The sequence below is a fragment of the Eleutherodactylus coqui genome, chromosome 7 (assembly GCF_035609145.1).
Source record: "Eleutherodactylus coqui strain aEleCoq1 chromosome 7, aEleCoq1.hap1, whole genome shotgun sequence".
Classification (NCBI taxonomy): Eukaryota; Metazoa; Chordata; class Amphibia; order Anura; family Eleutherodactylidae; genus Eleutherodactylus; species Eleutherodactylus coqui.
Genome location: NC_089843.1, coordinates 37,399,514 through 37,471,602, shown reverse-complemented (window position 1 = coordinate 37,471,602; position 72,089 = coordinate 37,399,514). Strand labels below are relative to the sequence as shown.

Genomic DNA, 72,089 nt, shown 5'->3' with positions numbered 1-72,089 from the left:
TAGAGGAGCATTAGATTCTCATCAGGCTGCATGTACCGATGTCCCTCTGCAGAATGTGCCACCCCTCCGACTCTCCTCACTTTTTAACCTAAAGGTAACACACCTCTTTATTCAAATTTATCCCCAGACTGGAGGTTGCATCCCTTTCTTAGCCTTAAAAGCATGCTCCATCTCTGCAGTCCATGGCTGCTTCCTTATGTGCTTTACAGCCTTTCAGTATATGCATATAGAGGTCAGTTAGATTATTCTCAGTGTATACACATAGAGGCGAGGTAGATTCTCCTCAGTATATACACATAGAGGTGAGGTAGATTCTCCTTAGTATATGCACACAGAGGTCAGTTAGATTGTTGTTCCACATTTCACGCTTGTACTACACTAGGAGGTTACATTACATAGGGGTGCACTTACTTTTACACTTAGCACTGAATAATCGAGGAGTGATCTATTTACTTGTCCTATTTAGGACCTAAGGAATGCTCGTGCCAAATTACACGCTTGTAAAACACCGGGAAGTTACATTACATTGGGGTGCACTTACTTCTGCAATTAGCATTGAATAATTGAGCAGTGACCCCTTTACGTTTCCTATTCAGGACCTAAAGAATGCTTGTGCCAAATTTCATGTTTGTATGACACCGGGAAGTTACACAGGGGTGCCAATACTTTTGCATTTAGCATTGAATAATCAAGTTGGGTCCCCTTTACTTTTCCTATTCAGGACCTAAGGAATGTTGCTGCCAAATTTCATGTTTGTACGACATCGGGAAGTTAGAGAATTAGTGGCGAGTCAGTCCGTCAGCGAGGGCTTTCACCTTTATATAATGTGGGAAGATAGCTTGGTAGAGTACTGGTTTGCGGGGTGCGCGGCAGTCAGACACGTATTTAAAGTCCAAGTGCAGGCGTGACCTGTGTTTATTTCAGTCCAACAAATCAAAAGCAAATCCAGCCTAGGCTTCAGGCATGAAAACAATAGTCCAACATTTACTATAACAGACAGTCCCTGACTGTGCAGGTCACTTGCTGCAGGAGCCCCAAACAGCAGGGCTTTTACCTCCAGTAGGTATATCAGGCTGCCTGGGTCCAGCAGCCATCCAGTCTCCCCTGTGTCAGTGCACACTGCTATTTATATACAACACTTCCTGGCCCAGCCTCAGCACCTGTGCTGATTAACCTTGCACATAACCTGGAGTGGAGAAAGTGGAATGGATGGCCCCACTACCAACCTGTCATCCATTCCGAAAATCCAGGCCCAAAGATTTTTAAAGAAACCATCTCCAGCAACTACTTGCTGGAGATTACATTGTACTCCTGGACTTTCATGTCTCTAACAGCAGGACATGGACTTCCTCCAGCCTGACTAGGCATAATAACGAAACCTAGGGGCGACGTAGCGACCATCCACTATCACGCCCCTCAGTACCTCACAATATATATATATTATTCATTTTCAGAGTAAATCTGCAGCCTGCGCATCCGCCATTACCACACCTGAAAATCCCCTCTGTGCATACCACATTTGTAGTGCATCTCTCTATTGGAATAAACCTGGAGATGAGGAGCCTCCCGAGGATCTTCTAGGAGAACATAGGCATCCTGGGATAATGGTGTCCTTCAGAATACCATCTTAAGTATCAGTAGATATCTGAGTATGATTCTCTTGATGTCATAAATTTTACTCTGTAGGGTGTTGAAGAAAAATTGTTTTTAGATTTATCCGTATTGTTTGGGACACTATTAAGCAATTCAGCTTGTGATAAATGTTTCAAATGATTGGATGTTTTATTAGGTACCCATTTTTATAGCCTCTTTTCGACAGCCCGCTGTTGATGTTAATGCATTCTTCATGAAACACTTTATCGCCGCTACAAATTCCTCTGCCGTGGATACACTCACCCTTAGGAATCAAATGAGTATTATGAGCTGGATGACAACTGGTGGCATTTAGCTTTGTTAAGGGCTTGCAGTACTGGGATGTACAGAACAATAGTGGGATTTGTGTTGCTTTATAAAGAGACATCAAGGAAATCAATAGTCTTAAAATTATAAGTAAATATATAGAATTGCCGCTTGGTGGTCTTTGAGGAAACCCGCTCTATTGGAGAAGAGCGGGCCAGTGATTCTGCAGTGTCCGAGGAACGGGCCCACAGCCGAGGAGACAGTGGGGTAGAAGAAGGCCTTGTCACGGCGCTCTACCATCTCATCCCCTGGAGATAGCTCAGGAACCGACCACGTTACTGCTGGAGGAGATCAAGGGGTAGTAACCGGGGGTTACCTTAAGTCCAATTGTCACTCGTGACACCACTGTTCCGTCCTCTGCGGTGGATCTCCAGATGTAATAAAGTAGTCCACACACAGGGTAGCTTTCTGAACAAGAACCAGAACGGTCGATTCTGTTTATTTACTTAGCACTCTTGAACTCTGATGCAAATAAGCAGTCTTTGTACAAACAATTAATGATAGTGGTGCAGCAGGGAGGACTCTCGGGATATTCGGATCACTCACAGTCCAAGTTATCTGTGAACTTCCTTTCCCGGCAGACACTCTCTACTGGCAACCACTCACTCTCTCCTCTTCTCGCTGTCTAGCGGTTGTTCCTGCCTTCAGCATTCAACAGAAGTGCCGAAGTCTCCTGGGTAGTATGGGTCCAAGCTGAGCATGGGGAAGTTGCTCGGCCTCCTCCATGTCCAACACACAGACAGACTCGCTGACTTTCTCCTCTCCAGCTCACTCCAGACTCTCACACGACAACAACTACAACTACTACTCACTTTGCAATTGACACACACGAAACAATACATTTCTCTAACAGGACAGCACATTTCATACATTAACACTTTCAGTCCTGCAGCCATGCAATACACATAAATCAAATGCATTCCACAAACAAGACACTGACAAGACATTGGCACGAGACAGACACAGAACATTATGGAGGGGCCCTAATAACTCTGGGCTACTACAATTGAGGTCAGAGAGGAACCTCAATGGCTCTGGTGAGGTCGGTCTGCACTAGGATCGCTACCATGGTGGGGTTCATAGTGGCTTTGTCAGCATATAACAGGACCAGGGTCATGAGACTATCATGTCCTGGATCGGGCCACGCTAGATTTGGCCGTCGTCGGTATTGCTTTGTTGCAAATACAATTTGAGGCTAAGTCATCCATCGGATGTTACGTAGGGTAACTATGAAATGATGGAGTCTTGTGCATATTCATGCTGACAACCAAAACTCTGTAGAACAGTTCAACAGGAGGCCTTAATCAGGCCACAGGAATCAGTAGAACATAAGCAACACAAGACGTTTAACATCTAGGCCGCAGGTAAGCGACGAAATCCCACGACATAGGTGAGCCTCAGCCTGGGGTTCACACACCATGTCTCTTGGAGATCTAGCTTCCCGTACAGTGGGTCTACTTACACATGGGCTGTCTGGGATCGGTTCCAATCATTGGCGAAAACACAACTGCACGGTGGTGAAACTGAACAGGCCTTTCCTGCTTTTCCTTAAGGCTCCTGTAGGGTTCTTAGCTGGTGGTCCGGTAACAATCAGCTCACTCACTGCACCGCAGCCCAGACTGCTTCACAACACACACTGGAAAATGCGACACTTCTCACCTCCGGGCGCCAAGCAGACGGTCCCGTCTCTCCATCCTCCACCACTGCCTTAACCCCCTTCCCGCTCCAGGACGTACATTTATGTCCTGGAGTGTTGCGGTATGTATGCAGAGAGTTCGCGGGGCAACCTCTCTGCATACAGTGCGGGCGTCAGCAGTTTACCACAGCTGACACCCGCGGGCAATAGCCGTGATTGGCCGTCAATGCTGTCAATGCGGTGAGATTGGGGGAGCCGTGCAGGTGTCATGGCAGCCGGGGGAGACTGCCTATCAAGCCATCTCCGTGGGATGGCTTGATAGGCTGCCTGTCAGAATGCAGTATGACGTAATGCTGTAGCATTACATCATACTGCAGGAGCGATTAAAGCATCGCATATTGTAGTCCCCCAGAGGGACTTAAAAGTAAACTTAAAAAAAGATCAATAAAGTCCAATCTATAAAAGTAGCGCATTATTTTTCCCGCACGGTGAATGTCGTCCAAAAAAAAAAAAAAAGAACGCCAGAAATGCACTTTTTCAGTCACCCTGTCTCCCAGAAAAAACGCAATAAAGAGCGATCAAAAGGTCATATGTATTCCGAATTAGTACTAACGTAAACTACAGGGCATCCTGCAAAAAGTGAGCCCTCGCACAACTACGTCAACGTAAAAATAAAACAGTTATTGCGCGCACAAGATGACCGCAGAAAGTAATTGAAAAAAATTAAATGTTTTTGAAAAAAAAGAGTAGTATAGTAAAAAAAAAACTATATGTTTGGTATTATAGTAATCTTACCGACCCATAGAATAAAGTTATCATGTCGCTTTTGTTGCAGTTTGTACGCCGTAGAAACAAGACGCACTGAAAGATGGCGGAATGTCGTTTTTTTCCTTTTACTCCACTTAGAATTTTTTAAAAGTTTTTCAGCACATGATATGGTACATTAAATAGCACCATTGAAAAATATAACTCGTCCCGCAAAAAACAAGCCCTCATACAGCGACGTCGATGACGTAGATACAGCATTATATTAATCTGGTTAGTAGGTAATATTTACCCCGGTTTGGCTTGAAGGTTTTCAGGTGCTCCGGCTGACCGTGAGTCAAACGGCTTGAATAGCAACAAAGGAGAAAAGCTGGTTCCTTAAATACACTTTTACTACAAAAAATCCATAAAATTATTAATGGTAGGTACCGTGTGACACTGTGTACATTATGTAACCCACAGACCGCACGTCATGAAAAAAAAATTCAAAAAACATAACAAAAAGCGATCAAAATGTCAGATGGATCAACAATTGGTGCTATTAAAATGTACAACTCACCCCGCAAAAAAACCCCTCCCACAGCACCATTGACGAAAAAAGAAAAATGGTAGGGGTCTTTGAATGCAGTGATAAACAAAAAATACATTTTTTTACAAATCTTTAAAAAACAAGTTATTTTTGTGTAAAGAAATAACAAAACTGTCTAAACGTGTTATCACCTGAACGTGCCGGCCCACAGAATAACACTATCACATTATTTATTCCGCTCGCTGTAAAAATTAAAAAGCAAAATAGCAGAATTTATTTTTTCCCCAATCCCCCTAAAAAAATTAATAAAAGTTATATATTACATTATAAGTACCCAAAATGATGCCATTAAAAATACAACTTGTCCCGCAACATACAAGCCGTCTTATGGCGACGGAAAAACTACAAAGTTATGGCTCCTGGAATGGGATAGAGAAAAAAACGGAAGAAATTAATTGGTCATTTACGCGCAAACAGGCTTAGTCATTAAGGGGTTAATAAGTGCACAAAGATATTAACATCAAGTATGGTTTGTAAGAAGGTAAATGGCTTGGTGGGTACAAAATCAAGACCCTCTGAAAGAATTTGCAGATTTAGTGATTGTCTCGGTAGACATCCTCCTGTGCCTCCTCCTTTTTTGATGCTTGGACATTGATAGCACCGTGTTTTCCCCATAATAAGCCCTATCCTGATTTTCAGGGGGAAAGGCTTGAAATATAAGCCCTCCACCGAAAATAAGCTCTAGCTACACTACATGTAAAAAAACTAAACATGTACAATACTCACCTAGCAGCCGTCGTTCGGGTCCCTCACGCTGGGCTGCGGCGCTGCTGCAGGCTTCTGTGTAGTCCTCGGCAGTGAAAGAGCCCCCAGCAAGCTAATGCTAATGCTCTGATTGGTTAATCGAGTGCGGCGTCAGCCAATGAAAGCTGGCGCTTGATCAACCAATCACAGCCATTCAATGAAGTTATTCAATGAATGGCTGTGATTGGTTAATTAAGTGCCAGCTTTCACTGGCTAATGCCATGCTCAATTAACCAATCAGAGCATAAGCTTGCTAGAGGCGTGGTATTCAAGCCCCGCTAAAAAAATCTTTGGGCTGCCTGTGACCATGTTCAGTTTACTGCGAGTCTGCTGGGGGTAGTAGTCGCTCACTATTACCCAGCTAGGTGTAACTGCTGCCTTGCGCATAATTTTTTCTGGCTGCACTGTGCTTTCAATAACCACAGTCATCCTCCAACAGGGAAATCCATATACAGGCTATATAGGCAGTGGGCTTTTTCCCAAAAATTGGAAAAAAATACTATATTTGGGCTGCCTGTGACCGTCTTCAGTTTACTGCGTGTCTGCTGGGGGTAGTAGTCGCTCATTATTGCCCAGCCAAGCGTGTGACCGTGTACAGTTTACTGCGTGTCTGCTGGGGGTAGTAGTCGCTCATTATTAGCCAGCCAAGCCTGTGACCGTGTACAGTTTAATGCATGTCTGGTATGGGTAGTAGTCGCTCATTATTACCCAGCTAAGCGTTACAGCAGGCTTGCGCATAATTGTTTCCTGGCTCTGCTGTGTCCGTTACATGATCGCCGTCATCCCGCCAGAGGGAAAGAGTATACATATATACGCTGCATACGGTGTCTGTCTGGTTTTTCACCTCACCATTTTAAAAAATTGAAGCAAAATACTTAAGGCCTACCACTGGCCTTTGGCCACTTGACTGGTTCTGCCCTGTGAATTCCAGTAGGTCAGTCATACACACCTACATCTGACTACAGGCTTGCGCATAATTGTTTCCTGGCTCTGCTGTGCGTTCCGTAAGCGAAGTCAACCTCCAACCACAGGCCAATAACCGGCACATTTAATTATAGCGTTCTGTTTCTGCTCTACTCGTAATACACCATGCTGAGGGGTAGGGGTAGGCCTAGGGGACGTGGACGCGGGCGAGAACGCGGAGGCCCAAGTAAGGGTGTGGGCACAGGCCGAGCGCCTGGTCCAAGTGTATCGCAGCTGACTGCTGTGGGATTAGGAGAGAGGCAAGTTTCTGGGGTCCCCAGATTCATCTCACAATTAATGGGTCCACGCGGTAAACCTTTATTAGAAACTTAGCAGTGTGAGCAGGTCTTGTCGTGGATGGCAGAAAGTGCATCCAGCAAACTATCCACCGTCACCACCCAGTCTTCTACGCCGTCCACTGCTGCATCCCTGAATCCTCTCGCTGCTGCTCCTCCCTTCTCCCAGCCTCCTCCCTCCCAGCAAATGACACATTCAGAAGAGCAGGCAGGCTCCCAGGAACTGTTCTCGGGTCCCGGCCTTGAGTGGGCAAAAATGGATTCTCTATCACCTGAGGAGTTTCTCATGACCGATGCCCAACCTTTGGAAAGTTCCCGGGATCCGGGTGAGGAGATTGGGGACTTCTGGCAACTGTCTCAAGAGCTTTCAGTGGGTGAGGAGGACGATGACGATGAGACACAGTTGTCTATCAGTGAGGTAGTAGTAAGGGCAGTAAGTCCGAGGGAGGAGCGCACAGAGGATTCGGAGGAAGAGCAGCAGGACGATGAGGTGACTGGCCCCACCTGGTTTGCTAAGCCTACTGAGGACAGGTCTTCAGAGGGGGAGGCAAGTGCAGCAGCAGGGCAGGTTGGAAGAGGCAGTGCGGTGGCCAGGGGTAGAGGCAGGGCCAGACCGAATAATCCACCAACTGTTTCCCAAAGCGCCCCCTCGCGCCATGCCACCCTGCAGAGGCCGAGGTGCTCAAAGGTGTGGCAGTTTTTCACTGACAGTGCAGACGACCGACAAACTGTTGTGTGCAAGGTTTGTCGTGCCAAGATCAGCCAGGAGCCACCACCACCAGCCTCACCACCACCAGCATGCGCAGGCATATGATGGCCAAGCACCCCACAAGGTGGGACGAAGGCCGTTTACCGCCTCCGGTTTGCACCACTGCCTCTCCCCCTGTGCCCCAACCTGCCACTGAGATCCAACCCCCCTCTTAGGACACAGGCACTACCGTCTCCCAGCCTGCACCCACACCCTCACCTCCGCTGTCCTCGGCCCCATCCAGCAATGTCTCTCAGCGCAGCGTCCAGCCGTCGCTAGCGCAACTGTTTGAGCGCAAGCGCAAGTATGCCGCCACGCACCCGCACGCTCAAGCGTTAAACGTGCACATAGCCAAATTGATCAGCCTGGAGATGCTGCCGTATAGGCTTGTGGAAATGGAGGCTTTCAAAAACATGATGGAGGCGGCGGCCCCGCGCTACTCGGTTCCCAGTCGCCACTACTTTTCCCGATGTGCCGTCCCAGCCCTGCATGACCACGTCTCCCGCAACATTGTACGCGCCCTCACCAACGCGGTTACTGGCAAGGTCCACTTAACAACGGACACGTGGACAAGCACTGGCGGGCAGGACCACTATATCTCCCTGACGGCACATTGGGTGAATTTAGTGGAGGCTGGGACCGAGTCAGAGCCTGGGACCGCTCACGTCCTACCCACCCCCAGAATTGCGGGCCCCAGCTCGGTGCTGGTATCTACGGCGGTGTATGCTTCCTCCACTAAACCACCCTCCTCCTCCTAAGCAACCTCTGTCTCGCAATCAAGATGTGTCAGCAGCAGCACGTCGACAGCAGTCGGTGTCGCGCGGCGTGGCAGCACAGCGGTGGGCAAGCGTCAACAGGCCATGCTGAAACTACTCAGCTTAGGAGAGAAGAGGCACACAGCCCACGAACTGCTGCAGGATCTGACAGAGCAGACCGACCGCTGGCTTTCGCCGCTGAGCCTCCAACCGGGCATGGTCGTGTGTGACAACGGCCGTAACCTGGTGGCGGCTCTGCAGCCTCACGCACGTGCCATGCCTGGCCCACGTCTTTAATTTGGTGGTTCAGCGCTTTCTGAAAAGCTACCCACACTTGTCAGACCTGCTCAGAAAGGCGCGCCGGGTCAGCGCACATTTCCGCAACACGGACACTGCCACCCTGCGGACCCTGCAACATCAGTTTAATCTGCCAGTGCACCGACTGCTGCGCGACGTGCCCACACGGTGGAACTCTACGCTCCACATGTTGGCCAGGCTCTATGAGCAGCGTAGAGCTATAGTGGAATACCAACTCCAACATGGGCGGCGTAGTGGGAGTCAGCCTCCTCAATTCTTTACAGAAGAGTGGGCCTGGTTGGCAGACATCTGCCAGGTCCTTGGAAACTTTGAGGAGTCTACCGAGATGGTGAGCGGCGATGCTGCAATTATTAGCGTCACCATTTCTCTGCTATGCCTCTTGAGAAGTTCCCTGCAAAGCATAAAGGCAGACGCTTTGCGCTCGGAAACGGAGGCGGGGGAAGACAGTATGTCGCTGGATAGTCAGAGCACCCTCATGTCTATATCTCAGCGCGTTGAGGAGGAGGAGGAAGAGGAGGTGGAGGGGGAGGAGCCTGAGGCAGAGCAGGGGAAAGAGACAGCCGGGCCCACTGCTGAGGGTACCCATGCTGCTTGCCTGTCACCCTTTCAGCGTGTATTGCCTGAGGAGGAGGAGGATCCTGAAAGTGATCTTCCTAGTGAGGACAGCCATTTGTTGCGTACGGGTACCCTGGCACACATGGCTGACTTCATGTTAGGATGTCTTTCTCGTGACCCTCGCGTTAGATGCATTCTGGCCACTACGGATTACTGGGTGTACACACTGCTCGACCCACGGTATAAGGAGAACCTTTCCGCTCCCATACCTGAAGAGGAAAGGGGTTCGAGAGTGATGCTATACCACAGGACCCTGGTGGACAAACTGATGGTAAGATTCCTATCCGACAGCGCTAGTGGCAGAAGGCGCAGTTCTGAGGGCCAGGTAGCAGGGGAGGCGCAGAGATCAGGCAGCATGTACAGCGCAGCAGGGGAACACTCTCCAAGGCCTTTGCCAGCTTTCTGGCTCCCCAGCAAGACTGTCACCGCTCCCCAGTCAAGGCTGAGTCGGCGGGAGCACTATAAAAGGATGGTGAGGAAGTACGTAGCCAATCGCACGACCGTCCTCCGTGACGCCTCTGCTCCGTACAACTACTGGGTGTCGAAGCTGGACACGTGGCCTGAACTCGCGCTGTAAGCCCTGGAGGTGCTTGCTTGCCCTGCGTCTAGCGTCTTGTCAGAGAGGGTGTTTAGTGCGGCTGGGGGAATCATCACGGATAAGCGTACCCGCCTGTCAACTGACAGTGCCGACAGGCTTACACTCATAAAGATGAACAAAGCCTGGATTTCCCCAGACTTCTCTTCTCCACCAGCGGACAGCAGTGGTACGTAAGCAATACGTAGGCTGCACCCGCGGATGGAAGCATCGTTCTCTATCACCATCAAAAACGTGGACCTTTTAGCTTCATCAATCTGTGTATAATATTCATCCTCCTCCTCCTGCTCCTCCTCCTGAAACCTCACGTAATCACACCGAACGGGCAATTTTTCTTAGGCCCACAAGGCTCAGTCATATAATTTTTGTAAACAATTTTTATACGTTTCAATTCTCATTAAAGCGTTGAAACTTGCACCTGAACCAATTTTTATTTTAACTGGGCTGCCTCCAGGCCTAGTTACAAATTAAGCCACAGTAACCAAAGCGATTAATGAGTTTCACCTGCCCTCTTGGTTGGGCATTGGCAATTTTTCTGAGGTACATTAGTACTGTTGGTACACCAATTTTTTGGGTCCCTCGCCTAAAGTGTAATCCTAGTAATTTTTATGGGCTTCGCCTGCACTCATGGTACAGCAAGGTGTGTGGGGTTGGCCTACACTTTTGCTACATAAATGTAACTGGGGCCTTGTCTATACTGCAACTACTGAAATGTGAGACTGTTATCTCCCTAAACGGGAATGTTACTGTGGCCTGTCTTGACTGCTACTACTACTGAAATGGAACTCATACTGTGCTCCCCCTATACTGCTGCTAGTGATATGTTACTGGGGCCTGTCTAGACTGCTACTACTACTAAAATGGAACTAATACTGTGCTCCCCCTATACTGCTGCTAGTGATATGTTACTGGGGCCTGTCTAGACTGCTACTACTACTGAAATGGAACTAATACTGTGTTCCCCCTATACTGCTGCTAGTGATATGTTACTGGGGCCTGTCTAGACTGCTACTACTACTGAAGTGGAACTAATACTGTGCTCCCCCTATACTGCTGCTTCGGAATTGTTACTGGGGCCTGTCTTGACTGCTACTATTACTGAAATGGAACTAAGACTGTGCTCCCCCTATACTGCTGCTTTGGAATTGTTACTGGGGCCGGTCTTGACTGCTACTATTACTGAAATGGAACTAATACTGTGCTCCCCCTATACTGCTGCTAGTGATATGTTACTGGGGCCTGTCTAGACAGCAACTACTACTGAAATGGAACTAATACTGTGCTCCCCCTATACTGCTGCTAGTGATAAGTTACTGGGGCCTGTCTAGACTGCTACTAATACTGAAATGGAACTAATACTGTCCTCCCCCTATACTGCTGCTAGTGATATGTTACTGGGGCCTGTCTAGACTGCTACTACTACTGAAATGGAACAAATACTGTGCTCCCCCTATACTGCTGCTAGTCATATGTTACTGGGGCCTGTCCAGACTGCTACTACTACTGAAATGGAACTAATACTGTGCTCTCCCTATACTGCTGCTTCGGAATTGTTACTGGGGCCTGTCTTTACTGCTACTATTACTGAAATGGAACTAATACTGTGCTCCCCCTATACTGCTGCTAGTGATATGTTACTGGGGCCTGTCTAGACTGCAACTACTACTAAAATGGAACTAATATTGTGCTCCACCTATACTGCTGCAAGTGATATGTTACTGGGGCCTGTCTAGACTGCTACTACTACTGAAATGGAACTAATACTGTGCTCCCCCTATACTGCTGCTTCGGAATTGTTACCGGGGCCTGTCTTGACTGCTACTATTACTGAAATGGAACTAAGACTGTGCTCCCCCTATACTGCTGCTAGTGATATGTTACTGGGGCCTGTCTATTCTGCTACTACTACTGAAATGGAACGAAGACTGTGCTCCCCCTATACTGCTGCTAGTGATATGTTACTGGGGCCTGTCTTGACTGCTACTACTCCTGAAATGGAACTAATACTGTGCTCCCCCTATACTGCTGCTAGTGATATGTTACTGGGGCCTGTCTAGACTGCTACTACTACTGAAATGGAACTAATACTGTGCTCCCCCTATACTGCTGCTTTGGAATTGTTACCGAGGCCTGTCTTGACTGCTACTATTACTGAAATGGAACTAATACTGTGCTCCCCCTATACTGCTGCTAGTGATATGTTACTGGGGCCTCTCTATACTGCTACTACTGAAATGTTACTAATAATGTGCTCCCCCTATACTGCTGCTAGTGATATGTTACTGGGGCCTGTCTATTCTGCTACTACTACTGAAATGGAACTAATACTGTGCTCCCCCTATACTGCTGCTAGTGATATGTTACTGGGGCCTGTCGAGACTGCTACTACTACTGAAATGGAACTAATACTGTGCTCCCCCTATACTGCTGCTAGTGATATGTTACTGGGGCCTGTCTAGACTGCTACTATTACTGAAATGGAACTAATACTGTGCTCCCCCTATACTGCTGCTTTGGAATTGTTACCGAGGCCTGTCTTGACTGCTACTATTACTGAAATGGAACTAATACTGTGCTCCCCCTATACTGCTGCTAGTGATATGTTACTGGGGCCTCTCTATACTGCTACTACTGAAATGTTACTAATACTAGGCTCTCCCTCTACTGCTGCCACGGAATTGTTACTGGGGCCTGTCTAGGGCTTGCATTGTGGGCCGAAGCCAACCTGCATTTCTTCTCGTATTCCATCAGCTCTAAGGGAGGCACTGCAATGGGATATATTTATGTACCGTCGGTGGGTTCCAGGGAGCCACCCATCCTTTTGGGTGCACGCAGACATACCATAGGGGAGTTCGTCCTATCTGTGACAAATCTTAATTACCTAGACTGACTGGGGCATGCAGTGTGGGCCGAAGCCAACCTGCATTTCTTCTGATGTGCCATGAGCTATGAGGGGTACTGCAATGGGATTTATTTATGTACCGTCGGTGGCTTCCTGGGACCCACCCCTGCTGTGGGTGCACACAGACTTCCCATAGCAGAGTTCTACCTACCTGTGACTATGAAAATAACCCAGCCTGCGTGACTAGGGCTTGCAGTGTGGCCCGAAGCCAACCTTCCTTTCTTCTCGCGTTACCTTAGCTTTAAGGGAGGCACTGCAATGGTATTTTTTTTGGTACCGTCGGTGGCTTCCTCGGAGCCACCCCTGCTGTGGGCGCACATTTATTTCCCATCGCGGTGCTTTACCTGTCTGCCACTAAGACACTGAGTGACTTGGAAAGGGGGCATAGTGCAGATGGCTTTCCCCTTGCAGTGTCGATTGAGCCACCTGACACCTAGACAGAATGAACACTGTGTGGGCACATGGATTCCCCATCGCTACGTAACTCTTGGCGACATTTGCAGCTCCTGACGGAGGTGGCACAGGATTGGAATGAAGATCGAACGTCGATTTGTCAGTGATTCTCAACTGCATTGTGGGCTATCGCCCCGCCCCTTTTAAAGAGGGTCGCTACCTGGCCCTGCCAACCCTCTGCAGTGTGTGCCTCTGGTTCCTCCTCATCACAGAGGCAATTATAAATTGACATGAGGGTGGTGTGGCTATGAAGCCAGCATGTGGCATGAGGGCAGCTGAAGGCTGCGCAGTGACACTTTTGTGTGTGCAGCAGACGCTGGGTCATGTGGGGCGGTTGGGCAGCATGTTACCCAGTGGCAGCGGAGTGTCATGCAGGCAGTGATTGTGCTTTGTTGGAGGTAGTGTGGTGCTTAGCTAAGGTATGCATTGCTAATGAGGGTTTTTCAGAAGTAAAAATTGTTGGGGGGGGGCACTCTTGCCGCTATTGTGGCTTAATAGTGGGACCTGGGAACTTGAGATGCAGCCCAACATGTAGCCCCTCGCCTGCCCTATCCGTTTCTGTGTCGTTCCCATCACTTTCTTGAATTTCCCAGATTTTCAGAAATGGAAACCTTAGCGGAGCATAGGTCCCATACAAAAATGCTCGGGTTGCCCATTGACTTTAATGGGGTTCGTTACTCGAAACGAACCCTCGAGCATCGCGGGAAGTTCGTCTTGAGTAACGAGCACCCGAGCATTTTGGTGCTCGCTCATCTCTATTCATTTTCTTTTATATATATATATATATATATATATATATATATATATATTCATTTTTGTAACTATCTGAACTGGGACTGTTAAGAGGGGGCACCCAGCGGTCACGTGATTGCCAGGTCGCATAATGGAAGTTATACTTCCACTTTCACTTCTTAGTACATAGCGCTAATTGAGTGCTATGTAGCCTGCAAGAGAGAAAGCAGAAGTTAAAAACTGTTTCTGCGAGTCCTGAAAAACAGCAAAGTGTATAACGTAGCTGTGGGGGACTGGGAGGCGGGGCTAGCTAGATGGAGAGGAAGGAAGCGACCAAGGGAAGGTGTTAGAGGGATAGGAAAGAGAAGAGAGGAAGAGGAGGAGTCAGTGCTCAGAAGGAGAAAGAAGAGTGGAGTCGCACCAGGAGAGGTCTGCAGCAAGTCTGAAGATGGAGCACCTAACGCAGCAAATTCGGGAAGCGGTGGCCAGCCAGGGTCCCCTGTGGCTCGTGAAGATGGCCGAAGAGTACCGGTCAGCGGCAACAGCGGCGGCGGCGTTACCGGAGGCGAGGCCGGAAGAGGAGCCAGCGGCGGAGTGCGGCGGCACGGAACCTCGTGGGAGGCCGCAAAGACGTAGGCAACCACCGGCAAGATTAAGCCCCAGCCCAGCGACGAAAAAAGGGGGCAGAAGCAGCCCAAGAGTAGCGGGAGCGAGCCGGAGTGGAGCGGCGCGGTCGCAGCGCCAGGCGGAGGCTTACAGGCCTGGGGAGCGTAGGAGTGGGGACGAGAGCGGAGCGGAAGGCGGAGGTCTACTCACCGGGAGAGGCGGAGCGGTGCCAAGGTCGGGTAAGTCCTGCGCGGGCAAGGGGAATCCCGTGGCGGTGCAGGAGATCATGGCGGAGGTGAGGGAGAGCGGGACACGTGTCTCCCTCAGCAGGCGGAGGGATCTGCGAGCCGGAAGTAGTACCGGCGGGAGGCCTGCACTTCGGAAGGAGGCCACAAGGGGCTACGGGAGCGAGTCCCTGTTCAGCCCGGAGGAGCGCAGCGGGGGGGAGGGAGAGCTTAGCGGGGGTAGCGAGAGGGAAGGGGGGGGGGTCGGATTTCAAAGAGAGGTGTCAGGAGGATAAATAGAAGGGAGAGTAGGGATAGTGGAGATAGTGCAGGCAGTATAGTTTTCATGAGAAGGGGGCTTGGGGCGTTGGCAACAGCCCCTCCGCCTGGAGAGGGGAGGGGGGGGGGAGGGGCGGGGGCGCTTTATGCAGCAACAAGCAATAGTGGCATCAGGGGCAGCAGGTGGATGGCAGGGCGCCCGACACGAGCGGCACACAGGCGGGCGCTCACCGGGCAGCTCGTCAAGGGAGCGAGCTAGTTGGCGCGCTAGGGAGGAGCAAGCAGCAGGGCAAGGTAAGTATGGAGGGGTGGGGGGGCGCAGAAGCGAAAAAGGGGCGCAGCGGTTTAGGGCAGGCAGAAGAGCGCGGGTATCTACGAGCTCGTCAGCGTCTCCAGAGAATGAGGGTCGGAAAAGGAAGGCCCCTCTAATGGATACACAGAGAAGGGCAGGAGCGGCGGTTGTTTACGATAGGCGCAGCGGCCGGGAGCGGGACGCTCGGGCTTCACGCGATACTTCATCTCTCTCGCCGGCTTCTTCCGCAGATAATAGGTACGCTCCCCGCAGTAGCAGACACAATATGGCACCTTCGGCCGGTAGGGCATTCAGTGCGCAGAGCCAGAGAAGCCGTGGTGTCACCCATGATTTGGGCACGGAACGACACGCAGGCCAGAGGCGGGATCGTGTATCAACGCCACCCGGCCCGAGCTTCCTCTTGGCGGAACCAGGGAGGAACAAGGCGGGTGAGTCACACTACAAAAATGTTTGGGATGTATCGGTAACATCAGGTGATAAGCATAACGAAGATTTTATGGGTGCGCTTAAAGCGCTGGTAAATCGTTCTGGAATTGAGAAAGGTTTTGCTCACGCACCCGAGAGCTCGCAAGGGGCGAGTCGTAGGGGCGAAGAGTTGTGTGATGAAGAGTTTATGGGAGCGCTAAAAGCGCTGGTAAATCGTTATGAGGTTGGTAAAAGTTTGGCTCACGCACCCGAGAGCTCGCAAGGGGCGAGTCGTAGGGGCGAAGAGCTGGTTGGTGACGGCTTAAGGTTCGCAGATACACTTTTCTGCGGGGTAGCCCCGCTCGGGGTGGGCTTGACGGAAGAAGTAACGGAGAAAATTAAAAATGGTACATATGTTGACATATGGTCACTATTGTCGGTGGAACATATTGCGGTCGACAAAGAACGGTTTTCGGAACGTGGGACCGACAAAAAAGCGAAAGTAGCCAAAACATTTGGTAATTGGCTACAGGCGTTTTTAATGTTGGCACACGTAGCTTGTCAACATAGCCCACAGAAGGGCCCTGAACTAATGGTGTATATGAACACCATTCATAGTGCTTATAAACTGCACGGAGGGTCGGCGTGGTGGAGGTACGACGAGGATTTTCGTCGTCGTATTTCCGGAATGAGGAACATAAGCTGGGCCACGAAGGCAACGGATGTGTGGATCCAGCTTATTCTTTCACAAAAACCGGTAAAACCGTTTTTTCAGGGGACCGCTGCAGGCGCCAGTGGACAGCAGGCACCTGCGGCATCAAAACCCTCCGGATCGTGCTGGGCCTTCAACGAAGGTCATTGCCGATTCTACGCATCGTGTAAGTTTCGGCATGAGTGCTCAGTGTGCGGAGGAGCACACTCCGCAGTACGGTGTTTTAGGCGACAGAGGACAGCAGTTACACCAGGGGTGCCCAGCGCAGGGGCGAACCCCAGTGAACGTCAGGTACCTGGAGCGGTGGCTCGTCCGGTACCACAGGACGCAGGAGGCAAGATTAATTAGGTTAGGTTTTACGGAAGGTTTCCGGATACCGCACAACCCGACTTTTTCCCTTAGGCTCTGCGACAATCTAAAATCGGCTCGAGAAAACAAAGAGTTAGTGATGGAGAAGTTACTGAAAGAGGTAGAATTGGGTCGGATGGCGGGCCCATTTCGGGAGCCCCCATTCGGGAACTTGCGGGTTTCACCTTTGGGGCTGGTCCCGAAGAAGGAACCGGGCAAGTTCCGGCTTATCCATCATTTTTCTTTTCCGGCGGGTGATTCGGTCAACGACGGGATTTCGAAAGAGCAAGCGGCAGTGTCGTATGCGTCTTTCGACCGGGCGGTGTATCTAGTCCGTCGGGCGGGAGCTGGCGCAATGTTAGCAAAGGCGGACATTGAATCAGCTTTCAGGTTGCTTCCGGTACACCCTGATTGTTTTCATCTGTTGGGGTGTAGATTGGAAGGGTGCTATTTCGTGGACATGTGTTTGCCAATGGGATGCTCTATTTCGTGCTATTATTTTGAGGTTTTCAGTTCATTTTTGGATTGGATACTTCGATTCGAGACGGGCATCCCTTCGGTATTACACTATCTGGACGATTTTTTGTTCGTAGGGCCCCCCGAGTCAGGCGTATGCGGTTTTCTATTGGCATCTTTTCAGAGGCTGATGGAAAGAGCAGGCGTTCCCCTGTCCGCGGAAAAGACAGTAGGGCCAGTGACAGCTTTGGAGTTCTTAGGTATCGAGATCGATACTAAGGATATGGTGTTTCGGCTGCCAGAGGAAAAGATTGCGCGGCTGCGGCAGATGGTAGAGACCGTTGGTACATCACGGAAAGTTACACTGCATCAAATGCAAGTGCTGCTGGGCCTGCTAAATTTCGCGTGTCGGGTCATACCTATGGGACGCGCCTTTTCGAGGCGATTGTCTTTGGCGACGAAAGGGGCAAAGGAGCCTCATCATTTTGTCAGGGTGACAAAGGAAATGAAGGCGGACCTGCACATATGGAAGGTTTTTCTCGAAACTTTCAATGGGCAGGTAATATGCCAAAGGGAAGAAGTCGACAGTGAGGAGCTAGGACTGGTATCAGATGCAGCCGGAGCCTGTGGTTTTGGTGTGATTCTTGGTAACAGGTGGTGCAACGCCATGTGGCCGGAAGCCTGGGTCGAGAGAGGATGGACGAGAAACATAGCTCTGTTGGAAATTTTTCCCATCATGGTCGCCATTGAACTATGGGGCCCGGTGTTGGCTAATAGAAGTATATGTTTTTGGTCGGATAACCAGACGGTGGTGAGAGCGGTAAATAAACAGTCCTCAGCGTGCAAATTGGTGTTGGCGGCTTTACGCCATTTGATTTTGGATTGCCTACAGCATAACATAAAGTTCAAAGCGAGCCATGTACCGGGACATTTAAATAACAAAGCTGACGCTCTTTCTCGATTTCAGATGTCGAAATTCAGGGAGCTTCACCCGACGGCGGACGTCGAGGGGGTATGTTGCCCTGCTTTCTTATGGCAAATAATAGAAAGGAGCTCCTGAATCTGGTCCGTAAGTCGGTATCCGAAGCCACATGGCGGCGCTACAATGCGATTTGGAAGCAATGGTTTGAGGTCGCCGGGGGTGGTTTTCCGGATACGGAACAGGCTAGAGCGGTTACTTTAGACACATTGGCGAACCTGCGCGGGCGGGGAGCGTCGGCGGATGCGGCGAGAAAACACGTTTCGGCAATAGCATTTTTGTTACGCTTACACGGGAGTCGGGACGTGACAAAGGATTTTGTTTTTACGCAAATACTGAAAGGTTGGAAGAAAGAGAAGTTTTCTCGGGATGGGAGACGCCCGATCACTTTCGAGCTGCTTTGCGCAATGATGAAGATAATGGGATCAGTATGTGCGAACGCGGAAGAAACGGCGCTTTTTAGAACTACATTTTCCTTAGCCTTTTTTGCAGCGCTGCGGTTGGGCGAATTAGTATCGACGAGTAAAAATAATCCGGGAGGTCTGCAATTTTCGGATGTTTCGCTCGGGGACGACGATATTAAGATTTGCATAAGAAAATCGAAAACGGACATATACGGAGCGGGAGAATGGTTGCGGATTCGTGCGCTGGGGACAGAGTGGTGCCCAGTAAAGTTAGTTAGAGACGTTATGGCACGCCACAGTGGTGGCGGCCCGCTATTGGTGCACGCAACGGGATTTCCGGTAACAAGGTACCAGTTCACGGCGATAATGCGGTCATGCTTAAAAAACCTGGGTTTGGCGCCAAACGATTTTGGGTCTCATTCGTTTAGAATTGGGGCGGCCACGTCGGCTTTTTCCTGCGGGTTGCGAAGTGAGGAGGTAAAAAGGGTGGGTAGGTGGAAATCGGAGGCATACCGGTCCTATGTAAGGCCGGATTTGAGAGTACTGTGAAATGGTTATGAGTTTGATGTTGGGGACAGTCTTCCCCTGTTTTTCTTTCTTGATTTGTTTTACAGGTTCAAATTGGACAGTGTGGGTGGTAGGCCACTCCTACATATTTTGGGCCGAAAAGAGGGCCAGAGCAAGGCCGGTGGGTCCCCATTTGGGACAAAAAGACGTATGCGTGCAATGGCACGGCGTACGAGGTTTGAAATGGACCGGGCTGCTCCAAGAGGTGCTGCAAATCAGCAGGCGGTCACCCGATAAAGTGATCTTGGTAATCCACGCGGGTGGAAATGATCTGGGGAAAGTTAAAGTGGGAGAATTACTGACGTTGATGAAGGAGGATTTATACCGTTTTAAAAAATTCTTTAACGACGTTATTATAGTCTGGTCAGATATTGTGGCCAGAAGGTTCTGGAGGGACGCGAGGGATATGGAGGCTATAGAGAGAGCGAGGAGGAACGTTAATTTTAAGATGTCTAAATTTGTTCAGTCAATTGGGGGGGTGTCAGTTAGACATTGGGAGTTAGAAAAGAGAGAGATAGGCATGTTTAGGGGTGACGGTGTTCACCTTAGTGATATTGGCACCGACACGTTTTTGTCAGGACTGCAGGACGGGGTAGAGGAGGCGTTGTGGCTGGCATGTGGGGGGCGGAGTGCAGCATAGGGATATGCTGCATCCTTGGTGGCGGTAATTTTATTCCATGCCAGCAATGGATGGAAGGGCTGTACAGGCCCATCATGGGGCTTTCTTACGCCTGGTTGTTTTTACGTTAAAAGTTTTAAATTTTATAAAGCGGTTAAGCGGCATGGAAGATGGGTATAAAGTGGAGTAAAAGAGAAATTAAATAAAGCTGTGGCCTACCCACGTAAAACGCCAGCAGGTTGTTGTGTCCTTTATTTCATAGATAAAGGGGAGCTAAGAGGTAAATGGGTAGTCCTCCCAGTCTGAAAAACAGCAAAGTGTATAACGTAGCTGTGGGGGACTGGGAGGCGGGGCTAGCTAGATGGAGAGGAAGGAAGCGACCAAGGGAAGGTGTTAGAGGGATAGGAAAGAGAAGAGAGGAAGAGGAGGAGTCAGTGCTCAGAAGGAGAAAGAAGAGTGGAGTCGCCCACCCACCCGCCCTGTAAGGAAAGGGAGGTGGGATAGAGTTATTATGAGGAAGTTAAGTTGTTTAGGAAGTTGTCACAGCTTAGGGTTAGGCGGTAATTTTTTTCCATGCCAGCAATGGATGGAAGGGCTGTACAGGCCCATCATGGGGCTTTCTTACGCCTGGTTGTTTTTACGTTAAAAGTTTTAAATTTTATAAAGCGGTTAAGCGGCATGGAAGATGGGTATAAAGTGGAGTAAAAGAGAAATTAAATAAAGCTGTGGCCTACCCACGTAAAACGCCAGCAGGTTGTTGTGTCCTTTATTTCATAGATAAAGGGGAGCTAAGAGGTAAATGGGTAGTCCTCCCAGTCTCAGCTGTGACTAACAATCTAGGTCCTCACCCGCCCCTGCTACATTGCACCATATTTTTACTATCGGCCGGAATTAAAGCCCAGGACCAAGCACCGTAAATGGTGCTTTTATTAGGTGCAGGTATTACAATTCAGCTCCAAGCAAGTGAATAGGACTAAGCTGCAAGAAAAGCCGATGTCCCCCGTTAGTGTAGATTCATCCAGGGTGACTCCAGATTGTAAAGAATGAGACCGCACAGAATATAGATTGATTGATTTCCTAAATTTAAAGAGAATGCGCCACATATGTATTTTTAACTAATTAAAACCACAGTGACAAATTTTCCATTTTTAAAATGTTTTTTATTTTCTGATTTTAGCTTTTTTTTATTCTATTGTCTTTACATGACTTTGGGGTGGCCATCTTGTATTTGCTGCATAGCTATGCTTTACAGCAGCCTCATAGGCCACAGATGCAATATGTTCAGTAACAAGAAGGGGGAGGGAGGGGGGGGGGGGGGAGGTGGTGGATCCAATGTTATATATATATATATACCTATCAGTGTAATTCTGCCTGTGATGTTAATGAGATGGCTGCTGAGAAGTTTTCTCTACAGAACAGGAACTATTAAACTATTATTAGCCCTAGTGGTCAGTGTGAGAACTGCAGGATTTTTTTTTTCAGTATAAATTGTGACATCGAAAAAAATCTGCAAAATTCTTAAAAATGATGTTTAACATAAAACTTTGATTCATACAAGGGGTCATTTCTGGTGACACATTCGCTTTGTGATGCAATGAGGAGGTCATTGTGCCTGAAGGAGTTACGATTTAAGCCTCAGATGAAGGCGAAGCATCCTGTTCTGCTCTGTCACTGACTTGGGATATAATGAGACGTCTTGTAGATACGAGGGTTCAGCGTCCTGCAGGTCCTGTGCAGTCAGATCGTCCGACGTAACGTTTATTATCCGGAACACGCTGCACCCGTAATTACATGTTCTGCTGATGAGTCAATGATGATAATTGCAGCGTGAACCTGAGCTAGAAGTGTTTGCAGTCAGCGGGACACGGACCGCGGGCAGGAAATCACCAATGTACCGGATTGTCTATATCCACTGACTAGCCAGAATGTTAAAACTGCAGCCTAAGGGCGAGCACCCACTGGCGTTTTTTTACTTGCGTTTTGCGTTTTTCCTGCACAGGCATAGAGATAACATGTGTTCCTGTCCACTGGCGTTTTGTTTGCGTTGCATTTGCGTTTTTAACATAGGAACTGTCAGTTGCATATGTGTCCTTATTTTTCTCCTAATGCACCCATGAATGTCAATGGAAATTAACGGAAAAGCCGCGAAAACGCCGCGAAAAACCCGCGGAAAAATCGCGGGAAACGCGGCGAAAACGCCGCGTTTTTTCCCCGCGGAAAACGCAATCGCCAGTGGGTGCTCGCCCTAAGGGCTCTCTGGCACGAGCGTTTTAAACAGCGCACCACAAGTGTGTCTCCTGCGTGGGGGGCATGCAGCAGTACTCATTGTATAATTTCTGCGTGCCGACAATCCCCATGCACTATCTTAGCATGTATGCCTGAGTGACACTCACCAAGATAGTGCATGCCGCATTCTTTTTTGCACACACTTTTCGCACAATGTATGTCTGAGGCACAACTGAAAGTAAAGTGAATTTTGTTACCTCCTATTACACATGCAAAGCCTTCCAATAGGTGGCACTGTGGAGGTATTATTCCATCTCCCTTATTTGCATATTACCCAGAGGAGCGTGCATGGCCATTTGAGTCTCCTCATTCACCATCTAGGTGCTCTCCCTATGGAGAAAAGATAGCGTTTCTGACTCCTGCTGTACAGTGATGAAGGGCAAATACCCTGAAACAGCTGTCTGTGCATGGAGTCTGCCTTTGCTTTCAATTCTTAGTCATTGTTATAAGGCTTGTATGAAGAGTCTAACTTTGACTTCAAAGAATGCTGCCTTCCAATAGGTGGCACTGTGGAGGTTTTATTCCATCACCCTTATTTATATGCAAAACCTGCGCACTTAAGATGCAGTAAAAAAAAGTTTATTTCAGAGCGCCCCAAGGCCAGCTTCACAAAATTTGTGCGCAGAATACACAGCGAATAGAACCCATTGATTTAATTGGGTTTGTTCACATACAAGTATTTCACTTGCGCGCTTCGGTCATACATAGAAATAACGCAGCATGCTCCACATTTCTGTGCGTTTGGACACCAAAAGTCCCCATATTTGTGCACGATACACAAGGAGATGCGTGCAACACGTGGTGATTGCGCAGGAAAAATAACATATCCAGGATTTATTAACCCTTACCAATCCAATTTGTATCCTGGTTTTCCTAGGGGGCTTACTGTTTTTCTGCCGTTATACAACGGCACTATATGCTGGTTAAAGGCAGTACTGCATGAGGTGACACGTTGGAAAGGCTCCGACAGCAGAGAGGCTGGCAATATACAGTAAGAGAACCCCGACGGACGTCTTCCAACATCGCAGCTGTACAACCTTAAATCATAATGTCTTCGGAGGTAAGATAGTGGATTGGAAAGGGTTAAACTAATCAGCCATTTCAATGGCTAGGAATGTCGGTGCTTTTTTTTTTACGTAAGCAAATGCCTTGCGTAAAAAAAATACAGTAAAATACGCCAATGTGTGCACTAATAAGAAACATTTGTTCTGCAAACATGCGGCACTCATGCATGCAAAAACACGTATACATTTGTGTGAAGCTGGCCTAATATTGTGTGAGTACCATGAAAACAGCTCCACAAGGCTTCTGGAAGTGTTCTGCATATCCGGCACAAGACGTTAGCAGCCGATCCTGTATGGTGTGAGGTGCGGCCACCACGGATTGGACAACCCCCCCCCCACCCCCCACGGAACGCATTGAGATCTGAGGATATTGGCGGTTATGCTCTATGAAGGGTAAGACTTGGTCTAGAGCCTTGACCCCGAGAACCCATTCACATGGGTATTTTCTGGCCATGTTACATCCCTATTTTTTTCGGACAGCAATGATTTGCATTAGTGTATTTAGACATGCATTTTTTGCATGCGCAAGTATGTTTTTACTGTATCATCATACGAGAACATGGAAGTCGCATTAGCCGGCTGTTTTTAGTCCATGATGATTTTACAGCGTGCATACTTACAGTTCCCGCATGATAAGATTGACTCAATGGCCCCCAAGCTGAACGTGTATCTCCACTGCGTTCGAGCCTCAAGGTTGCAGTTCCACACTGTTGCATTTCTCTAGATGACACTATTAGGCTCTGTTGCATATCTCTAGATGACACTAGTAGGCTCTATTGCATACCTATAGATAACACCAGTAGGCTCTGTTACATACATCTAGATGAACCCAGTAAGCTCTGTTACATACATCTAGATGACACCAGTAGATTCTGTTGCATACCTATAGATGACACCAGTAGGCTCTGTTGCATATCTCTAGATGACACCAGTAGGCTCTGTTGAATACCCATAGATGACACCAGTAGGCTCTATTGCATACCCCTAGATGACACCAGTAGGATCTATTGCATACCCCTAGATGACACCAGTAGGCTCTGTTGCATGCCTATGGATGACACCAGTAGGCTGTGTTGCATACCTCTAGACGACACCAGTAGACTCTGTTGCATATCTCTAGATGAGACCAGTAGACTCTGTGGCATAATTCTATATGACACCAGTAGGCTCCATGGCATAACTCCATATGACACCAGTAGACTCTGTGGCATAACTCTATATGACACCAGTAGGCTCTGTTGCATACCTATAGATGACACCAGTTGGTTCTGTTGAATACCCATAGATGACACCAGTAGGCTCTATTGCACACCCCTAGATGACACCAGTAGGCTCTGTTGCATGCCTATGGATGACACCAGTAGGCTCTGTTGCATACCTATGGATGACAACAGTAGGCTCTGTTGCATACGTCTAGATGACACCAGTAGACTCTGTTGCATATCTCTAGATGAGACCAGTAGACTCTGTGGCATAACTCCATATGACACCAGTAGACTCTGTGGCATAACTCTATATGACACCAGTAGGCTCTGTTGCATACCTATAGATGACACCAGTTGGTTCTGTTGCACACCCGTAGATGACACCAGTAGGCTCTGTTGCATACCTATAGATGACACCAGTAGGCTCTGTTGCATACCTATAGATGACACCAGTTGGTTCTGTTGCATGCCTATAGGTAACACTGTGGTATAAGCATTGATGCAGTATTAACCAGCTGCCCATTAGCTGCAATTCAGGACACCGGGAAAGTTGAACTGACATCCTCCCCCTTGTCTCCCCTTCTCCCTCACAATTGCCAGGCCTTTGATGACCATGTGGCCTTAGGAAGTGCTTTGTTTAGATGGCCATAAAATTAAGGCAGTAACAGGGGATTTTAATTACCCCCTGCCACGGAGGTGTGACACCTCAGATAGTTCCCACAGACTTCCTGAAAAATATCATAATAATGATCATTAGCCTGTGAAGTTCCTAGCCTGATACAAATTATATTTTTGGAATCGGGCGGGCCAATTGAATGAAACGCATCTACACATGTTGTGGTAAGGGTCCCGTATCACCTCCAGACAGCATATCCGCGTATCTGGTTATATTGCTTTTCATATTTATGACATAATCAATGCCCGTGCCAAATTTTAAGTTTCTATGACATTGGGAAGTGAGAGATTTAGATTATTTACGTAAAATTTCGACGCCAATTCTTTTGCACTAGAATTGAATAATCCAGTTGGGACCCAATTACTTTTCCTATTTTGGAGATAATCTATGTTTGTGCCAAAATTCATGTTTCTACGACATCGGGAAGTTGGAGAACTTTTGGCGAGTCAGTGAGTGAGTCAGTCAGTCAGTCAGTCAGTGAGGGCTTTCGTCTTTATATATATAGATTCCAGTGTGCCCTACTCCATGCCTTTAGATAAGCCAAGTAGGCCCTGTTACATGGCTCTGGACGCCCAATTTTGTTGACTCTATAGATTATTTTGGGTTGTGTACAGCATTATTTTATGTGCTCTGTATGGCAGTATTATGGAGGCTGTGATAACTGTAATTATTCTTTATTACAGCATCCATTCATGATCTCCAGGTCTACAAAGAGGACACAATCCTAGCATCTAGCCATCTCCTGATGATGAATAAACAAGCGTCTTGGCCTCTTATATTTCTATTGTGTTTAAGGACACCATAACCTGAAAAAGAGATGTTGGCATCAATTATCTGAGGGCTGCGATGACAGTATATTGCTCAATACAGAGATAATTTACTACACATTGTACTAGGTGTACAGGAAAATAGTCCTCAGGATTTGAGAGGGCAGCCTGATGATAAGCGGGTGGGAGGAGAGGCTGTTATCTCTCACCAGTATCCCCATTACTGATGACAATATGACTGGATGTTGCTATAATGTCAACTGCTCGGATCCTTATATGTCGTCTCTATAACCCTGAACCTCTTGTTGTCTTCATAATATAGAATGAATGGGTGAATGAAGAATGCACAAGACCATCGGAGAAGAGCTTGAGCAGGATACATAAAAAAACAAGCACAAAGGAAGACTGGTAGCCATCTATATAGAATTATGCTGACATGCTAAAAGTCATTGGATAGGAACTAATATCTTGTAGGACATCCTCTAGTCCAATAATGTGCAGCAACTCAGCGTGGCCTTTTTTCCACAAGTGGAGGGAAGCATAATCCCGAAGACATCCCAGCCCTCCAGATCCCTACATCTCATATCTTCAGTGCTTAGAACCTTCAGATATTTATATACATGAGATTCAACCATGCCTGCCCTAGGGAAATGCAACTAATGTGGTTACCCAGGCGCATCACCATGCTTGCCATTACCAAGAATCTTAATGGGGTTGTCCCACAAAAAGAAGCCACAACTATCACAAAGATAGGGGACAGTTAACTGACCAGTGGGGGTCTGACTGCGGGGACACTCACTGATCATAGAAATGTCCCTAAGGTCCCCACATAAGCATGCACACAACTCCTCCATTTATTAAGACCCAGTTACACTGGACGAATGTTGGGCAAATGATGCTGTCACACAGGAGTGAGTATCGCTGGCTCTCTGACAGAGCGTCTCCATTCACTTAACACAGCGGCCGTTCAGTATTGAATGCTGCGGTTTACACTGAGCGATCAGCTCATTGTCCATTGTTTAGGCTGAATAAAATCCTGAACACTGATCGTTCAGTGTAAATAGCGGCTGTTCACTACTGAACGGCCACTGTGTTAAGTAAATGGATAGGGGCGGGGGAGAGCGAGGAGAGAAATCTCCTGCTCGTGCCCCGCTGTGAGCCAATGATACCCACTCCTGTGCAGTAGCACAAGAGTGAATATGTTCGGGGACGAATGTCGGGCATTGTCTGCCCGACAGTCGTACTGTTTAAATGGGGCTTTAAACTGGGACTGCTGGAGATAGCAAAGCACTTTAACTCAGCTATGTCCATCAGTCCTACTTAAATAAATGGATCAGCGGTGCAATAAGAGAGAGGGAGATAGATAGATAGGAGATAGATAGATATGAGATAGATAGAGAGATAGATAGATATTAGATAGATAGATAGATATGAGATGGATAGATAGATAGATAGATAGATATGAGATAGATATGAGATAGATAGATAGATAGATAGATAGATAGATAGATAGATAGATAGATAGATAGATAGATAGATAGATTATAGATATGAGATAGATAGATGATAGATATGAGATAGATAGATGATAGCTATGAGATAGATAGATGATAGATAGATGATAGATATGAGATAGATAGATGATAGATAGATAGATGATAGATATGAGATAGATGATAGATATGAGATAGATGATAGATATGAGATAGATATGAGATAGATAGATAGATAGATAGATAGATATGAGAAAGATAGATTATTATGGATTATTAGGAAATTATAGTACCAGTGTTTCTGGTTGTGCAATTCGCCACACAGCTGTGCTACATGGTACATACATTATGATCCCTACACATAACACACACACAGTGGCTTGATTCCCACACAAGACAAACATAGCTTGACCCCTCCCACAGCAGTGACATCACCACAGGTCCTTCAGCCCACCCGATCTCTGTGGGGATGGTAGGTCAGTGTGTTCTGTCAGGATTGCTGAGTTGTGTCTTCTGATATAATAGCAGTTTAGTTGTATTTTCATTTTGTTATTTTTGTCCTCCCCTTCCAAGAGCCCTAACTGTGGTGTTCTTTTAGCAGTCAGACTTTGTGTTTTATATATGTTGTAGGACCTTTGATGGCGTCACCAGGGGTGGAGCATAAGAAGCACCCACACACATACATACAGACAAGTGGTCATTAGTAGTTTGATAGATAGATATGACATAGATAGATAGATATGAGATAGGAGATAGATAGATAGATAGATAGATAGATAGATAGATAGATAGATAGATAGATAGATAGATAGATAGATATGAGATAGATAGATAGATAGATAGATAGATATGAGATAGATAGATATGAGATAGATAGATAGATAGATAGATAGATAGATAGATAGATAGATAGATAGATAGATAGATAGATAATATTAAATATTAAGATATAAGATAGGTGGTTTAGCAGATAGATATCAGGGTGCTTCTATTATCTATCGCTGCAATCTTCCTCTAATCAGCGCCAGCTCATATCATCCTCGGATCATCCATCAGGTAGTTAATGGAGATCTTTCATCCTAGCAGTGACATATTATGAATGGGTGGGTTGTGGAGATGCTGCTGATTTGCAGCCCGCAGGAGCAGCTGACGTCTCACCGATACATTGATGCTCAGTTGCATCTTAATTTCACGTAGCCGAGGTCACCCCCTGCGTAGAAAAGGTCCTCTGCATCTCCTCCTCGGGGAACCATCCCGACACGTAGCACCGATCAAAAGGGAATAATCCAACACTGAGTGAATATGCCATCTCATTCCCTAATCAGAGGATGAGACAGAGGCCTGGGTGAATCCAGATCATCCACTTAGTGGGAACATATGCCTGTGCAGAGCGGTTCAGGCGGGGTCGCACCTTACACAGACATTAGAGTGCTTGCTCTTGTTTACTGGTGGTGAGGTCCCATGACTGGTGCTAAATGTGCCAGTCTCTATGTCATTACTACACTGAGTTATCATCGCCTCCTCTCAGGGGGTAATTGACTCTTATACTTATGCAAATTTTAAAGTGGTGTCAATATACACAAATAGACTTTTGGAATAGAGTGCTATCCATGTGACCCTATATTGCTGCATCATTCAGGAATATGTCTCATTGTGTCTTACATGAATACTGAATTTCCTGATAAGAAGGTAACAAGTCTTGTAAAAGGACTTTCAGATATTAGTGGACAGCAAACTGAACTCTAGCAACTAGTGCCAGGCAGCTGCTGCCAAGGCAAATAAAATAAAGTTGTGGAGTGCAAACAATGACATCACCTGAAGTTGCTGGACTCTAAAACACAATATATAGTAGAGTCTTCGGCCTACCATGTTCTATCTATGATACTGGTGTTCTTATACAGCAATGGGGCCTCTGCTCTCTTCCCCAAAGTGCCTGTTCGTTCTGCACCATCTTTAGCTACAGTGGATATAACAAGTCTACACACCCCTGTCAAAATTCCATGTTTTTGTCATGTTAAAAAATCTCGTGAAACATTTCAGATGTTTTTCCGCCTTCCATGTGACCCGTTATCTGTACAATTCCTTTGAAAAACAAGCTGAAATCTTTTAAGGTGGAATAAAAGTAAAATAATGCAGTTGCATAAATATAGACACCCTAAAATTAATACTTTGTTGACTTACCCTTTGACGTTACAATAGCATTCAGTCTCTCTGGGTCGGTGTCTATCAGTGTGGCACATCTTGACTTGACAATCTTTGTCCACTCTTCTTTGCAAAAGTTCTCAGAATCTGTCAGATTGAAAGGACATCTCGTGTGTAGTGCCCTCTTCAGGTCAACCACAAATCTTCAATGGGATTCAGGTCTGGGCTCTGGCTGGCCATTCCAAAACTCGGACCTTCTGGGGAAGCCATTCTTTTGGTTATTTGGAGGTCTGTTTAGGGTCATTGCTGAAAGGTGAAATTCCTCTTCATCTTCAGCTTTTTAGCCGAGGCCTGAAGGCTTTGTGCCAACATGCACTGATATTTGGGACTGTTCATAACTCCCTCCACCTTGACCAAAGCCCTAGTTCCAGCAGCAGAACAGCCCTATACATCATGCCCCCTCCACCATCTTCACTGCGGGTTGGTTGTGATGCACAGTGTTGCCTTTGTGCCAAATATACCTTCTAGAAATCTGACCAACAGGTTACCCCTTGGTCTCATCAGACATAACGCATTCTCCACAGACTCCTGAAAGACTTAATAAAGGTTTTGGTAAAAAGGTTTGGAGGTTCTTTTTTGTTATAGCAAAGGCTTCCTCACCCCTTTTCTCCCACAGCCCTGACATATGCAGAATACGGGAGATGGTTGTGGCATGCACTACACAAGCAGTACTTCTGTAGCTCATTTAATGTTTTTGTAGGTCTCTTGGCAGCCACCTGGACGAACTCTCTTCTGGTCTTTTTATCAGTTTTTGAGTGACGTCCAGTTCTTGGTAATGTCACTGTTGTGCTAAATGACATTCCCTTCTTGATGATGTTTTACCGTGTTGCATGGTATATGTATAGTGACCTGAAGTGTGACACTACAGTAAAAGTACTTAGCTGCAATTTAAGAGCAATTTTCCTAGCTGCAGCTCATTTATCAAATGCTAGTAATGCTGGTTTTCATTTAATAAAAAGATGGAGTCAGAATAGGGAACTAAATAGTTAATTTAACTTAGTAATTGCACTGTAAAACAAACGTTTTAGGACCTGGGGAAAACTTTCTGTATGAAGCAACAGGACCTGTAGATCACATGACCCAGCAGAAGAAAGAAGCTCCCCGATTGGTCGAGGAGCAGAGCTTACCACAGCCAAGCTGAAACCCGAAATGTAAGTGGACTAGGCTGGATTATTTCCTGTTCCTCTCATCTGTGGCGTAGCAGAAAAATAGAAAATAGTTGAATGGGGGAGAGAGCCAGTGAGTGGAGTACAGGAGTGTGCGCATGCGCCGGCCAGAAGAAAAAAGATCCGGCCGCGATGGAGAGAAGATCAAGCCGCGAAGAAGGGAAGATCCGGAGCAGGTGAGTATATTCTGATTTTAGGTCTCTCGCGGATCCGGACAGCTTCCATAGGCTTCAATAGAAGCCTGCAGGAGCCGTCCGCGTGGGAGACCCGTATCTAAATGGAGCATGTCCATTTTTTTTCATGCTCCATATTTTTTCTAATTCACTTTTATTGACCATCCGTGGGTATTTATCTACCCGCGGGTGGTCAATGTATCCCTATGGGATGCGGATCCGGGTGCGGGTGATCCGCTGCGGATTTTAATTATTATTTTGCCCGTGAGCATGAGGCCTGATGCTGGAAAAGCTACTGCACCATTCAGTAACCCCCTGTTGAGTTGATCATTCTCCCACTACTTTGAAGGAAGCCTGCGGTTGCTTTCAAGACCTGAAACCCTTTCAAGCCATGCCTTCCCTCCATTCTTGCAGCAAATAGCTAGAGTAGCCTCTGACCCACAAGCTGCAAACAGCAGAGATTCTCCATAGGACCAACTGAGTGAGTACTAAAGAACTTTAGCACGTGTTTCAGGTTGTCAATTACTGTTAGTGGGGATAATAGAGGTTTTGTCAGTTCTTGTCAGTCTCTCTATAGCTTCCCCATATCTCAGTTGCTGCCTCCCCAGGACTTATCTAACCGTGTATCAAGGTTTAAATTGTGTTTATGCAAGTTGTACTGTCTAAACTGTCTGCAGACTGCCACGTTCAGTAGTAAATGGTATGCCGGCAGTTTACTCAAATACATGTGTTAGTCTTATTTCTCTAACAAGACCTTTTAAGTCAGGCACTGGTGTCACGTTCACCTAATTCCATTAGTCGCCCATATCCTGCTGTCTACCTTCATCTGTGCACAAGATTACATAGAGTGCACTGCACTCATCGCCACCAGGACACGGCTCCTCAGCCACCTCTTAGAAACCACTCAGAGAGTGCAGACATCTTCCTGCTTGTTGCACGTTGCATATATAATGCCTTGAACATGTTTTAGTCCCCTTCTCCTGACTAATAACTTTCAACAATCAGACCCCTTTGATGGGCTGTAAGATCTTTACGGACCAACTAAAGAAATGTCAGAAAAATCCTCCTAGAAGAGCCGAACTTTATATGGGGGAACCCAGAATCCCTGTAAATAATGGCAGCGGAGTACTGACTACTATTTATCATGAGCTTAAATGTGATTGGCTATTTCTGAACACAACCACACCCCCAAATATAAGAGGGTGTGAACACTTATGCAACTACATTATTTTAGTTTTGTTAGTTTTACTTTTCCACTCTAAAATATTTCAGCTTGTTTTTCAATGGAATTGTCCAGATAACGGGGCGCATGGAGGGGAAGTACATCTGAAATGGTTCGTCTTTTTTTTTTTTTTAAACTCAAAGTTTTTTATTATTGAAATTTTTTCAGATTAACATACACAATAGCCACATTACTCAAACATTACAGCAAAGAATTATTGGCCTTGTCAATGTATCATAACTGCTTTTGAAAGATAAATTCTTTCCCTCCCCAGGCCCCCCGGCGTCGGGGGCAGAACCGAAGGAGGGAACCAACAGAAAATACTATAGAAGATCCCTTTCGGGAGAATAATCCTGGGGAGCACAGTCTGCAGACTGTAGCTCAAACTCATAAAATTATGGATATAGAAGAAGAGGGGAGGGGGGGTAGGTCAAATGGGAGAAAAGGGGAAATTGGGAGAGGAGAGGAAGGGAACGGGGTCAGGGGGCTGGGGAGGGGTCCCAAGGCGACTTGCTTCAGGATCGAAATGGTTCGTCTTTGTCAGATGTTTTGGCATGACAAAAACATGGCATTTTACCAGGGATGTGTAGACTTTTTATATCCACTGTATAAACCAAGAACGTAGGAATCTGCCATATTAAAGCAATATTTTATCCTAGACACCTTAAAAAATAGTATCTTAAAAAGATGAGTCACCAAAGGAATAACCCCCGAGCCACGGGTGAACAATCCCAAGACAAATGCCCCACTAAATTGGGTAATATATAGATGGATTGTATTTGCCTTGGGATTCTTCACTCGGGGTTATTCCTATGGTGACTCATCTTTTTAAGATACTATTTTTTAATGTATTTAGAATAAAATATTGTTTTAATAAGGCACGTTGTTGGTTTATGATATTTGTGCGGCCAATTACACTGGTGTGACACTTCACCCTATTGTTACCATATTCTTGACATAGTGGTTTTGTGATACCACCATATCGGGTGGTGTCTTGCGTAATGGGACAAAATGTACATGTGTTTTTGCCCTTTGTGGATAAAAGCAGCAACTTCAATGCATTGGGAAGTAGTAGTTTTGTCCCTCCCTGCTCGGAGGACCTGGCACATTATATGGACAGCTCATTGCTTTGAATGATAATTGTGCAATGTTTAATTTCCCCTGCGGAGGTGCTACAGGGAAATTGAACACTTGTTAACACGTTTTTAGAGCTGATTGCTGGGGGGACAACCTGCAATCAGTTTATCATCAGAAGACATGTCCAACAAAAGGAATTGTCCAGTATTAGGCAATATCCTTAGGGCAAGGCTTATATGATAAAGATATCTAAAGAGTCTTCACGTGGCTGATAAGTAATCTGTCAATCTAGATACCATTTTGGAACATATCTGGGGTATTAGAGAATCTTTTTCCCCCTTTAGTATCTCAGTGGTTCATTGCATGGACTTTGTATGTGTCTTCCCAGTCATCACACTCCTTCTGGGGTGGGACATTGACTAAAATGGTATTTCCCCGTGGAGTGTTCTCTGAAAATGTCTGTACCTTCCAAAAAGCATATATAAAATGTACACACTATAATGAATAGACTAGATGGACCTTTAGCCCTCTTCTGAAGTTCTTTTCTATTTCCATGTGGTCTTCTGTTGGCTGTGTAAGTTACTTTGTACATTACTATTATACCCCTTTCCAGTCTGGATCTCTAGAGACATAGAAGAACGAATCACAGAACTCAATGGCGCAGAACAAGTAATGGGGATAACAGGTCTTGTTAAGGATCTTTAATAGGTATACACACTGACGTAACTGTAGGGGATGCGGTTGCACCTGTGCCCAGGAGCCTTAGGGGGTCCATAAGACCTATCGTCTCCATATAGGGAGCCCAGTACCATGAATAAAGCATTACAGTTGGGAGCCCTGTTGTAGATTTTGCAATGGGCCCGGGAACTTCAAGTTACGCCTCTGGGTACACATAAATCTTACCAACAGAAATGGATGAGGACGTAATCTAGCAAGCATTGAAGCCAACCTCCACCATCAGCTTTACTTGTACATTTAGCAGTCACTGTTCTTTATAGATAGAGGATACCAAACTGGTTTGGATAACAAAGTATCAAAAATATTCTCCCTGCTAAGAACAGAGATAAGAAGGAATGAAGTGTGCTGAACATGTGCTGAATGCCTCTCCAGGTTTTCCTGTCTTCTGTTTAGGTCTTCAGACCTAACATATTTTTCGTGGTTGCTTCCTAACTTATCTCCATAGATTGCTTCAACTAATCTTCCATCCATCAATCCTTCTATCCATCCATTAAACCATCCACACAGTCAAGGCGAAACGTTTTGAGACTGACACAATTTCTGGTTTTCACAAAGTTTTTTAATTGTGTTTTTAGATTTTTTTTAGTCAGATGTTTCTATGGTTACTGAAGTACAATTGTAAGCATTTCCTAAGTTTTTAAACTTTTATTGACAAATACTCAATATTTACTCAATACCCTGCCATGCTGGATATCAGCTTCTGTTCCTGGATGGTGAGGAGAAGTTGGTCCTGGATAGTTGGGAGAAATTAGCCCTGGAAGGTTGGGAGAAGTTGCTCTTTGAGGATGTTTTGATCCCATTCTTTATTCATGGCAGTATTCTTAGGCTGTGAAAAGTAACCACTGAATGGTCCCAGGATGCTTTACTATTGGCATGACAGAGAACTCATGGTAAAGCTTACTTTGTCTTCTGCAGACTGTCATTCTTTCAGATGTCCCAAACAGCTTGAAGGGGGCATCATTGGAGAATATACTGCACAGGGATTGGACTGCAGAGGACTGGAGGAAGGTTATTTTCTCTGATGAAGGCTCCTTTGACATGTTTGACGCATTTGGAAGAATGATTGTTCAGAGGAGAAGTGCCAACATGAGTTCTGTGTCATGCCAACAGTAGAGCATCCTGAGACTATTCATATGTGGGGTTGCTTTCCATCCAAGGGAGTGAGCTCTATCTATCTATCTATCTATCTATCTATCTATCTATCAACCAATGCATCCATCCCCGTGAAAGCAGGGTGGAAAATGGCACCTTCATATGACTGGTTGATATGTATTGCTTAAGGAAAGGGCTTGGATGCAGTAGACTGTGTCATCTGCACAAAATCTGTACTACAAACTTTCCTTCTTTCTTTCTCCTTTTATTTTTCTTTCTCTCTTTTTCTTTCATTATAATTATCTATCTATCCTTCTATCTCATATCTATCTATCTATCTATCTATCTCATATCTATCTATCTATCTCATATCTATCTATCTCATATCTATCTATCTATCTATCTATCTATCTATCTATCTATCTATCTATCTATCTATCTATCTCATATCTATCTATCTATCTATCTCATATCTATCTATCTATCTATCTCATATCTATCTATCTATCTATCTATCTATCTATCTCATATCTATCTATCTCTATCTATCTATCTCATATCTATCTATCTATCTATCTATCTCATATCTATCTATCTATTTCATATCTATCTATCTATCTCATATCTATCTATCTATCTATCTATCTATCTATCTATCTATCTGTCTATCTAAAACAAATCTATCTATCTATCTCATATCTATCTATCTATCTATCTATCCATCTATCTATCTAATTCATATCTATCTATCCAATATCTATCTATCTCTCTATCTATCTCCTATCTATCTATCTATCTATCTATCTATCTATCTATCTATCTATCTCCCATCTATCTATCTATCTATCTATCTATCTTATATCTATCTATCTCATATCTCTCTATCTATCTCATATCTATCTCATATCTATCTATCTCATATCTATCTATCTATCTATCTCATATCTATCTATCTATCTCATATCTATCTATCTATCTCATATCTATCTATCTATCTATCTATCTATCTATCTATCTATCTATCTCATATCTATCTATCTATCTCATATCTATCTATCTATCTCATATCTATCTATATATCTATCTATCTATCTATCTATCTATCTATCTATCTATCTATCTGTAGTGGCCTGGAAATAAGCACTACATAGCACTGTTTAGTTAGGGGGACCGGTAATATAATAACTGGCCCTAGGGGTTTAATCTGAGTCAGTTTACACAAGGGATGCAGGTAACCTAGCAACCAGTTAGGACATTTTTATCCAGTTGCACAAGATAGAAAAAATGCATAGAGACTCAGATGAGGCAGGTAGCCCAGCAACCAGATAGATTATGATTGGCTGCAGACTAACTGGTCAGCTGACAGAGATGATTACTAGCCAGACAACGGTCGCAGGAGTCAGAGTGAGTGAGACGCACCAGGAAAAGCAAGTGCCAGAGAGTAGAGGCAGAATAAGTTTAAGCAATAAGTAAAGAGAGGAAAGAGTAGTGAAAAAAGAGAGGTGACAGGCAGAGGAGCGCCAGGCAGAGAGAGAACGCCAGAAAAAAGAAGCGCCCGACAGGAGAAAAGAAAGTGCCAGGCAAAAGAAAGAAGTGAAAAGAGACAGATCAGCCATGACAGAGAGAGAAAGAGAGAAACAAGAGAGAAATCTGAGAAATTGTGAGTAACTGAGAAGGAGAGACAGCTTTGACAGTGAATAAAAAAAATAAAAGAGATGTAAACCTGAAGAGAGGGAGATAAAGAAATAAAGAGATATAAACATAAAGAAGGATAGAGAGAAGAAATCCAGAGTAAGCTCCCAGTATATGGATGAGTTGGACACGGGTGGCTACATTGTTGCAACTTGTGCATCAGTTATTATGCACTGAATGTGATGAAGAAAACGACCTCATATCACTGCCTTGTTTAATAATATGGTGGTTACAACAATTTAAGCAAAATATCTGGCTCCGTGTATTATTCCACACCTCACCACTCACAACTACAAATTGTGCCCAAGAGCACTGGTGTCCGAACTAAAACAAATCACAATTAATGGCCAGCCACAAATAATAATAATAAGATTAGCGCTCACCATAGCGCTTTGCGGAGTCACAATTGTGCTTTTTGGCAGCACAACATATCTATCTCATATCATATCTATCTATCCATCTATCTACATAGCCCATATCTATCTATCTATCTATCTATCTATCTATCTATCTATCTATCTATCTATCTCATAGCTATCTATCTATCTATCTATCTATCTATCTCATATCTATCTATCTTCTATCTATCTATGTCATATCTATCTATCTATCTATCTATCTATCTATCTATCTATCTATCTATCTATCTATCTATCCCATATCTATCTATCTCATATCTATCTATCTCATATCTATCTATCTATCTATCTATCTATCTATCTATCTATCTATCTATCTATCTATCATCTCATATCTATCTATCTATCTATCTATCTATCTATCTATCTATCTATCTATCTATCTATCTATCTATCTATCATCTCATATCCATCTATCTATCTATCTATTTATCTATTTATCTATCTATCTATGTCATATCTATCTATCTATCTATCTATCTCATATCTATCTATCTATCTTCTAGCTATCTATGTCATATCTATCTATCTATCTATCTATCTATCTATCTATCTATCCCATATCTCTCTATCTATCTATCTCATATCTATCTATCTATCTATCTATCTATCCATCTATCTCATATCTATCTATCTATCTTCTAGCTATCTATGTCATATCTATCTATCGATCCTATATCTATCTATTGATCCCATATCTATCTATCTATCTATCTATCTATCTATCTATCTATCTATCTATCTCATATCTATCTATCTATCTATCTATCTATCTATCTATCTATCTATCTATGTCATATCTATCTATCTATCTCATATTTATCTCATATCTATCTATCTATCTATCTATCTATCTATCTATCTCCTATCAATCTATCCATTTCATATCTATCCATCTATCTCATATCTATCTATCTATCTATCTATCTATCTATCTATCTATCTATCTATCTATCTATCTCTCATATCTATCTATCTCTCATATCTATCTATCTCATATCTATCTATCTATCCGTCTCATATCTATCTATCTCATATCTATCTCTCTATCTCATATCTATCTATCTATCTATCTATCTATCTATCTATCTATCTATCTATCTATCTATCTATCTCATATCTATCTGTCTCATATCTATCTATCTATCTATCTATCTATCTCATATCTATCTGTCTCATATCTATCTATCTATCTATCTATCTATCTATCTATCTATCTATCTATCTCCTATCTATTATCTATCTATCTATCTCCTATCTATCTATCTATCTATCTATCTATCTCATATCTATCTATCTATCTATCTCATATCTATCTATCTATGTATCTCATATCTATCTATTTATCTCCTATCTATCTATCTCCTATCTATATATCTCCTATCTATCTATTATCTATCTATCTATCTATCTATCTATCTATCTATCTATCTATCTATCTATCTATCTATCTATCTATTTATCTATCTATCTATCTATCTATCTATCTATCTATCTATCTATCTATCTATCTATCTATCTATCTATCTATCTATCTATCTATCTCATGTCTACACACAGTCATTGTGTGTTTAGCACTGTGAGAAAAATAGGTGTTGAGCTTTGCATGAACTTAGGGCAACTAATGACGCTGATGAGTGAGCCTTCTCGCCTAAATTCACTGACTCCTAATTGCTTGTCACTCATTGTTTGCATGCAACATGCAAGCAGCACAACAATAGGACACAAACAATTACGTCGGCATTAAGAATAAATGAATGGAGTATAAAAAGGGATCTCGCCCAGAAGTGGAAAGCACTGGCACAGCGAAGAGCATTGCACAGCAAACCTTCCTCCCATCACCGCTGCTTCTACAGACCCTGAGGATGCCTGAAGCCTCTGTCCCTGCCTGCTTCCTGTGTCTCCTAGCCTTGTCCTCAGCATGCTACATCCAGAACTGCCCCAGAGGAGGCAAGAGATCCTACCCCGACTCCGAAGTCCGACAGGTGCAGTATTTCAGCTCTTTATTACTGGGAAGTCTGGTCTATTGATGGGGGAGACTGGAAAAAGTATCTATCTATATATCTTTCTATCTCATATCTGTCTATCTCATATCTATCTATTGATCCATGTCGTATCTATCTATTTCATATCTATCTATCTCCTATCTATTTCCTATCTATCTATCTATCTATCTATCTATCCCATATCTATCTATCTATCTATCTCCTATCTATTTCCTATCTATCTATCTATCATGTCATATCTATCTATCTATCTATCTATCTATCTATCTATCTATCTATCTATCTATCATCTCATATCCATCTATCTATCTATCTATCTATCTATCTATCTATCTATCTATCTATCTATCTATCATCTATCTCATATCCATCTATCTATCTGTCTATCTATCTATCTCTCTATCCCATATCTATCTATCTATCTATCTATCTATCTATCTATCTATCTATCTATCTATCTATCTCTCTATCTCATATCTATCTATCTCATATCAATCTATCTATCTATCTGTCTATCTATCTCATATCTATATATCTATCTATCTCATATCTATCTATATATCTATCTATCATCTCATATGCATCTATCTATCTATCTTATCTTATCTCATCTTATCTATCTATCTATCTATCTATCTATCTATCATCTCTCTCTCTCTATCTCCTATCTATCTATCTATCTATCTATCTATCTATCATCTATCTATCTATCTATCTATCTATCTCATATCTATCTATATATCTATCTATCATCTCATATCCATCTATCTATCTATCTATCTATCTATCTATCTATCTATCTATCCATCTTATCTTATCTTATCTTATCTCATCTTATCTATATATCTATCTTATTTATCTATCTATCTATCTATCTATCTTATCTATCCTATCTATCTCTCTATCTATCTATCTCATATCTATTATCTATCTATCATCTATCTATCTATTTATCTCTCTCATATCTATCTATCTATCTATCTATCTATCTATCTATCTATCTATCTATCTATCTATCTATCTATCTATCTATCTATCATTAGTCTCCAACTTGTTCTCCTTTTATTCTGAGCCTACAACACCTAACGTACCTTTATAGCTTGTAGCATGATGAGACTTGTAGTTCTGCAGAGCCCCAGTGATTGGAGACCTCTGCTATAGACACCTAAAAGAATTGACCTGGAATATGCGCTTTTTAGGGTATATTCACACAAAAAAAAATTTCCATCTAATTTTCAGGCTTAAATAAAATCGGACCAAAATTGGACAGAAATGAATCCCATTCTTGTGACTGGTTTTATTCACAGGCGGGATTCTTAAAGTTGGACAAACAGTCTGCGCAAAAGAAACTGCAGCATATCCGATTTTGTTGTGACTTTCAGATGAAAATTGCCCATTGAAGTCTCTGCGTGCCTTTATAAAAAAAAGAAATACATTTAAAAGAAGGGTAGCGCTTGTTTGATGAGATTGTGATCCGTTTTTATCGCGTGTAACCATGCCAACCATAAAAACGTGTCGCACGGGTGTATTTTTGGTCAGTATGTTGTGAGCCCAAACCAGAAGTGGCGCGGACAGAACGAGAGCAGAACGGGAAGATTCGCACAGCTTCTGGATTTCAAACCCATTCTTGGTTTTGGCTTATAAAATACTGATAAAATCTACGCCCATGTGAAGGCGCCCTTAATTACATCATCTGACCCATCATGTGTGCCCATTAAATTGGACTCAAAACAGCTGAAATCACACAAAAAAATCACCTAAAAAATTGGTCCTATTATTCAGGACTGATAATAAATCTTGTGAATACAGCCTCAGACTAAACAGTCTCACATAGATGTAGCTGAGCTGTTGTTTGTGCCAAGCAATAAGATGCTGACATAGGATAATTAAACAGTCCTATGTAAATCCAGTGTGACCACATTGTGATATCCCAGTGAGGTGTGCCACATGACATATTCAGCTTTGTGCTTTAGCCATGAGATATTCTCCTATTGTTGGATTGTGGTGACTATAAAAGTTGGAATAACTTATTGGGTTTCATCTGCAGTCCTATGTAAATCTACAGATAACACATTGTAACGTTAACATGAGTTTGGCCAAATGACAAGTTCAGCATTTCTTGATGTCACACTTTCCGCTCTGCTACATTTTAGTGTTCTATGGACATTAGGGGGGTTGAATCATGCTTGTGCAGGTGGTCTTATAGTGCACAGATATAGCAGAGCTCAATTTGCGGCTAAATGATTTGTGCATTGAGTTGAGATACCTTAGAAAGTCTGTCGATGCCCGTTAAAGTCAATGGGGGTATTGAAACGGGTTCATTAATTTGACATCCAGAAGGTCCCTAATGCAGCAAAATAGCATGGGAGTAATGGTGGTGGTGGGGAAGAAGTGTGGTGGCTCAGTGGTTAGCATTGTTTCCTTGCAGTGCTGGTGTTCTAGGTTCAGATCTGACCACCGACAACATCTGGATAGTGTTTTTATATTCTCTATGTGTTTATTTTCCCCCTCCTCTAGAGCGGGAAGGACAAGTGGTGGCTTAGTGGTTAGCACTGCTGCCTTGCAGTGCTGGAGTGCTAGGTTCAAGTCTGTCCAGGGGCAACATGTATGGAGTTTTTATGTTCTCTTTGTGTTTATTCTTCTCCTTCTTCATCTCTGGGGAAGAAAGAACAAGTGTGCTACCCACTGAGCCATATCCATTAAAGAGGCACCACCCCAATATTAATTATGGGCAAGCCGAATTATTTCCAGTGATATTCATTAAACTCGACACACGCAACAAACTCAGCTCTGCTACATCTGCACATGACTTTGGTTGCCTCATTCAACATTATCTGCATTTCAGCACCAGGCATGGCGGACAGGGAAGGAGATTTTACGCTACACACCTAGACACTTTGCCTTCCCAGTTGAACTGAGCAGAGTTTGTCATATGGCACAACTTTCGTTTGCCATCGTTTGCAGAAGTCAAACCTATCGACGCGACCTTTCAATCAGTGATACATTTAGCGCTGCTTGTTATGGACATCGGCAGTGGTGTTTCAGCACCACGAACAGCTCGGCTTAATCTCCGGCTATGTGTTAGCTGCGGCAGGTCTTAGCACAGAGATGCCAAACAGAACAAGCAGCGCAGTGGCAGAAAGTTTTTGACTTTTTCTAAAACCCAAAGAAAATTAATGCCATTGTGTAGAAAATGTTTTTGTACAGTCGGGACCAAAGGTTTTGAGACCGACACAAATTTTGGTTTCCATTAATTTTTCTGCTCCGGTGTTTTTAGCTCTTTAAGTCGGACGTTTCTATGGTTACTGAAGTACAATTATAAGCATTTCATATGTTTTTAAACTTTTACTGACAAATACATCCAGTTTAGTCAAAGACTCAATATTTACAGTATTGATCCTTATTTTTCAAGACTTCTGCAATCTGCCCTGCCATGTTGGACATCAGCTTCTGGGCCAAATGCTGACTGATGACGGCCCATTGTTCCTAATCAGTGCTTGGAGTTGATCACAATTTTTGTGTTTTTGTTTGTCAACCTGCTTTTTGAGAATTGACATCAGGGTCTTAATAGGATTGAGATCTGGGGAGTTTGCTGGCCCATTGTTCATCACCAGATTGCTCTTGGATGGTTGGGAGAAGTTGATCTTGGATGGTTGGGGGAAGTTGGTCTTGGATGGTTGGGAGAAGTTGGTCTTGGATGGTTGGGAGAAGTTGGTCTTGGATGGTTGGGAGAAGTTGCTCTTGGGGGATGTTTAGATCCCATTCTTTATTCATGGTCATGTTCGTAGGCTGTGAGTGAGCCCACTCCACTGGATGACAAGTGACCCCTCACATGAATGGTTTCAGGATGCTTTACTGTGGGCATGACGCAGGACTCAGGGTAGCGCTCGCCTTGTCTTCTCGGTACAATCATTCTTCCAGATGTCCCAAATAGTCTGGACGGGGCTTCATTAGAGAAAATAACTTTACTCCAGTCCTCTGCCGGCCAATCCTTTTACAGAATTTTCTTTTCAATGATGAATAACCCTGCCATATTATACACATAACTAAGGCCATTATACAGTATATATAAATAGTGCTGCCATATTATACGCATAACTAAGGCCATTATACAGTATATATAAATAGTGCTGCCATATTATACACATAACTAAGGCCATTATACAGTATATATAAATAGTGCTGCCATATTATACGGATAACTAAGGCCATTATACAGTATATATAAATAGTGCTGCCATATTATACACATAACTAAGGCCATTATACAGTATATATAAATAGTGCTGCCATATTATACACATAACTAATGTCATTATACAGTATATATAAACAGTGCTGCCATACTGTACACATAACTATTGCCATTATTAAGTACACATAAAGAACACTGCCATATAGTACTACCAAATACTATACAGTATATATAAACAGTGCTGCCATACTGTACACATAACTATTGCCATTATTAAGTACACATAAAGAACACTGCCATATAGTACTACCAAACTATACACACAACTAACGCAAATTTACCGCACACATAAACACTGCCATGCTGTACACATAACTAATAGTATTATGCAGTATACATATATAACTCTGCCATATTGGACACATAACTATTACAGCACACATAAATAAGACTGACACACTATACACATAAGTACTACTATTATAAAATATACACAAATAAGACTGTAATACAGATAACTAACACCATCATACAATACACATAAATAACATCACCATATAACACTGCCATACTATACACAAAGCTAATGCCATTATACAGCACACATAACTAACCCTCCATACTGTACACATAAGTAATACTATTATATGGCTAACATAAGTAAAGCTGCTATACCGTACCTGTTCTTTGCAGTGCATACCATGTGGTCCCGGTAACAGAGGGAACTGTTTTGGGCCAAACATTTGTTGTGGAGAAGATCTAGGATGCTACGTCGGGACCCCCGAAACTCTTCGCTGTGTGGAAGAAAACTACTTACCTTCCCCTTGTGAAGCTGGTGGGAAACCCTGCAGCAAGGGAGGCCGATGTGCCGCACCGGGAATATGCTGCAGTGATGGTAAGTCAGTGATGGTGGTCTCTATGGGAGGGTCCATAAAGAAAATGGGATAATTCAGAGTCCATATCAGCTGGAGACAAGGAATAGCTGAGACATTACTGATACTCATCAGTGTCCTACTCCATGTAGCAGAGAGGAAAATGTCTGCTCTACACATCCACCTACTGAGGGAAGGGATCGCCGGCAGTATATCTACTTTATCTATTTAGTCCCCGAGGCCAGCTTACTACTGCTATTACTACAACGACTAGTACTAATAATGATACCATTACTACTGCTATTACTACAACTAGTAGTACTAATAATGATACCATTACTTCTGCTATTACTATAACTATTAGTACTAATAATACCATTACAACTGCTATTACTACAACTAGTAGTACTAATAATGATACCATTACTACTGCTATTACTACAACTACTAGTACTAATAATGACACCATTACTACTGCTATTACTACAACTACTAGTACTAATAATACCATTACTACTGCTATTACTACAACTACAGTACTAATAATGACACCATTACTACTGCTATTACTATAACTATTAGTACTAATAATACCATTACAACTGCTATCACTACAAATACTAGTACTAATAATGACACCATTACTACTGCTATTACTACAACTACTAGTACTAATAATGATACCATTACTACTGCTATCACTACAACGACTAGTACTAATAATACAATTACTACTGCTATTACTACAACTACAGTACTAATAATGATACCATTACTACTGCTATTACTACAATGACTAGTACTAATAATACCATTACTACTGCTATCACTACAACTACTAATACTAATAATACCATTACTACTGCTATCACTACAACTACTAATACCATTACTACTGCTATTACTACGACGACTAGTACTAATAATACCATTACTACTGCTATTACTACAACTACAGTACTAATAATGATACCATTACTACTTCTATCACTACAATGACTAGTACTAATAATGATACCATTACTACTGCTATTACTACAACTACTAGTACTAATAATGACACCATTACTACTGCTATTACTATAACTACTAGTACTAATAATACCATTACTACTGCTATTACTACAACGACTAGTACTAATAATACCATTACTACTGCTATTACTACAACTACAGTACTAATAATGATACCATTACTACTGCTATTACTACAACGACTAGTACTAATAATACCATTACTACTGCTATCACTACAACTACTAATACCATTACTACTGCTATTACTACGACGACTAGTACTAATAATACCATTACTACTGCTATTACTACAACTACTAGTACTAATAATGACACCATTACTACTGCTATTACTACAACTACTAGTACTAATAATGACACCATTACTACTGCTATTACTACAACTACTAGTACTAATAATACCATTACTACTGCTATTACTACAACTACAGTACTAATAATGATACCATTACTACTGCTATTACTATAACGACTAGTACTAATAATACCATTACTACTGCTATCACTACAACTACTAATACTAATAATACCATTACTACTGCTATCACTACAATGACTAGTACTAATAATACCATTACTACTGCTATTACTACAACTACAGTACTAATAATGATACGATTACTACTGCTATCACTACAATGACTAGTACTAATAATGATACCATTACTACTGCTATCACTACAACGACTAGTTCTAATAATGATACCATTACTACTGCTATTACTACAACTACTAGTACTAATAATGACACCATTACTACTGCTATTACTACAACTACTAGTACTAATAATACCATTACTACTGCTATTACTACAACTACTAGTACTAATAATGACACCATTACTACTTCTATCACTACAATGACTAGTACTAATAATACCATTACTACTGCTATTACTACAACTACTAGTACTAATAATTACACCATTACTACTGCTATTACTACAACTACTAGTACTAATAATAACACCATTACTACTTCTATCACTACAACTACTAGTATTAATAATGATACCATTGCTGCTTATTACTACAACTACTAGAATAAATAATGACACCATTACTACTGCTATTACTACAACTACTAGTACTAAAATTATACTACTACTACTGTTACTACAACTACCGGTAGTAGTACTAATAACGATACAATTACTAGTGTTACTACTACAACTACTAGTACTAATAATACCATTAGTACTGCTCTCACTACAACTACTAGTACTAACAATGATACCATTAGTACTGCTCTCACTACAACTACTAGTACTAACAATGATACCATTAGTACTGCTAGCTTCTAAAAGAAGAGATGTGACAGCATCCGTGGTATTATATAAAAAGTTATTTTATTCCTCCAGACACATAAAATGACATTTCGACTCCTGGGACCCTTTTTCAAATATATCTGGCTCATTGTGGAACAATAAGATTGTGTTGCTGATATCCATTTTTTCTACCATTAGTACTGCTATCACTACAAGTACTAGTACTAATGACATTTACTATACTATTACTACTAGCCAATATAAGCACTCCTCCGAAAATAACCCCTAGCTGCATAAAAAAATAATAATAATTAAAAAAAACATCATCTAAAAGCGTTGTCCGACAGCTCTGGCGCTTGTTCTCTCCCCGGACACTGTTCTTCATTTCCTCTGGCCAGGGGTTGAAAAATCTCTTTGCCTCTGATTGGCTGAGTGCAGGGACCAATCACAGCCATTAATTCATTGACAGTGCTTTTAGGTGATGTTTTTTTTTCATGCAGCTAGGGGTTATTTTTGGGGTAGGGCTTATATTTCAAGCCCTTCCCCAAAAAATCCCTGCAGTACTCACCTAGCTGGCGCTATCCGGGTCCCTCCCACTCCTCTCTGGAGCTCCGGGCAGCCCATCGGGCTCTTGTCAGCACTGACAGAGCATCTTTTGCTATTAACGGGATTTGAAGACCCTGCCTCAAGCAAAAGATTGCTCTGATTGGTTCCTTGAGCGCTGGCTCAGTCAATCAGAGTCAGCGCTCGATGAACCAATCACAGCCATTCAATGAATGGCTGTGGTTGGGGCATCCAGCACTGGCTCTGATTGGCTGAGCACACAACTCAGCCAATCAGAGCAGTCTCTTGCTGAAGGTGGGGTCTTTAAACCCTGTTACTAGCAAAAGATGCTCTGTTGGTGATGACAAGTGCCCAGAAGCCTGCCCGGAGCTCCAGAGAGGCAAAATGCATGCCAGCGCTGCTGAGTCCGCAGAAACCGCGGTTACTAAGTCTCACGTCTTTCTTTGTCCTCTGCAGACAGTTGCATTGTAGACTCCAGCTGCCTGGATGAAGACAGTGAGAGGAGACGAGTGTCCCCGGAGCAGAACATGACCCAGATGGATGGCTCTGCCAGCGACCTCCTCCTCAGACTCATGCACATGGCCAACAGACAACAGCAAAGCAAGCATCAGTTCTACTGAGAGCGCCACCTGCAGTGCCTCATGTGCTTCATGTACGACATCTCCCGGGGGCGACTCCGTCACCACACCTTTATTTAAGAATGTAATCAAACAAATGGCTGATAAACCGTTGTACATAGAGCAAATAAAGTCTTTTATTGCACTGTCATGTGACTGTTGTTATACTATGGGCTATCTATCTGTCTATCTATCTATCATCTATCTATCTATCTATCTATCTATCTATCTATCTATCTATCTATCTCATATCTATCCATCTCCTATCTATCCATCTCCTATCTATCTATCTATCTATCTCCTATCTATCTATCTCTCTCATATCTATCTATCTATCTATCTATCTATCTCATATCTATCTATCTCCTATCTATCTATCTCATATCTATCTATCTATCTCATATCTATCCATCTCCTATCTATCCATCTCCTATCTATCTATCTATCTATCTCCTATCTATCTATCTATCTATCTATCTATCTATCTATCTATCTATCTATCTATCTATCTATCTATCTATCTATCTCTTTATCTCATATCTATCTACTCAGCGATATGTTCAGGACATCCTGCAGCCACATGTGTTCCTCTAATGGCGGCTTCCAAGAGGCAGCAGGATAATGCTCGGCCGCACACACAAAGGGGCCACAGGATTGCCTGATTTATCACCAATAGAACATGTATGGGACCATCTGGGATGCCAACTTCCACAGCCTACAAGTTTGCACAATCTAGAGTCTCAGTTACAGCAAATGTGGACTGATATGCCGCGGGATACCATACAGAACCTGTATGCCTCCATGCGCGCCCATATCGCATCTTGTATCCAAAATAGAGGCAGTGCAACAAGGGACTAGAGCCTCTATGCCCGCCTATATCACATCTTGTATCCAAGCTAAAGGTGGTATAACAGGGTACTAGAACCTCCATGTCTACCTGTATCACATATTGCATCCAAGCTAGTGGTAGTACAACAGGGTACTAGAACCTCCATACCCTCTCATGTCACATCTTGTATCCAAGCTAGAGGCAGCCTAACAGGGTACTAGATCCTCCATACCCGCCCATATCACATACTGAATACAAGCTAGAGGTGGTACAAAAGGGTACTTGTGCCTCCGTACCCTCCTGTTTCACTGTCGTGGCTTGTCGGTCGTGAAGGCATCATGGCATGGTGGCCATGATACAGGGACAGACCTGTCACCCTGCCACTATGCAGGATATGGTGTAACACACATTATGAAGGGCTACTAGCTGCTATCTACCTGGATGCTGCATACTGGGAGTCAGAGGCGTAACATGAAGCTTCTGGGCCCCAGTGCAAAACCTGTAACAAGGCCCCAATTATAATGCTTTATAATAGTACTGGGCTCCCTATATGGAGGAGAGAGGCCTTATGGGCCCCCTAAGGCTCCTGGGCCCGGGTGCAACTACATCCCCTATAGTTACGCCCCTGCTGGGAGTCATACCTGTGAGAAAAGGTTTGGGGTGTGATTCCTTATCTGGGCTACCTACCAGCAGGTGCAGAGGGCTTTATATTCCTAAACCCTCCGTTTCCCCCTTGCTGTTTATTCAGTTCAGTTGGTTGTGTAATTGGAGCAGGTTACAACCTCTATCCTGGGTGAAAGCTTTCCACATTCAGCAAAGTACTGGTTATCTTTCCTTTTGCTTTTGTTAGTATTTTCTCAGTTGCTTTGCTGTGTTAGTACATCTCTCCAGAGGTCCTGTCAGGGATAGTCAGATCCTGGGTGAAGACCATGAGGCTGTCCTTACTAGGACGTAAACTTGCTTTTAGGCAAGGGTTGCGATTTCCCCTGATTTGTAAAGGGACAGGTTTTTCCATCTATCTATGTGTTGAGTGGTGTAATCTGTTCCCGCATTGGATTGTGTGTGCTTTTTGCGTTTCTGTTTGAATTCTGCCCTGCGTTTGTGCTGGACGAGGTGCTCTTGTGCCGTACGGAAGTAACAATCACATCCTGTATCTAAGTTAGAGGCGATACAACAGGGTACTAGAGCCTTCCTGCCCACCCGTGTCACATCTTGTATGCAAGCTAGAAGAGTTACACTAGGATACTAGAACCTCCATGTCCACCTGTATCACATCTTGTATTTATGCTAGAGTCGGTACAATAGGGTACTAGAGCCTATATGCCCAGCCATATCACATCTTGTATCCAAGCTAGAGGTGGTACAACAGGGTACTAGAACCATCATGCTAAACTTCTATCACATCTTGTATCCAAGCCAGAGGTGGTTTAACAGGGTACTAGAGCCTTCATGCCCACCCATATCACATCTTGTATCCAAGCTAGAGGCGGCACAACAGCCTCCATGCCCACCCGTATCACATTTAGTATCCAAGCTAGAGGAGGTACAACAGGGTACTAGAGCCTCCATGCCTGCCCATATCACATCTTGTATCTAAGCTAGAGGCAGTACAACAGGATACTAGAGCCTCCATACTCACCCATATCACATCTTGTATCCAAGCTAGAGGCGGCACAACAGCCTCCATGCCCACCCGTATCACATTTAGTATCCAAGCTAGAGGAGGTACAACAGGGTACTAGAGCCTCCATGCCTGCCCATATCACATCTTGTATCTAAGCTAGAGGCAGTACAACAGGATACTAGAGCCTCCGTGCCCACCAGTATCACATCTTGTATCCAAGCTAGAGGCGGTACAACAGGGTGCTAGAACCTCCATGCCTGCCCATATTTCGTCTTGTATCCAAGCTAGAGGCGGTACAACAGGGTACTAGAACCTCCATGCCTGCCCGTATCACATCTTGTATCCAAGCTAGAGGCGGTACAACAGGGTACTAGAGCGTCTATGCCTGTCCGTATCACTTCTTGTATCTAAGTTATAGGTGGTACAACAGGGTACTAGAGCCTCCATGCCCGCCCGTATTTCATCTTGTATCCAAGCTAGAGGCGGTACAACAGGATACTAGAACCTCCATGCCCGCCCGTATCACATCTTGTATCCAAGCTAGAGGCTGTAGCACGGTACTAGAGCCTCCCCACAAGGGGTCCATTCTCCACAATAAACGATGCTTTTGCTCTAATATTGTAATCACTTCCTTATATCAAGGATACAATCACACAGAGAAAGTTTCATCTAACTCCCACAACTTCTAGGGAAGCGATTAATTTTTTTACAATGAGTGTATATGAGGCTGAGTGTGGCCCTTAGTTGTCCATGGAGCCCATATTACAACTATACAAGGATACAGCTTTGTTCATGACACCTCAGGGCTCCTTACAGACCCTACTGACAAGTTCACTTTAATAGGACCTGAGGACATCCATGGGACATTGCACTTTTCCTGGTGTCCCCAAGCAGTAAATGTAGTCCCTGCACAATATCCGGCAGCCTCCTCTGAGCACCGGGGTCGAGTGCACTTCACCTTTTCCGTAAATGATCATAATAATACCAAGTTTTCTTTCTTCTGAATGATTTCACTAAATACATGTAGAACCGAGATGTTTTATTCAAAGCCAATAAAGCTCCTAATCAGATCTGATTGTGCATCAATTAATCCCATTGTATTTGGGCGGGGAAGTAAATTCTCCCGCTAAATTTCATTAATTAATTAAGGGAAGGAAAGGAGTGCGCTCTGGGATTGGAAGGAGCGAGTAATTGGAAGACAACAAGTGGAGTTTGAACGGGGATAACCTACGGCTGGGTTCTACCATTCAATGGCGGTATGGTCGTCGGTATGTTCGTTCCCCATATCAGCGCCTTCTGTGTATTAACAGCCAGGTCGGTAGCGCTTGGGCAGAGAATTTAGAAAGGCAGAGAATAACGCTGGATCGCAGACTTCTCGCTCAGCGCTTCACCTTCTATGTGATGCGCTGAGCGGGGAGCATTCACATTCAGCGAGAATCCAGCGATGCCTTTTATGTGGACTGCAATAAAGAGAAGTGAACGAATAGTTAAAGGGGTTGTCCCGAGGCAGCAAGTGGGTCTATACACTTCTGTATGGCCATAATAATGCACTTTGTAATGTACATTGTGCATTAATTATGAGCCATACAGAAGTTATAAAAAGTTTTTTACTTACCTGCTCCGTTGCTGGCGTCCTCGTCTCCATGGTGCCGACTAATTTTCGCCCTCCGATGGCCAAATTAGCCGCGCTTGCGCAGTCCGGGTCTTCTGCTCTCTTCAATGGAGCCGCTCGTGCAGAATGCCGGCTCCGTGTAGCTCCGCCCCGTCACGTGCCGATTCCAGCCAATCAGGAGGCTGGAATCGGCAATGGACCGCACAGAAGAGCTGCGGTCCACGGAGGGAGCAGACCCCGGCGGCCATCTTCAGCAGGTAAGTATGAAGACGCCGGACCGCCGGGATTCAGGTAAGCGCTGAGCGGTTTGTTTTTTTAACCCCTGCATCGGGGTTGTCTCGCGCCGAACGGGGGGGGGGGGGGTTAAAAAAAAAAAAAATGTTTCGGCGCGGGACAACCCCTTTAACGATTTGTTTGCATTTACATGGGATGCTATCGCCCGATTTGGTTCGTATGAACGCATTTTGAGCAATGATCATCCAGTGTAAATGGCCCTTAACCCCTTAATGACGCGGCCCCTTTTTTCTTTTTCCATTTTCGTTTTTTCCTCCCCCTTCAAAAAAATCGTAACTCCTTTATTTATCCATCCACGTCGCTGTATGAGGGCTTGTTTTTTGCGGGACGAGTTGTAGTTTTTAATGGTGCTATTTAAAGTACCATATAATGTACTGAAAAACTTTTAAAAAAATTCGAAGTGGAGTAAAATGAAAAGAACATTTCGCCATCTTTTAGTGCGTCTTGTTTCTACGGCGCACAAACGGCAACAAAAGCGACATGATATCTTTATTCTATGGGTCGGTACGATTGCTACGATACCAAAGTTGTATAGTTTTTTTTTTTACTATACTACTCTTTTTTTTTTCAAAGACATTTAAATTTTTTCAATTATTTTCTGCGGTCATTTTGTGTGCGCAATAACTTTTTTATTTTTCCGTCGACGTAGTTGAGCGAGGGCTCATTTTTTGCGGGATGTTCTGTAGTTTCTGATAGTGTCAATTTGGAGTACATACGACTTTTTAATTGCTTTTTATTGCCTTTTTTCTGAGAGACAGGGTAACTAAAAAAGTGCATGTCTGGCGTTCTTTATTTTTTTTTTTTCGGACGACGTTCACCATGCGGGAAAAATAATGTGCTACTTTGATAGATCGGACTTTTTCGGATGCGGCGATACCAAATACATATTTTTATTTTATGATTTAGATTTTTTAATAACAGATATGGCAAAAGGGGGGTGATTTAAACTTTTATACCTTTTTTTTTACAATTAAAAAAACTTTATTGATTTTTTTTTTACTTTACTTTGAAGTCCCCCTGGGGGACTTTCACATGTGATGCTTTGATCGCTCCTGCAGTATGACGTAATGCTATAGCATTACGTCATACTGCAATTTAACAGGCAATCTATCAAGCCACCCCACGGGGATAGGCAGTCTGATAAGGCAGCCCTGGGGCCTTTCATTAGGCCCCCGGCTGCTATGACACCTGCACGGCTCCCCCTATCTCACTTCGGGTGGGCCGTGCGCGACGTTCGGGGGATTTAAATGCCGCTGTCAGAGTGACAGCGGTATTTAAATGGTTAATAGCCGTGATCGGCCACGCAACCTCTCTTCATACATACCCTGCAGCTCCATGACGTATCGGTACGTCATGGAGCAGGAAGGGGTTAACTCAGCCCACTAGGCCTTTCCTCCCACAGAGTCTAATAGACTGATGAAATAGGCAAAATAGAATGCAGTACATAAGTAATACAGTGCACTATCCAAGCGATCGAACGATCACATCTTTAAAGGGGTTGTCCCGCGAAAGCAAGTGGGGGTGTACACTTCTGTATGCCCATATTAATGCACTTTGTAATGTACATCGTGCATTAATTATGAGCCATACAGAAGTTATTCACTTACCTGTTCCGTTGCTAGCGTCCTCGTCTCCATGGTGCCGTCTAATTTTCAGCGTCTAATCGCCGGATTAGACGCGCTTGCGCAGTCCGGTCTTCTTCTTTTCTGAATGGAACCGCTCGTGCCCGCACGAGCGGCTCCTCGTAGCTCCGCCCCGTCATGTGCCGATTCCAGCCAATCAGGAGGCTGGAATCGGCAATGGACCGCACAGAAGCCCTGCGGTCCACCGAGGGAGAAGATCCCGGCGGCCATCTTCACCAGGTAAGTAAGAAGTCACCGGAGCGCAGGGATTCAGGTAAGCACTATCCAGTTTTCTTTTTTAACCCCTGCATCGGGTTTGTCTCGCGCCGAACGGGGGGGCTATTGAAAAAAAAAAAAACCCGTTTCGGCGCAACCCCTTTAAGTCCCCTTCAGGGACTAAAATATAGCTTTAAAAAAGTTTAATTAAAAAAAAAAACTCAGGTTGAAAAAAAATACATATTTTTCCCCACAAAAACCCATTTTAAATGGATAAAATATAATTAAAAAAACCAAAACACATAATAGGTATTACTGTGTTCTAATGACCCAGACAATGATTTTGTTTTTTATTTTGCACGGTGAACGCTGTAAAAATAATTTTAAAAAGTAATGCTAGAATTATTATTTTTCGCTCCCCAAAAAATGCAATAAAACGCAATACAAAAATTACATGTAGATGAGAATGGTACCAATAAAAACTACAACTCTTCCCACAAGAGCTTCGTTGACATAAAAATAAAAATGCTATTGATCTTGTGGCGATGCAGATTCAACTGTTTTTCTTTACAAACTTTTTTTATTGTGTTAAGGGTGCATTCAGACGACCGTATATCGGCTGGGTATTCACGTAGGCCAATATACGGCATCTCTCTGCAGGAGGAGGAGGCTGGAAGAGCTGGGAGCAGGAACTGAGCTCCCGCCCCCTCTCTGCCCCTCTGCACTATTTGCAATAAGAGGTGGCGTGACAGGGCGGGGCTAAGTTCCGAGAATTAGCTCCGCCCCTGTTCCACCTCTCCTCATTAACAATAGTGCAGGGGGGCGGAGAGGAGGCAGAGAGGGGGTGGGCGCTCAGAGCAATGCTCCCAACTCTTCCAGCCTCCTCCCCCTGCAGAGAGAGACGCCGTATATCGGCTGGGTGTGAATACCCGGCCGATATACAGTTGTCTGAATGCTCCCTGAGATAGTGAAAAATATTTTTAAAAATCTCTTTTAACTTGGTATTGCAGTAGCTGATCAGGATAAGAACACTATCGTATCACTTTTACCGAATCGTGAATGCAGTACAAACTAAACCCCAAAGCAATGGTGCAATTTCTAGACGGTTTTCCCATCTGCCCCCCCCCCCCCCCCACCAAATATAATAAAAGTTCTACAACACATTATATGGACCCCAGACTGATGCCATTAAAATATACAGCTCATCCCAAAGAAAGCAAGCACTCATACGGTTCAGGCTCTTGCAATGCAATGCCTGTTCCTTAAGGCACAAAATAGGCTGGTCACTAAGGGGTTAAATGATGCAGTAATTTTGGACCTTTGACCAACCTTGGACTGAAATTCAGGCAGTCAACTCTTAAAGCGGGTGTCCGGTTGTAAACTATTAATGGTCTATACTCAGTCATCAATTAGCAGGGATTCATTGCCTGGGCCTCTTACCGATTAGCTGTTGTTGAGCCGGTGCACACCTGTACTGAACTGAATTCTGTGGGAAGCAGACAGCTCCATTCTTAGTGCAGTGGACAGAGTTATATCAACCTGAGTTGGAGAATTGTGAATTCAGCTCTGGATGTGGTCCAAATGTCAGATGACATCCCCTTGCTGCCCCTTCTCCCTTCTCAGAGCATACAGTCTCAGCAGGGTCATTACTAGACTATGAAAACAGCTGGGACAATATGGAGCATTGATTAACCTTGGGCAGGGGGGTAAAGGTTGTGTCATGGTCGAATGCACCAACTTCTTTCCCCATAGGCACATCTTGCTTTAGCCTCACCCTAGAGCAATGTGCCTATAGCATACTCCTACATATAAGTCATATAAATAGCACCACCATAACACGACCAATTTTTACTACCATACAGTACACTAAACAGGTAAAGGCAGAATTGATCACCCTCACTCACTGTAAGAGTAGCAACTTATGACTGATAAATGACGTTCACATTCCCATTTTTCTCTATCTGTTCCAGACCATCATGACGGTTTCTTCCAAACATAACATGGCTTTACAGATTTTGCTGCACAAGCATCTTTGTCACCTTACTTTTACACTGTATATTCTTCACAAGATCTATAGATTATTGTACATGACAGCCACAATACCCCTTCTATGAGCCCCAATGCCCCCCTCATTAGCTCAGTTTTCCCTCGCCTCCAGCACTGGGATGGCTTCTTCATGTCTAACATGTGGGCCCTGCTGCTGCCAGAGATCAATGGGTTGCTGGTGGTGCCCACTGATCCTCTATAGTAGTCCGAAGTTAAAGGGGTTGTCCCGAGGCAGCAAGTGGGTCTATACACTTCTGCATGGCCATAATAATGCACTTTGTAATGTACATTGTGCATTAATTATGAGCCATACAGAAGTTATAAAAAGTTTTATACTTACCTGCTCCGTTGCTGGCGTCCTCGTCTCCATGGTGCCGACTAATTTTCGCCCTCCGATGGCCAAATTAGCCGCGCTTGCGCAGTCCGGGTCTTCTTCTTTTCTGAATGGGGCTCCGTGAAGCTCCGTGTAGCTCCGCCCCGTCACGTGCCGATTCCAGCCAATCAGGAGGCTGGAATCGGCAATGGACCGCACAGAAGCCCTGCGGTCCATGAAGACAGAGGATCCCGGCGGCCATCTTCAGCAGGTGAGTATGAAGACGCCGGACCGCCGGGATTCAGGTAAGCGCTGTGCGGGTGGTTTTTTTAACCCCTGCATCGGGGTTGTCTCGCGGGGGGGGGGGTTTAAAAAAAAAAAAAACCCGTTTCGGCGCGGGACAACCCCTTTAATTGTATCCGCGTCTTTAAGAGCAGATACAATTATCAGTGGCTGAAGCCATGCTGGACTCCCTGCTCCGCTGCCCGGCATCTTCTATGTGGCACCTATTTATTACTACCGTGGAACAGTATGGCTCCTAATATACTACAGGGGGCACTGTGGATCATTACTTATTACAGGGGGGCAGTGCGGATCATTGTTCATTGCTCAGGGGGCGCTGTGAGTTGCACTGTTACACAGTACTTCGGGGACACTGAAAGTCTTTCTTAATATAGAAATAACGGATGTGAAGAGCCAAATACATCTGTGTGGCAACCTCTGATGAGACAAGTTGTGTCCAGGAGAAGTTGTCCTGTTAGACTGGATGAAGAAGAAATTTTTTTTTTTTGTCAATGAAGTAATGCTTTTTTTTTGGTGGAGGGTAGAGATGAGCGAGCGTACTCGTCCGAGCTTGATACTCGTTCGAGTATTAGGGTGTTTGAGATGCTCGTTACTCGAGGCGAGCACCACGCGGTGTTCGGGTTACTTTCACTTTCATCTCTGAGACGCTAGCGCGCTTTTCTGGCCAATAGAAAGACAGGGAAGGCATTACAACTTCCCCCTGCGACGTTCCAGCCCTATACCACCCCCCTGCAGTGAGTGGCTGGCGAGATCAGGTGTCACCCGAGTATAAAAATCGGCCCCTCCCGCGGCTCGCCACAGATGCATTCTGACATAGAGGAGGGAAAGTGCTGGTGAAGCTGCTGCTATAGGGAGAGCATTAGGAGTTATATTAGGCTTCAAGAACCCCAACGGTCCTTCTTAGGGCCACATCTGACCGTGTGCAGTACTGTTTGAGGCTGCTGTGAGCAGTGTTGCACAATTATTTTTTTTTGTATATCGGGCGTGCAGAGCATTGTGTCCTCAGTCTGCAGTCATTGTACAGAGTATAGGGCCAGTACTGGTGAGGCAGGGACAGTGGTACAGGGAAAGAGATATACAGGCTATATAGGCAGTGCAGTGGGCTTTTTCAAAAAAATTGGGGAAAAATACTATATTTGGGCTGCCTGTGACCGTCTTCAGTGTACTGCGTGTCTGCTGGGGGTAGTAGTCCTAATTAATACGCAGCTAAGCGTTACAGCAGGCTTGCGCAAAATTGTTTCCTGTCTCTGCTGTCTCCGTTACATCACCAACGTCATCCCGCCAGAGGGAAACAGTATACATAATATACGCTGCTTACAGTATCTGTCTGCTGTATCAGCTCAGCATTTAAAAAAATAGAAGCAAAATACTTAAGGCCTACTACTGCCCTTTGGCGACTTGACTGCTTCTGCGCTGTGAATTCCACTAGCTCCCTCATACGCACCTACGTCTCAGTGCAGGCGTGCGCAAAATTGTTTCCTGGCTGTGCTGTCTCCGTTACATGACCACCGTCATCCCGCCAGAGGGAAACAGTATACATAATATACGCTGCCTACAGTATCTGTCTGCTGTATCAGCTCAGCATTTAAAAAAATTGAAGCAAAATACTTAAGGCCTACCACTGCCCTTTGGCCACTTGACTGCTTCTGCGCTGTGAATTCCACTAGCTCAGTCACATGCACCTACGTCTCACTGCTGGCGTGCGCAAAATTGTTTCCTGGCTCTGCTGTGCGTTCCGTAAGCGAAGTCAGCCTCCAACCACAGGCCAATAAGCGGCACATTTAATTACAGTGTTCTGTTTCTGCTAATCTCGTAATACACCATGCTGAGGGGTAGGGGTAGGCCTAGAGGACGTGGACGCAGGCGAGGACGCGGAGGCCCAAGTCAGGGTGTGGGCACAGGCCGAGCTCTTGATCCAGGTGTATCGCAGCCGACTGCTGCGGGATTAGGGGAGAGGCACGTTTCTGGTGTCCCCAGATTCATCTCACAATTAATGGGTCCACGCGGTAGACCTTTATTAGAAAATGAGCAGTGTGAGCAGGTCCTTTCGTGGATGGCAGAAAGTGCATCCAGCAATCTATCGACCACCCAGAGTTCTACGCCGTCCACTGCTGCAACTCTGAATCCTCTGGCTGCTGCTCCTCCTTCCTCCCAGCCACCTCACTCCATTACAATGACACATTCTGAGGAGCAGGCAGACTCCCAGGAACTGTTCTCGGGCCCCTGCCCAGAATGGGCAGCAATGGTTCCTATCCCACCGGAGGAGTTTGTCGTGACCGATGCCCAACCTTTGGAAAGTTCCCGGGATCCGGGGGATGAGGCAGGGGACTTCCGGCAACTGTCTCAAGAGCTTTCAGTGCGTGAGGAGGACGATGACGATGAGACACAGTTGTCTATCCCTCAGGTAGTAGTAACTGCAGTAAGTCCGAGGGAGGAGCGCACAGAGGATTCGGAGGAAGAGCAGCTGGACGATGAGGTGACTGACCCCACCTGGTTTGCTAAGCCTACTGAGGACAGGTCTTCAGAGGGGAAGGCAAATGCAGCAGCAGGGCAGGTTGGAAGAGGCAGTGCGGTGGCCGGGGTAGAGGCAGGGCCAGACCGAATAATCCACCAACTGTTTCCCAAAGCGCCCCCTCGCGCCATGCCACCCTGCAGAGGCCGAGGTGCTCAAAGGTGTGGCAGTTTTTCACTGAGAGTGCAGACGACCGACGAACTGTGGTGTGCAAGGTTTGTCGCGCCAAGATCAGTCGTGGAGCTACCACCACCAGCCTCACCACCACCAGCATGCGCAGACATATGATGGCCAAGCATCCCCACAAGGTGGGACGAAGGCCGTTCACCGCCTCCGGTTTGCACCACTGCCTCTCCCCCTGTGCCCCAACCTGCCACTGAGATCCAACCCCCCTCTCAGGACACAGGCACTACCGTCTCCCGGCCTGCACCCACACCCTCACCTCCGCTGTCCTTTGCCCCATCCAGCAATGCCTCTCAGTGCAGCGTCCAGCCATCGCTAGCGCAACTGTTTGAGCGCAAGCGCAAGTACGACGCCACGCACCCGCACGCTCAAGCATTAAACGTGCACATAGCCAAATTGATCAGCCTGAAGATGCTGCCGTATAGGCTTGTGGAAACAGAGGCTTTCAAAAACATGATGGCGGCGGCCCCGCGCTACTCAGTTCCCAGTCGCCACTACTTTTCCCGATGTGCTGTCTAAGCCCTGCACGACCACGTCTCCCGCAACATTGTACGCGCCCTCACCAACGCGGTTACTGCCAAGGTCCACTTAACAACGGACACGTGGACAAGCACAGTCGGGCAGGGCCACTATATCTCCCTGATGGCACATTGGGTGAATTTAGTGGAGGCTGGGACCGAGTCAGAGCCTGGGATCGCTCACGTCCTACCCACCCTCAGAATTGCGGGCCCCAGCTCGGTGCTGGTATCTGCGGCGGTGTATGCTTCCTCCACTAAACCACCCTCCTCCTCCTCCTACGCAACCTCTGTCTCGCAATCAAGATGTGTCAGCAGCAGCACGTCGCCAGCAGTCGGTGTCGCACGGCGTGGCAGCACAGCGGTGGGCAAGCGTCAGCAGGCCGTGCTGAAACTACTCAGCTTAGGAGAGAAGAGGCACACGGCCCACGAACTGCTGCAGGGTCTGACAGAGCAGACCGACCGCTGGCTTTCGCCGCTGAGCCTCCAACCGGGCATGGTCGTGTGTGACAACGGCCGTAACCTGGTGGCGGCTCGGCAGCTCGGCAGCCTCACGCACGTGCCATGCCTGGCCCACGTCTTTAATTTGGTGGTTCAGCGCTTTCTGAAAAGCTACCCACGCTTGTCAGATCTGCTCGGAAAGGTGCGCCGGGTCAGCGTACATTTCCACGAGTCCAACACGGACGCTGCCACCCTGCGGACCCTGCAACATTTGTTTAATCTGCCAGTGCACCGACTGCTGTGCGACGTGCCCACACGGTGGAACCCTATGCTCCACATGTTGGCCAGGCTCTATGAGCAGTGTAGAGCTATAGTGGAATACCAACTCCAACATGGGCGGCGTAGTGGGAGTCAGCCTCCTCAATTCTTTACAGAAGAGTGGGCCTGGTTGGCAGACATCTGCCAGGTCCTTGGAAACTTTGAGGAGTCTACCCAGATGGTGAGCGGCGATGCTGCAATCATTAGCGTCACCATTCCTCTGCTATGCCTCTTGAGAAGTTCCCTGCAAAGCATAAAGGCAGACGCTTTGCACTCGGAAACGGAGGCAGGGGAAGACAGTATGTCGCTGGATAGTCAGAGCACCCTCATGTCTATATCTCAGCGCGTTGAGGAGGAGGAGGAGGAGGAGGGGGAAGAGCATGGGGAGGAGGGGAAGAGACAGCTTGGCCCACTGCTGAGGGCACCCATGCTGCTTGCCTGTCATCCTTTCAGCGTGTATGGCCTGAGGAGGAGGAGGATCCTGAAAGTGATCTTCCTAGTGAGGACAGCCATGTGTTGCGTACAGGTACCCTGGCACACATGGCGGACTTCATGTTAGGATGCATTTCTCGTGACCCTCGCGTTACATGCATTCTGGCCACTACGGATTACTGGGTGTACACACTGCTCGACCCACGGTATAAGGAGAACCTTTCCACTCCCATACCAGAAGAGGAAAGGGGTTCGAGAGTGATGCTATACCACAGGACCCTGGCGGACAAACTGATGGTAAAATTCCCATCCGACAGCGCTAGTGGCAGAAGGCGCAGTTCCGAGGGCCAGGTAGCAGGGGAGGCGCGGAGATCAGGCAGCATGTACAGCGCAGGCAGGGGAACACTCTCCAAGGCCTTTGCCAGCTTTATGGCTCCCCAGCAAGACTGTGTCACCGCTTCCCAGTCAAGGCTGAGTCGGCGGGAGCACTGTAAAAGGATGGTGAGGGAGTACGTAGCCGATCGCACGACCGTCCTCCGTGACGCCTCTGCCCCCTACAACTACTGGGTGTCGAAGCTGGACACGTGGCCTGAACTCGCGCTGTATGCCCTGGAGGTGCTTGCTTGTCCTGCGGCTAGCGTCTTGTCAGAGAGGGTGTTTAGTGCGGCTGGGGGAATCATCACGGATAAGCGTACCCGCCTGTCAACCGACAGTGCCGACAGGCTTACACTCATAAAGATGAACAAAGCCTGGATTTCCCCAGACTTCTCTTCTCCACCAGCGGACAGCAGCGGTACCTAAACAATACGTAGGCTGCACCCGTGGATGTAAGCATCGTTCTCTATCACCATCAAAAACGGGGACCTTTTAGCTTCATCAATCTGTGTATTATATTCATCCTCCTCCTCCTGCTCCTCCTCCTGAAACCTCACGTAATCATGCCGAACGGGCAATTTTTCTTAGGCCCACAAGGCTCAGTCATATGACTTTTGTAAACAATGTTTATACCTTTCAATTCTCATTAAAGTGTTGAAACTTGCACCTGAACCACTTTTTATTTTAACTGGGCTGCCTACAGGCCTAGTTACAAATTAAGCCACATTAACCAAAGCGATTAATGGGTTTCACCTGCCCTCTTTTTTGGGCCTGGGCAATTTTTCTGAGGTACATTAGTACTGTTGGTACACCAATTTTTTTGGGCCCTCGCCTACAGTGTAATCCTAGTACTTTTTATGGGCTTCGCCTGCACTCATGGTACAGCAAGGTGTGTGGGGTTGGCCTACACTTTTGCTACATGAACATATTACCAGTCTGACAGGGGCATGCAGTGTGGGCCGAAGCCCACCTGCATTAAACCTGACGTTACCTCAGCTGTGATGGGCAATGCAATGGGATATATTTATGTACCGCCAGTGGGTTCCAGGGAGCCACCCATGCTGTAGGTCCACAGGGACTTCACATTAGGGATTTGTACCTGCCAGTGTCTATGTATTAAAAACCCCGGTCAGACTGGGGCATGCAGTGTGGGCCGAAGACCACCTGCATTTAATCGGATGTTACCTCAGCTGTGATGGGCAATGCAATGGGATATATTTATGTACCGCCGGTGGCTTCCTGGGACCCACCCATGCTGTCGGTCCACATGGAGTTGTAACTGCATGTGTCCACTTCTAAAGAACCCCTGTCTGACTGGGGCATGCAGTGTGGGCCGAAGCCCACCTGCATTAAACCTGACGTTACCTCAGCTGTGATGGGCACTGCAATGGGATTTATTTATGTACCTCCGGTGGGTTCCAGGGAGCCACCCATGCTCTGGGTCCACAGGGACTTCACATTAGGGATTTCTACCTGCCAGTGTCTATGTATTAAAAACCCCGGTCAGACTGGGGCATGCAGTGTGGGCCGAAGACCACCTGCATTTAATCGGACGTTACCTCAGCTGTGATGGGCAATGCAATGGGATATATTTATGTACCGTCGGTGGGTTCCAGGGAGCCACCCATGCCGTGGGTCCACAGGGAGTTGTAACTGCATGTGTCCACTTCTAAAGAGCCCCAGTCTGACTGGGGCATGCAGTGTGGGCCGAAACCCACCTGCATTAAGCACGACATTACCTCAGCTGTGTTGGGCACTGCAATGGGATATATTTATGTATCGTTGGTGGGTTCCAGGGAGCCACCCATGCTGTGGGTCCACAGGGAGTTGTAACTGCATGTGTCCACTTCTAAAGAGCCCCAGTCTGACTGGGGCATGCAGTGTGGGCCGAAGCCCACCTGCATTAAACATGACATTACTACCTCAGCTGTGTTGGGCACTGCAATGGGATATATTTATGTACCGCCGGTGACTTCCTGGCACCCACCCATGCTGTCGGTCCACACGGAGTTGTAACTGCATGTGTCCACTTCTAAAGAACCCCAGTCTGACTGGGGCATGCAGTGTGGGCCGAAGCCCACCTGCATTAAACCTGACATTACCTCAGCTGTGATGGGCACTGCAATGGGATTTATTTATGTACCGCCGGTGGGTTCCAGGGAGCCACCCATGCTCTGGGTCCACAGGCACTTCACATTAGGGATTTGTACCTGCCAGTGTCTATGTATTAAAAACCCCGGTCAGACTGGGGCATGCAGTGTGGGCCGAAGACCACCTGCCTTTAATCGGACGTTACCTCAGCTGTGATGGGCAATGCAATGGGAAATATTTATGTACCACCGGTGGCTTCCTGGGACCCACCCATGCTGTCGGTCCACACGGAGTTGTAACTGCATGTGTCCACTTCTAAAGAACCCCAAATGAAAACCTTAGCGAGCATCGGCGATATACAAAAATGCTCGTGTCGCCCATTGACTTCAATGGGGTTCGTTACTCGAAACGAACCCTCGAGCATCGCGAAAAGTTCGTCTTGAGTAACGAGCACCCGAGCATTTTGGTGCTCGCTCATCTCTAGTGGAGGGTGATCGGGGAGGGAGTACTATTTTGCTATTAGCCTCAGGCAGCAGGAAGGCTAGGGGCACCCCTTCTTCTAAATATAGGTCTGCAGAAGTTGACTCCAATAGTCCTAATTAGTTTCGGGTCAAACTTTGCTAGAACTTCAGTCCAGCGAGAGCCCAAACCTCAGGCGGTTCATTTCTGCCAAACTGAAAGTTCATAAAACCCCTAAAACTAGTATTGGACATTGTTTAAGAGCCCTGAAGCAAAGAAAGTGGTGGTCCTTCAATGGATGTTTTTCAGTGGTTGGTACTGTTGCCTTGTAGTGTTGGGGTCCTAGGTTCAAATCTGACCAAGGACAACATCTGCATGGAATTTGAAAATAGCACTGCAAGTTCTCTGGAGGAGAAGAACAAACACAAAGCGTACATGCAAACGCCACACAGAACTGCCCCCAGTTTACCACCCCCTTCGATGAGATCCCCATCTGGGTATCCTGGCGGCCTTCTGAATGCCCCCACGGCAACCATGTATTTCTATTAAGGCGTGCTTGTGGCATGTCTTAATACAAGGCTGCCGAAAAATGATATTGCTTTTGGTATGAGCACAAGCTCAAGTCTACAAAGTAAAAATACATGAAATATTTTTTAAATATTTTTAAAAAAAGGATACTAAAAGTCTAGAAAAAATTATTTTTCAGTATTAATAATAAAAAAATCAAAATAAAAAATCCCCCAAACATATTTGGTATTGATATCTGTAAAAGTGTGATCTATTTAAATAACACATTATTTATCCCGCATGGTGAACGCCGCCAGAAAAAAAGTCAGAATTACGCTTTTTTTCAGTTACCCCCATCTCCAAGATAAAAAAATTAATAAAAAATTATTACAAAGTCGTAATCCATTAGAAACTACAGGACGTCCTGCAAAAAATGAACCCTCACACAACTATGCCGACGGATAAATAAAAACGTTACGGCATCAGAAGATGGCGCTAGAAAACAATTTTTTGTTTCTTTTAAAAATATTTTAGTTTTTAAAAGTAGTATGCCAATAAAATAAGAACTGAAATAAATTTAGTGTCATCATAATCGCACTGACCCACAGAATAAAGTTATGTCATGTCTGCTGCCAGGCGTACGCCATAAAAACAAGGTCCACCCCCACAGATGGTGAAATTGTATATGTTCTCCATTTCATTCCCCTTAGAAAGTTTTGAAAGTTTTTCAGTATATTACCGTATATGATGCATTAAAGGGGTTGTCCCGCGCTGAAACGGGTTTTTTTTTTTTTCAACCCCCCCCCCGTTCGGCGCGAGACAACCCCGATGCAGGGGTTAAAAAAGATCACCGGAGAGTGCTTACCTTAATCCCCGCGCTCCGGTGACTTCTTACTTACCTGATGAAGATGGCCGCGGGGATCTTCTCACTCGGTGGACCGCAGGTCTTCTGTGCGGTCCATTGCCGATTCCAGCCTCCTGATTGGCTGGAATCGGCACGTGATGGGGCGGAGCTACACGGAGCCGGCATCCAGCACGAGCAGCCCCATTGAAAAAAGAAGAAGACCGGGACTGCGCAAGCGCGGCTAATTTGGCCATTAGACGGCGAAAATTAGTCGGCTCCATGGGAACGAGGACGCTAGCAACGGAGCAGGTAAGTGAAAAACTTTTTATAACTTCTGTATGGCTCATAATTAATGCACAATGTACATTACAAAGTGCATTAATATGGCCATACAGAAGTGTATAGACCCACTTGCTGCCGCGGGACAACCCCTTTAAATACTACCATGCAATAATACAAGAACAAGCAAGCCCTCAGACAGAGGTAAGATTTTTTGAAAATGGGGAGGAGAAACCAAAAAGGAAGAAACAAAAAATTCTCTTACGGGGTTCAGAGATTTACCCTGATGATGAGCTGGAAGTTTCTCACCTTCTCCGGAGTTTCTTACGGCTCACAGCTGTGCCCCTTGTACATACCTTCAGCCCAAGTGTTACAACTACCGGTATGTATAGTCTTAAAGTTGGCGATAGGCCTATGGAAATATAATAGTAATGGCCCCCTCCCACCTTCTTACTTGAGGAGCCGCACGGATCACGGAAAAGATTCTGTCTGCAGGTCAAAGGCAGAGACTGCAAGTACATTGTCATCTTAAGAAAGGGTCTGACAGGAGGCACAGCCTTTATAAAGACACAGGAGGAGGCACCAGCAGCAGACGCTCCGGAGCACACGACCCCCTCCACATAACCCTCATAATCACCAGTTTCTTCATATCTACTAAAAATGCTAATTTGCTCATTTTTACTGATAATAATGTTATTTCCATGTGGGGGTGCACCGTGATGGTCAGAACTGCAACATTTGGGGAGATTTGGCTTGAGGAGACTGAATTCTGAGATTGACTGCTGAGGTCCGTGATTGGCTGCAGCAGCGCGTGAAGTTCCGTAAGCAGGTTGACTGGAGCCTGTAAGCACAGCGCCGCTGGCATGAATGGAGGGGCGCTGCTGGAGGTACACGGACTTAGGATGTTTAAGAATGGCATTGCATCATCCTGTCTTAATCTATTGTGTGCTGGAGTAAGATGCGCCAAATTTATTAAGAGGCGCACAACTTTTCATACATTTGCCACTTCTCTTGGTGGAATGTGCAGCCGATAATGCTATGACTGCTATGAACTAGCATAAACTTGTGCTTTATTTATAATAGTTTTTGGAGTAAATTATAGTAATTATGAGAGAATGTGAGGCAGTTATAAAGATACGGGACAAAGATATGCTCCAAAACCCAGGAAGGACCAAGTGAGAGCAACAAAGCACTCACCTGATGTATACAGGGGGACTAAAGTATACAGGGGGACCGATGTATACAGGGGGACTAAAGTATACAGGGGGACCGATGTATACAGGGGGACTAAAGTATACAGGGGGACCGATGTATACAGGGGGGACTAAAGTATACAGGGGGACCGATGTATACAGGGGGACTAAAGTATACAGGGGGACCGATGTATACAGGGAGACCGATGTATACAGGGAGACCGATGTATACAGGGGGACTAAAGTATACAGGGGGACTAAAGTATACAGGGGGACCGATGTATACAGGGGGACTAAAGTATACAGGGGGACCGATGTATACAGGGGGACTAAAGTATACAGGGGGACCAATGTATACAGGGGGACTAAAGTATACGGGGGGACCGATGTATACAGGGGGACTAAAGTATACAGGGGGACCGATGTATACAGGGGGACTAAAGTATACAGGGGGACTAAAGTATACAGGGGGACTAAAGTATACAGGGGGCTCTGTACCCTGCCTTACAATGTAAACGTCTCAGCCCCTTGGAGTCTTCAGCTGACAGCGGTAGTGCTGGTATTGGACAAGGCCCTTTTGTAGAAGCCTGCCAGAGGCTGTGTGTGTAGAGAAGGTCATTTAAGCAGGCCCCCTCCATAGGGTATAGTGCAGGGCTAACCACGCTCCCAGTGCTGGGTCCTGCAAGGTCACTAGTGGGTCTGTGAAGATGATATAAAAAGGGCACAACTGCCTCAGAGAAGCAGAAAGGGGCTGCAGAGGATATAAGAGCAAAGGGTACTGTGCAGCACCCAGCAGAGGCCTAGCAGACATAAGAGAGAACATGAGAGCAGTGAGTGCTCTACAGCACGCAGCTGAGACCTAGCAGACATAAGAGAGAACATGAGAGCAGTAAGTGCTCTACAGCACCCAGCAGAGACCTAGCAGACATAAGAGAGGACATGAGAGCAAAGTGTGCTCCACAGCACCCAGCAGAAGTCTAGTAGATATAAGAGAGAACATAAGAGCAGTGAGTGCTCCACAGCATGCAGCGGAGCCCTAGTAGACATAGGAGAGGACATGAAAGTGGTGTGTGCTCCATAGCATGCAGCAGAGGCCTAGCAGACATAGGAGAGGACATGAGAGCAGTGTGTGCTCCACAGCATGCAGCAGAGGCCTAGCAGACATAGGAGAGGACATGAGAGCAAAGTGTGCTCCACAGCATGCAGCAGATGCCTAGCAGACATAAGAGAGGACATGAGAGCAGTAAGTCCTCCACAGCACCCATCAGGGGCCTAGCAGACATAAGGGAGAATATGAGAGTAGTGAGTGCTCCATAGCATGCAGCAGAGGCCTAGCAGACATAAGAGAGGACATGAGAGCAGTAAGTCCTCCACAGCACCCATCAGGGGCCTAGCAGACATAAGGGAGAATATGAGAGTAGTGAGTGCTCCATAGCATGCAGCAGAGGCCTAGCAGACATAAGGGAGAACATGAGAGTAGTGAGTGCTCCATAGCATGCAGCAGAGGCCTAGCAGACAGAAGAGAGAACATGAGAGCAGTGAGTGCTCCACAGCATGCAGCAGAGGCCTAGCAGACAGAAGAGAGAACATGAGAGCAGTGAGTGCTCCACAGCATGCAGCAGAGGCCTAGCAGACAGAAGAGAGAACATGAGAGCAGTGTGTGCTCCGCAGCACCCAGCAGAGGCCTAGTAGATATAAGAGAGAACACGAGAGCAAAGTGTGCTCCATAGCACTCAGCAGAGGCCTAAGGCCTCCTTTCCACGAACGGATTTCCGTCGCGTAATTCGCGGCAAAAATCCGCTGCGTTGCCCGCAACTATTAGGTTCTATAGAACCTAATAGCTCAGGGCACACGGTGCGGAATTCCACCGCGGAATTATGCACCGTGAAATCTCCCGTCCTCACCCGCGGCATGCTCTATTTGCCGCGGGTGTACGCGCTGACGGCTTCCATTGCAGTCAATGGAAGCCGTCCGTTCACGCTATCTCCCGCTGTAACACAGCGGAAGATAGCGTGAAAACGCTTTCCCGCCTACCGCCCCCCGCGTCATATGATGCGGCGGCGGTGGGCGGGGAAGTGTCATGCAGGCGCGAAGAAGACGGATCCGCTGGTAAGTATAGGGGCTCTGGGGGGGGGGGGGGCGCCATGACGGGCTTCGCCACGGAATATTCCGCGGCGGAGCCCATCACGCTTGTGGGCAGCCGGCCTAACAGTCAAAAGAGAAGACATGAGAGCAGTGAGTCCTGCACAGCACGCAGCAAGGGCCTAGCAGACAGAAGAGAAAACATGAGAGCAAAGTGTGCTCCACAGCATGCAGCAGAGGCCTAGTACATATAAGAGAGGGCATGAGAGCAGTGTGTGCTCCGCAGCACCCAGAAGAGGCCTAGCAGACATGAGACAGGACAACAGAGCAGTGTGTGCTCCGCAGCACCCAGAAGAGGCCTAGCAGACATGAGACAGGACAACAGAGCAGTGTGTGCTCCGCAGCACCCAGAAGAGGCCTAGCAGACATGAAAGATAACATGACAGTGGTGTGTGCTTAGCATCATCTAGCAGAAGCCTAGCAGACATAAGAGAGGCCATAAGAGCAGTGAATGCTCCACAGCACCCAGCAGAGGCCTAGCAGACATCAGAGAGGCCTAACATCACGTGGCGGCAGTCATGTAAGAACTGTGATCGCTGTGCTGACCCCATTCTGGCGGACCCAAATGAAGGGGGCCGCAGCTGGTGAACCAAGAGGGACGAAAAAGACACAGACCACGTGAATAGATACAGTGAAAGCTGCCAGATATGTGAGGCCGGCCTGCTGTGACTAAATGTACGCACACTTGACAGACTTTATAGAATGTGATGGATGGACGTGACTAGTATATGAACACTAGTCATGTAAGGGGTTAACATAGTGTATTAGTTAGGTGGGGGTTAAAGCTGTGCATGTACCGGTATGGCAGGGCGATGATGGAAGTGATGTACCACATTTAGCGTGAGTGTAATTGATGTACCTTACACATCCACTGTGCATCAAGTTCGCAAGTAGGCGGACCTCTGAAATTACGTATGGATGACGGCCTGTGCATATGGCACCCATGGTACATTGAGGCCAAGATGTTAGTGTTTGCTGCGGACCTCCAGAAATAAAATAACCAGACAGATGAGAGTGCCTTGCCGTTCATAGAGCTGAGACATTTTGTTAACATGGAATGCTGGTTATGCAACGTTCAAGTAGTGATCCCTCCGGTAAAGCAGAAATAGTGTGCAGGGTTTAGTTCAGTAAAAGTTTATTTTCTAAAATAAATCTGGCCCCCATCTCCATGTGTCAGCTAATGCGCCATCCTGAACCTGTTGTTGTACCATCACCTATGAGAGAGGACAGTACCAAAAATATTCCAAACGCAGGTAACACCTTCCCATCACCAATACATCCGCCTAAGAGGAGAGCACTCAGATAACCAAGGATCCAAACTAGACTGGATGGGTGGCAGAAACATGTAAAATGGAAAAAAAAACAAGCGGCGCATGGGGTGGCAAACCCCATGGAGAGCAAATGGAGCAAAGTAAAGAAATTGATGTGCACTTAAAAGGAGGATGCAGCATCCGAGGAGTGGGCCCACAGCCGAGGAGATCATGGGGTAGATAAAGGTTTCTGTCGCAATGGCTCTACCATCTCCTCCCCTGAGGGTATCTTGGGACCTGTCCAAGTTGCTGCTGGAGAAGATCACAGGGAAAAGGTAACTAGGTTACCTTAAAGTCTGCTGTCACTCGTGACGCCACCGTTCCATCCTCTGCAGTGAATCTTGAAGTGAGAAAAAAGTAGTCCACGTACAGGGATAACTTTCTGGACTAACTGGGAACGGTCGATAATACCCGTTTACTTAATTCCAATAAAGTTCCAATACAACAATAACAATTCGGCACAATTTACACTCTCAGAAGATGGTGTGACATGGAGGACTTCTCGGGGTGATCCAGATAATCCATAGTCCTAGTTATCTGTGTGATCCTACTTCTCTCCAACTCTCTACCGGTCAACACTCACGCTTTTGGTGCCCTTCTCTCTCACTCTCAGTGCCTATAGCAGCATCTGCACATCCTGGGTAAAGAAGTCCCAGGCCAAGCTGAGGGATACCTTTCAGCCTCTTCCATTCTGGACCACATAGACCAGACAATGTCTGTGTGGCTCGCTCACTTGCAGACTTTGCAAGACTGCTCCACTTATTAACTTACTCTCTAACTAACTAACTAACTAACTAACTAACTAACTCTCTCTGCATCCTTACCAACATATAAATAAAACAAAGTCACATGACATACAACAGGATACATTTCTCAGACATAACCCAGCCGTTAACCAATGCTGCAAAGGTGCAGTACACATCAAATGGATACAATATAGGAGACACTGACAATACCATTGCACGACAAACATTTAACATTATCGAGGGGCCCCGTTAACTCTGGGCCACAACAAGAGATTACAGAAACCAATATTGCCCCCATCAATCTCGGAATGCTCACTCAAAAACCAATAAGTCACTGATAGTCCATTCCAAAGAAGGATGAAGTCCACAGGAACTATTTGACAAGATGTGTGGCAAAAACAGGTCAGATGGACAAGAGGCAACACATTTTGGGAGTTTACAACATTGTACCCCCTTTTTCAAGACAATAAACCTGCATGCCCCCCTTTTAAGTAAGTGCACATCAATTTCTTTACTTCACTCAATTTGCTGGTTTACCACCCTGAGCACCACTTCTTTTTTCCATTTTACAAATATGACAGGATATCGGAGGCCCCTCCCATTTCTCTAAGACACACCCACTTTCCCTAAAAGTGGGATTGCAGCACGAAATTGAAAAAGTCACATAATTTTGCACTAATGCAATGTGCAAAATTTGCAACGCTCCCCCCTCCAGAATGCTGGCGCAAAGGCTAGGATACGGGAAAATGACATAGTGGAAAAGGGGAGCACATTAGCAGGAGAAGGGGTGTGGCTTAACCTTGGAACTCCCAAGGTTTTTCACTCACATGGACCCCCAATGTGAATCCGTTAGACTCACAGTTATTTCTGAAAACTGTATTGCATGTTTCTGAAACCGAAAAGAAAACTTTTTATTACCCTGTGGTTGCTGGGAAGAAATTACTCTGGTTTGAAACCTTGTTTTGATGTACTGTGCTTCCCCTCACGTTGCCTTCTTTACTCAAGTATTACAAGCCTTCCTGTGGGTAAAAGTAGCTGGAGTCACATATCCAGAAGATCTTTATTCCAT

General features: G+C 45.4%; 2 protein-coding genes across 3 annotated transcripts; both read left to right on the top strand.

Annotated features, from left to right (window-relative positions):
• Nucleotides 1-15,400: 15,400 nt before the first annotated feature.
• On the top strand, nucleotides 15,401-19,437 carry LOC136573478 (uncharacterized). Its single transcript, XM_066574769.1, has 3 exons — nucleotides 15,401-15,920; nucleotides 18,381-19,273; nucleotides 19,411-19,437. Exons 1-3 carry the CDS (start codon nucleotides 15,608-15,610, stop codon nucleotides 19,435-19,437), a joined length of 1,233 nt encoding a protein of 410 aa, XP_066430866.1. The 5' UTR covers nucleotides 15,401-15,607.
• An 11,449-nt stretch (nucleotides 19,438-30,886) lies between these two features.
• On the top strand, nucleotides 30,887-47,933 carry LOC136573298 (vasotocin-neurophysin VT). Of its 2 annotated transcripts, none has more exons than XM_066574600.1 (3): nucleotides 30,887-31,017; nucleotides 44,149-44,350; nucleotides 47,654-47,933. In XM_066574600.1, exons 1-3 carry the CDS (start codon nucleotides 30,940-30,942, stop codon nucleotides 47,815-47,817), a joined length of 444 nt encoding a protein of 147 aa, XP_066430697.1. In that variant the 5' UTR covers nucleotides 30,887-30,939; the 3' UTR covers nucleotides 47,818-47,933. The 2 variants fall into 2 exon arrangements, with proteins under 2 accessions (XP_066430697.1, XP_066430696.1); XM_066574599.1 differs by lacking the exon at nucleotides 30,887-31,017 and adding an exon at nucleotides 39,094-39,239.
• The last annotated feature ends 24,156 nt before the right edge of the window (nucleotides 47,934-72,089 follow it).

Bases quoted from the DNA above. Each gene is read 5' to 3' on its own strand.
- LOC136573478 (XM_066574769.1), top strand. From the start codon at position 15,608: ATGGATACACAGAGAAGGGCAGGAGCGGCGGTTGTTTACGATAGGCGC. The intron at 15,921-18,380 runs GTGAGTCACACT...TCTCGATTTCAG, and splicing joins ACCAGGGAGGAACAAGGCGG to ATGTCGAAATTCAGGGAGCT. The intron at 19,274-19,410 runs GTAAAAAGGGTG...TTTGTTTTACAG, and splicing joins GCGGGTTGCGAAGTGAGGAG to GTTCAAATTGGACAGTGTGG.
- LOC136573298 (XM_066574599.1), top strand. From the start codon at position 39,120: ATGCCTGAAGCCTCTGTCCCTGCCTGCTTCCTGTGTCTCCTAGCCTTG. The intron at 39,240-44,148 runs GTGCAGTATTTC...TGTTCTTTGCAG, and splicing joins CCGACTCCGAAGTCCGACAG to TGCATACCATGTGGTCCCGG. The intron at 44,351-47,653 runs GTAAGTCAGTGA...TGTCCTCTGCAG, and splicing joins GGGAATATGCTGCAGTGATG to ACAGTTGCATTGTAGACTCC.